The following is a 60,948-nucleotide window of genomic DNA, read 5'->3' as shown; positions in this document are numbered from 1 at the left end:
TCAGCAGTTTTTCTAACAATCCATCAGCTGTTTAGACTCGACTATTAATAAGTCTGACATCCAGCAGCACAAAGGTTTAAATTATAAAGACAGTGAAGAAGTCTGAAGCTCATGTTTGTTATTTTTGCAGGAAAAATGAGTGTAAATCATTCAAACTGCTGTCCTGTAATGATCTGTCAATCAGCTGATCAATGAATGGACTGACAGTCTGAGCTCTGCTCCAGTGTTTCCTACAGATGAAGGTAGAAAGTCTCTGTGACTTGATGTGGACGTGAATTCAGCAGCTTCTGCTGAGCTGAAATATTCATTTTGGCTTGTTGAAGCGTCTTAACTGCTCTTTGTGGTCTCTGTGGTCAGAAACTAAATGTTGAGCTGGTTTTACTTTAAACTTCATTCTGAACTGTCAGATTTGTGTTTTTATCATTTGGTGTCAGAAAGCTTCATTAGTTTCCTCCAGTCAGACTCTGTATGTTTGTCATGTGACTGAGAGGAATGCTGATAAATCATGTTGTTGTGTTTGTGTGAAGGTGTGGGCTCTGCTATGAATCAGTGTGAGGAGACAGAGGAGGGAGGCCCTCCCTCTAAAACCACTCTGTGTGGGCAACATGACAGCCAGACCAAAGCTCAGAGGTGAGATGAGGATCTCTAACTGTCCATGACTCTTCTCCATGTCACAGCTCAGCACTCAAATCACTCCCCCATCATGATTCACACTCAAAGCTCTGTGTGTGTTGTGTTGAAGCCCAGAGCAGCAGAGACCAGACTCTGCTGGACCTGGACCTGGACCTGGACCTGGACCTGGACCTGGACCTGGACCTGGACCTGGACCCAGCTGTGTGTCCATGAAGAGTGACCGGTCCATGAGTTTGCCTATGACTTTCAAGGATGGAGACCACTCTGCTGAAGAAAGGCACGAATTTAAACCAGAAGAGTTTGTTGTTCTGCAGCTCTCCTCCTGGACAGGAACATGAATAACAGGGTCGACAACTAGAAACTCAACTGAAGGCGTCATCATTAAAACCAGAAAACTGTTTCACCTAATCCATCAAAAGGCCCCAGAAGCAGACAGATGATGTAAAATGTGAAGCTGTTGATGGTTGAAATCATCGTACTTTATGTTCTCTCTGCAGAGTTCAGCAGGTTCTCAGTGGTCAGTCGGTCCAGCAGCATCCAACAGACCTGGACTCCATATTTAAGGTGTGTAAATGTCCAACAACAACTTTACTTCAGCTGCAAATGAAATGAAATGTCTCATTTTACATTTGAAGTTTTACTCTTTTGCAGCATCTTGAGGAGAACGTTGTCACCTTTGTGAAGAACGAGCTGAAGAAGTTCCAGAAGGTTCTGAGTCCAGATTACCCAGAATGCTCAGAGAGGCAGAGTGAGGATGAGGAGGTGTTGGACGGTGAGGAGGAGGAGCAGAGGAGGAGCAGCAGAGAGGCATTTCTGAAGATCACACTGAACTTCCTGAGGAGAATGAAGCAGGAGGAGCTGGCTGACTGTCTGCAGAGCAGTAAGAGGATTTTCCTCAATAAACTGTTTTCTTCTTCACACTAACATCCACTCACTGATGTGTTGTGTTTCATTCAGGAACTGTTGCTGCAGTTTGTCAACGTCAACTCAAATCTGACCTTCAGAAGAAGTTCCAGTGTGTGTTTGAGGGGATCGCTAAAGCAGGAAACCCAACCCTTCTGAATCAGATCTACACAGAGCTCTACATCACAGAGGGAGGGACTGCAGAGGTCAATGATGAACATGAGGTCAGACAGATTGAAACAGCATCCAGGAAACCAGACAGACCAGAAACAACAATCAGACAAGAAGACGTCTTTAAAGCCTCACCTGGAAGAGACGAGCCAATCAGAAGAGTGATGACAAAGGGAGTGGCTGGCATCGGGAAAACAGTCTTCACACAGAAGTTCACTCTGGACTGGGCTGAAGACAAAGCCAACCAGGACATACAGTTCACATTTCCATTCACTTTCAGAGAGCTGAATGTGCTGAAAGAGAAAAAGTTCAGCTTGGTGGAACTTGTTCATCACTTCTTCACTGAAACCAAAGAAATCTGCAGCTTTGAAGAGTTCCAGGTTGTGTTCATCTTTGACGGACTGGATGAGTGTCGACCTCCTCTGGACTTCCACAACACTGAGATCCTGACTGATGTTACAGAGTCCACCTCAGTGGATGTGCTGCTGACAAACCTCATCAGGGGGAAACTGCTTCCCTCTGCTCGCCTCTGGATAACCACACGACCTGCAGCAGCCAATCAGATCCCTCCTGAGTGTGTTGACATGGTGACAGAGGTCAGAGGGTTCACTGACCCACAGAAGGAGGAGTACTTCAGGAAGAGATTCAGAGATGAGGAGCAGGCCAGCAGAATCATCTCCCACATCAAGACATCACGAAGCCTCCACATCATGTGCCACATCCCAGTCTTCTGCTGGATCACTGCTACAGTTCTGGAGGATGTGTTGAAGACCAGAGAGGGAGGAGAGCTGCCCAAGACCCTGACTGAGATGTACATCCACTTCCTGGTGGTTCAGTCCAAAGTGAAGAACGTGAAGTATGATGGAGGAGCTGAGACAGATCCACACTGGAATAAAAAGAGCAGGAAGATGATTAAGTCTCTGGGAAAACTGGCTTTTGAGCAGCTGCAGAAAGGAAACCTGATCTTCTATGAATCCGACCTGACAGAGTGTGGCATCGATATCAGAGCAGCCTCAGTGTACTCAGGAGTGTTCACACAGATCTTTAAAGAGGAGAGAGGACTGTACCAGGACAAGGTGTTCTGCTTCGTCCATCTGAGTGTTCAGGAGTTTCTGGCTGCTCTTCATGTCCATCTGACGTTCATCAACTCTCAAGTCAATCTGCTGGCAGAAGGAAAAAAAAACCCCCGGTTGTCTAAACTATTCAGAGACAAACCTGAACCAAAACATCTCTACCAGAGTGCTGTGGACGAGGCCTTACAGAGTCCAAATGGACACCTGGACCTGTTCCTCCGCTTCCTCCTGGGTCTTTCACTGCCGACCAATCAGACTCTCCTACGAGGTCTGAAGAAACACACAGGAAGGATCTCACAGACCAATCAGGAAACATTGAAGTACATCAAGGAGAAGATCAGTGAGAATCTGTCTCCAGAGAGAAGCATCAATCTGTTCCACTGTCTGAATGAACTGAATGATGGTTCTCTAGTGGAGGAGATCCAACAGTACCTGAGATCAGGAAGTCTCTCCACAGATAAACTGTCTCCTGCTCAGTGGTCAGCTCTGGTCTTCATCTTACTGTCATCAGAAGAAGATCTGGACGTGTTTGACCTGAAGAAATACTCTGCTTCAGAGGAGGCTCTTCTGAGGCTGCTGCCAGTGGTCAGAGCCTCCAACAAAGCTCTGTAAGTGAACAGATACTGTATCACACATGTAGGGTTTTTCTCCACTAATGAATCTCCTAATATCAAATATCAATCAAATAAGAGTCCAAAGATTTAGACATCAGATTGATCAGTTGAAAATCTTGGTCACTTAGTAGCTCATGTCAGGCTAAATTCCAGAGATATGAGTATAATTTAGGACATTTCAGGACATCTATTAATGGTGACAGAATGCAGTAATATACTTGAGACTATAAAGACCCAGTCCACAGAAATGTGATGTGTTTTATATTGTATAAGACAGAATCAGTATCAGTGTTTGTCTTTGTCACTAACTCTCCTTCAGGCTGAGTGGCTGTAATCTGTCAGAGAGAAGCTGTGAAGCTCTGTCCTCAGTTCTCAGCTCCCAGTCCTCTAGTCTGAGAGAGCTGGACCTGAGTGACAACGACCTGCAGGATTCAGGAGTGAAGCCGCTGTCTGTTGGACTGAAGAGTCCACACTGTAAACTGGAGACTCTCAGGTCAGGATTCAGCTTCTGTTTCAGAAAGAACACTTTAATGTTACTGGATATACAAGTTTAAGTCTATTTAAAATATGAAATTCAACATCTGTAGCAGGGCTCCAGACAAACTTCTGCCACTTGTAGCACTTGGTGCTCTTGACGGAAAATTTGAGGAGCAGCGGTATAAAATTTACGAGCACCACATAAATCATCAAGAAACACAATATTTTTTACCATCTTAACCGTATTACGCATACATATTTTGGGAAGGAGGCTGCAGCAGCTCCTAAAACCAGAAATTATAAAATAACAAATAGTTTAAACTGTTTTTAAATGATGTTAAGTCTTGTGATGCTGACTCACTCCAACTCACTATTCTGGAACTAGACCAGGCGATATGAGGATAATGCAGTCTTAACCAAGGGAGACCTAGGACTATTAGAGAGTGAGGAGAGGGGATTGAAAAAGATGAACAGTCTCACAATGATTACCAGACAGGAGGAGGGTCAACAGGACAGTAGGTACGTGTCACCTGAGCTAGAAGCCTGCCGTCTTAGGAGAAGATATCTTTGGGTGACAGGAGAGTGAGTGTGGGAATGTTAGCTTGAGTAACAACGTCAGAGTCAATAAAATAATAAAATTGTTGTCAGCACCTGAGTCGACTAGTACCTGTACCACGACTGCCACAGTAGAACCATGACAACGAGAACAGAAATGAGCCTTACTTTCCTCTTGAAAAATGTTTTTTCAGGAAAGGTTCTCACAAAAAGCTTTTTCTTTTCTCTTGAAATTTAAAAAAAAAAAAAAAAACAACTTAGAAAATAGATCACCAAAAAAAAAATTCCCCCTTGCCCCTCATGACTTCCAAAACTTAAAGCTAGCACCATGGTGATGAGTAGCTTTTGCCAAACAAGAACTATCTTGAATGAAATATTGTGTTTTAATGCTGTAAATGGAGAAATTTGAAATATTCTTACAACCCACAACTTTACTGTTTTGGTTTTGATTCAGTCTCTCTGCTCTCATCAGCACCTTTTTCAGCAGCAGCTGTTTTCATCAAACAAGCTCTGATAGACCCTCTATACACTACCTGCCCAGCTGCAAACAGCTGACAGACACAGCGAGAGACTAGCTGCTGAAGAAAGTGGAACATCAGACTGATATTTAACAAAAGAGTTGGTGGAGACTTTGCCCCTTTTTTAACCTCAGCACTCTGTGATTCAGTCACTGTCTTCACAGGTGTTTTTATGATGTCACGGATACTTTCGCCTGAGAATGGTGAAGGAATGTTTTCCTTAGGTGAAGCTAACTTTTAAATCCAATATTTCCTCAAACTCTGCAGCTCAAATTTGCTCTTCTTCTCCACTGTGCTAGCTCTGTCCAGTTTCAGTAGAAGTAGGCAACTGTTTGCTAAGATGAGCACAAAATATGAACTTTGTGTTAATATGTCCATTTTGTGTATAACAACTTATTGTGCTGCCTGAGTGGTCAAATTTTAATGTGGGAATTCTGAACGAAAGAATAGATGAAAATTAATGATATTTAAATCTGTGTGTGTGTGTGTGCGTGTGTGTGTGTGTGTGTGTGTGTGTGTGTGTGTGTGTGTGTGTGTGTGTGTGTGTGTGTGTGTGTGTCCAGGCTGTCAGGCTGTCTGATCACAGAGGAAGGCTGTACTTCTCTGGCTTCAGCTTTGAGATCCAACCCCTCTCATCTGAGAGAGCTGGACCTGAGCTACAATCATCCAGGAGACTCAGGAGTGAAGCTGCTGTCAACTGGACTCGAAGATCCAGACTGGAGACTGGACACTCTCAGGTATGAACAGACAACAAGAGCTCACACACTGTTTCTCTGTCACACTGACAAGCTGAGGACTGTTGGTTCACAGTCTGAACCAGCAGCACTGCTGATAACAGTGAAGACAGTAACTGATGAGATGAGAGTCCCTGTCCACACTGAGACTGACCTCCTAACATCACACAACCATATGCTGTTGATCATTTAAAGACACTATAACACAGACTCTGTTTGACAAATCAAGTCAAAAGATTCTCAGTAGAGAGGGAGCCATCTGCTGAACAGATTGTAAAGAGCCTGGAGACAAAGTGTGATATGTCATATTGGACAAAATAAATAAAAGTTCACTTGAATACTTTGGAATCCACTGACTTAAATATATATGATAGTTTCCTGTTGTTCAGTTTTAGTATTTTATTGTCTTTATTGTCTGTATTGTCTTTTTTTGATGATATCTTTTTGTCTGACCTTTAATTATTTAGTTGTTGTTTGTGAATATTTGATGTAAAGTTTGAGTGTGTGTATGAAGTGTGTTTTATAAATGCAGCTGTTTTGTCTTCATGGTGATCTGAGCGAAGCTTTATGAAGATCATTGATGAGGAAGCTTCTGAAGGTTCATTCTGACTTTGTTTCTTCCTCCAGGGTGGAACATGGTGGAGAGCAGAGGCTGAAACCTGGTGTGAGGAAGTGTAAGTGTGTCTGTTAATAAAGCAACAAATAAACCATCAGCTGTGTTAGATGATAAACTGCTGCTGTATTGTGTCTTGTTCTCTCCATCAGATGTCTGTGAACTCACAGTGGACACAAACACAGTAAACAGACTCCTCAAACTGTCTGACAACAATAGGAAGGTGACATATGTGTCAGAGGAGCAGCCATATCCTGATCATCAGGAGAGGTTTGACTGCTGGCCTCAGCTGCTGTGTAGAAATGGTCTGACTGGTCGCTGTTACTGGGAGGTCGAGTGGAGAGGAAGGGTTCATATATCAGTGAGTTACAGAGGAATCAGCAGGAGAGGAAACAGTGATGACTGTTTGTTTGGAGGGAATATTCAGTCCTGGAGTCTGAGCTGCTCTGATGATGGTCGTTACTCTGTCTGGCACAATAACAAAAGTACAGTCCTCTCCTCCTCCTCCTCCTCCTCCTCCTCCTCCTCTGTCTCTTACAGAGCAGCAGTGTATGTGGACTGTCCTGCTGGCACTCTGTCCTTCTACAGAGTCTCCTCTGACTCACTGATCCACCTCCACACCTTCAACACCACATTCACTCAACCTCTTTATCCTGGGTTCAGATTTTGGTCATCAGGTTCCTCAGTGTCTCTGTAGGAGGGACACACACACACACACACACACACACGCACACACACACACACACACTCTCTCTCTCTCTCTGTAAATCACAGTAACAGAAATGGGTTAGTTGTGTTGTCTCTTCTTGGTCAATGTGCTGCACATCAGTGGTTTTAAATCTCTTTAAATATGTTTTGAACGTTCAGATTTGAGTTTTCTGAACTTTGTGATCTGATTGTTTTCTCACAACAATCAGCCTGTATATACAATAAAATCAGGCTCCACACACACATGCATATAGATCATCATAATTATGATCTTTGTTCAGACAGCTTTTATTTAGTTGATTTGTGGTTCATCATTGAAGTTTCTCATTTGTCTTCTTTGAGTTATTATCTGTAAATATGTGTATATGAGTGGATAGAGCTGCTGCTACGTGCAGACGGACGTCCATTACAAAATCTCCCTGTAGAGTCGAAGAGCCAAAGACTTTCTGTCAACACTTCATTATCTCACATCATCTGTCAGAATAAACATTTGACTTTCTCATTCACGTGTCTCTCCTGATTGAAATAACGTCTTTTCACATCAGTTTGTGATCTCAGGTTTAGCGGATCAAAGCAGATTTGTTCACTCTTTAGACAGAGACCACATCCACATAGATGGACCGTTAAACCTCTCTATGGCTGTAAATTGTGGGGTGACCAACATTCCTCTTTAAGTGTGTTTTGTCCTGCTCCTCTCCTTTCCTCACCACAAGTGTCTGAAATGGTCCCTTTCTATCTGTCAGGTGACAATAAAACATTTATATAGATATAGAACAGGGCAGTTACACTGGAGCTACAGGAGGAGTTTCAGAGGTGTTTGCTTATCAAAAGTTAATTAACACCCTCCAGCCAATCAAAATCGAGTAATCACCCAGACCATGGTATAATAACTGTTAACAGCTGATTGATACATTTAGGGGTTTCCTCCTCAAACGTGCAGGGGTTCCACAGGTAGTTTCCTTAAATGGTAAATGGTCTTGCATTTTTATAGCACTTTTCCAGTCTACTGACCGCTCAAAGTCGCCTTATAACACTTGTTATAGTCAGATTCACACATATTCACAAATTCATACACTAATGGCAGAGGCTGCCACGCAGCTAGGAGGAGCCGGGATTCGAGCAGCTAACGAGGTACAGAAGCCCTGAGGGGTCAGTGAAGACGTTTTTATTTCTGGTGTTCTATTTTCTGTCTGATCTAAATTATTTTCTGTCCTGTGTTTATGAGCTGACAGCTGGTGTTTAAAAGACACTTTAGCAGGACAATCTTTCAAAGTCCCTTCATTTTTTTTTTTTCGTCTGTGGAAACTTTCCAAAAATCGCTGTAAAATTTTTATGTGTGTGTGAAACCAAATGAACTTTTATTTTCCATTAAAAAAAAAAATCTATTATAATAAAAATAATAATTCACACATGACAAATATTTTATTTCTCCTGAATGTTTTTACAGATGAAAAAAAATCAGGAACTTAGAAAGATTATCAAGACAGAACTTCTGCTTCCTTTTGTAAAACAGTCCTGACAGTAAACCGGCTTCACTTCTCTCTCCATCTCTAATTTTGACTTCTGTCTCGGTGAGACGCACATGATTTCTGCCTCAACAAAAAGGTAAATGTGTGTTTTTAATGTGACTTCTTCATGTGTGATTTGTGTCTTTTCTCCTGTAAAGACTCGTGTTATCAGACTGTTTATGTCTTCATTAGTTTGACACAATCATCGCAGTAACACCTGTTGAAATGTGTGAGAGGTGTCGAGCTCGTTGGTCGACAGGATCAACCGGTGCAAATGAGGAAGAACAACAAGGCTCTTCATTGTTTTCACATTTTCATGTGAATTGTAAAATGTTCAGTCGGACTCAACGTCCCGTTTGTCTCCTCAGGAAAGATTTAGTTGTGTAGAAACAGTGAATTCATTTGGACACAACTTCTGTCTTTATTAATAAGAAACTAGTTGAGAGGCAGGGACCAGATTCTCTGTTGAACCATTCAAACATGGACTCACATGAAGAACTGAAGCTCTGATGTTTCTATTATGATCCAGACGCTCTGCTGAAAAGCACAAAGCAGCCACAGCAGTATGAGACAAACTGACAGTGTGAGTGAGCGGCCATGGGAGGTTAATACTCCTCAGCAGGGTTCTGATCAGGAAGAATCACATCAACAACAACTGCTGATTCTTTCATGGTTCTGTTTCCTCCAATAATCTGAAGAGTTGTGCAGCCGGACAGTCCAGTCTCTTAGTCCACCAACAAGAATGATATTATTTCTGAACCAAACATTACTGGTGTTGTTACTGAATGAAAACAGAGCAAACATTTGAAAGAGGCAGCTTTATTGTAAATGTGTGTCAGATCTCTGCTGGTTGGTTTCAGTCCACCTCTCTGTCTCTTTGTTGATGCACTTTGTGTTTGTCACATGTTGTCATGAGTTTACAGACTGTTCTCTCTCCCTCATTCAATAATCAGCCTGTTTTTCTTTCTCTTCTTCTTTTCGGGCTTCACTGTTCCTGCAGTTTGGACTCTGGATCTCTGTCAGTGTGTCTAACTGCTGTGAAATCTCTCCCATCAGAGCGCTGACTGACAGACCTTCTGTAACACTGACACCTGCTGCTGACTGGCAGCACTACAGCTCACACTGGGTTTCTGGGTTTCAGTGTCTTCAGATGAAGGAAGAATGACTCTTTGACCTCATCTGGACTTTAACAGGTGAGAACTCTGACAGGTAACATGACACACCTTTGATGAAGAAACTACAACATGAACTTGTGGATGAGAGCAGTGATGAACTGAGTGAACACTATTTTAAGTTCTGAATATTCATGAATTAACTCACTAGTTATTCTATGAAATGTGACTTTCTCAACAAAATGAGTCTTTTCACATTTTGTCCAATTTAATTTACTGATGTTAATTTGAGCTGACTTTACTGCTGAGAGATGAGGGAGTGTCAGGTCCTGCTGTGTGTTTTATCACTCTTATCACCACATCATCTCCCAACATGTAAAAGTCACATTAGCTCACAGTTTTATGTGAGAGAGCCGTGTTGTAATGTTGCTTTACAGCTTTATTGTCCAGCCGAGGCCTGAAAATAAACATTATTAGACTATAAATGTGTTCAGGCTGCAAACTCACCATTATGTTCAGTCTTGGTGTCCACAGGGGCGTCATGTGACACAAGAGCACAGGGCGCTTCCCAGCTTTGAACACTTGACCAAAACAGGCTTCACCGTCCCACAACCACACAAACACTCACTGGCTGCACCTGATTGGACGAATGCCACTCGTGAGCCGTGTATATTTAAAACTGGACCAACATGGTGTCTCGTTTGTTACTGTCCTGTTGACGTAGCTCGCACACTGATCTGATACTAACAGGTGGAGTTAAAACACTGCAGACCTCTGATTGGTCAGTCCGTACAACCAGGGTCGTCTCGTCGTCTGATCTCTGATGTAGAATATTTTTTATCAGCAGTCTTTTCTCAAACAAAGCTTGTTTCTGTGTTGTAATCATCAACATGTGCTCGCTGTGCGTAGGCAGAGTGTGGTCAGAAAAGAGAGAGAGTCAGAAAAGAGACGATGACTGCGAGCAGAGCAGAGAATAAAAAGGTTAGCAGTTTGTGTCTGTTGTCAGTGCAGGTCGCAGTGTGTCAGATAATAAATGCAGCAGCTTCTCAAGAGTTAAGACCGGTCTTCACTGATGTTTCCCAGCTGCTGGAAGCCTGGCTGGTTTTCCTTCAGGTGATAACACTGCCTGTCTTTAGCAGGAAGCCACAATGACGCAAGAGGACATTTTCAACACTCTGGAGGATCTAAAAGTTGATGAATTCAAGGATTTCAAATGGTATCTGAAGCAGCCTGACATCCTGGAAGGCTACCGACCCATCAAACAGTCCAAGCTGGAGAGTGCAGAAAGACGGGACACAGTGGATCTGATGGTGAACACCTTCACACTTGATGGAGCTCTGAAGGTGACCAAGAAGATTTTAGAGAAGATAAAGAGGAATGACCTGGTGCAGAGTCTGTCAGCCAACAGCTCAGGACCAGAAGGTCAGTCACATTTTTTTATTTTAATATCATTTTCAGACGAAGAGAGTCGACGACACAATACTTGTAAAGGAACAGGCCTCTCAGTACAGAAGCTCATTGTTTTCAGCAAAGAAAAACAAAGAGGCTGATTTCATAATTAGGAGAAAAGGTTGAAGCATCAATAATTGTTATTGGAGAGGATGGAGGTTTGATGGTTTACATAAATAAACATTGTTTAACTGAGCAGAGATTCATTTTAATGGTGCAACAGAGCTCTGCCTAATTTAAAATCTGGATCAACTCATTTTAAACCTAGTTTTACTGAACTCAGATTAGAGCTAATCTTAGATTAAATGAATCCTTGTTGGTGCAACCAGCCATAATCTCTGTCTTCACTTCTCTCTCAGTGTCAGTGAGTGTCGGTGATGTTGGAGAGACTTCAGAGAACAGAGGACCTTCTTCCTCTCAGAGTGAAGGTAAAGCTGCTGTATTCTCTGGTATGTATGGAAGCCCTGAAAGACAAAGTTTAGTTTTTAGTTTGGAAAAGTTAAAAGTTAGTAAGACTGACTGCATTATAACTGAGTGAAAGCAGAGACAAGAGTACTTGATGAGCTTTAGTTGAAGCAGTATCAGAGTATCTGCAGCTCTGAAAGACATTGCATATAAAGCATTTAATCAGTTTCTTCATAAAGACCCTAGAAGCTATTTAAAAGTCTTAAAATCCATCTACAAAGGTCTTGAATATTTTTTCCTTGGGTACCGTAGACTGTAACATCAGTTTTTTAGATTATTTTGTATGTGGTTGTGAGCTGTCAGGAGGATTTAAAACTATAGTGGGACCAGTGACGTGCGGTGAGGTTCATGGCTGGTGAGGCACTGACTCCATCAGAATCAGATTTACAAATATATGAACCCAACAGAGTAGATTATTCACCATTTGACAGCAAGGGCTGGCTCAATTCGTGGCAGCGGCAGCTAGTAGTGGCACTTCCTGCCTTTCACTCCAGTTGCCGGTGTCTGAGGCAGTTTCAGCTCCGGTGTTGGTCTTCCTTTATTTATTACCTCCTCTTTCGATTGAAAGTCCAGTTTAGAAAGTTGTTTGAGCTTGGATATAAAACCCTCCATTGTAAATCCAGGCGGGGCGAGAGGGGGAAAAATATCCCTGCACTTGACTCGCTCGTAACCATGGAGACTGTTGCTAGCTCGCTGTCACTCACTCTGCAGCTGCGGAGTAGCATTTAGAAGTCCTGGGCTCAGGAGTGCCCCCTACCTTGAGGCAAGAGAACTGCCTGCCTCACCCAGTGCCTCTTCACTGCCGTTGTAAGATCGCTGAGCACACGAAACAGGTTATACACATATATTATATACATCAGCTAAACTATGGGAAGTCAGGTGGGGCAGATATTAAAAGTGTTTGAAACATTTGATTGGCGACATACAGAGAGACAGTGACACGCTCTCATTGGATGGCAGAGCACAGTTTGTGAGGGATTGCGAAATTTAGGGTGAGGCTCAGCCTGCTGCTGCCTCACTGTGTGTCTCTTCCCCGTATTTGAACGGAAATGCGAAAATTCAGCGATTTTTAATAAAAAACATTCCAAAATGTTTAAGTTAAATGGAAAATTAGTTTATAGTTCAAACCATTTGATAAATATAACCATTTAATTTATTTGTTTATTATATATTTTATTTTTTCCATGATGACAGGTGAGGCTCTGCCTCCCCTGCCTCTCCTGACTGCACGTCACTGAGTGGGACTGTTGTGACAGTGGATTGAGCTGCAGGAGGCAGTTTCATCCTTTTTATGTGGAATTTCAGATCTGCATGAAACTCTGTCTCTGTAATTTTTGATTAGCTGCTATTCAGAGGGCGGGTCTTACGTAGTATGAGCAGGCCAGAGGTCAGACAGCAGAGATGGAGTCGAGTGTAGAGGAAGAAGAGATCAGAGTGCAACTCTTTTCAAGGAGGCCATGATGGACACTGAATAATAACCATTATTTCTGAAGCAGTTTTGTTAGCTTGTGTCTGTTTAGCAAACTGAATGAACTGAAACTGACTGTCAGCTCAGTGCATGGTTTTCAACTGAGAGGTGGGGTTTACCCGACCATGAAGTCAAAGTGGTTGATAACTGTGAGGACTGAGTGGAGTGACAGTGGAAAGCTAGCTGAGCTCATCCGTGGTTCAGATAAGGCCTGCATCCTTTTTTTGTTGAGTGGAAACCAAAGAAACCAGATCAATAATGGTCTGTATGGAGCCACCAGGCTCAGTTATAATAAAAACCAGTACTACCAGTCTTTATTGGGGGTGGTTTAAATGATATTGGTATTTAAACATTATCAAGTGATTCCCCAAAACAAGAAAGAGTAAAAGAAATTGAGAATGAACACTTCTGGACCTGCAAGAGAGCGTGAGTCTACATATCTATATAGACAGAAGGAGAATATTAAAGCTGATGCTACAGGACTTCTTTGTGACATTTCAACCAGAAGCTGGCAGCAACACCAACAGCTGCTCAGTGGTAACCAGTCCAGGGCTGTGGTTGTACTGACCAGCTCCCTGTCGGATAGATTTATATGTTGTTGGGGTACATGAGAGAATGATGTGATCAAATACTATTGTTAAGATATCTTACTGTAACACAATTACAAATATACTGCTAGAATAGTTTCCATAGACATCTTGCTCCAACTGTAATTTCAAAATCCTGCATTTCAGTTCTTTTTTATTTCTATTTGTCACTCAGATGAGATCGTTCCAGTACCAGAGCCACAACCCATCTCATATTACCAAGACATGCTTCAGTCAAACCTCAAGGATATGTTTAATTGTGCACAAGAGGGGTGGGCACAGAGGAAGGATGAGCAACCTCTGATTGATATCTACACAGAGCTGTACGTCACAGCTGGGGGTGACGTAAACCTCAACAAACAGCATGAGGTCATTCAGATGGAGGTGAAGCCAACAACAGAGGAATCAATTCAACCCAGTGACATGTTCAAACCCCCCTCTGGAAAAGAAAGATCCATAAGAACAGTTCTGACCAATGGAATCGCAGGAATTGGCAAAACATTTCTTGTCCAGAAGTTTGTGTTGGACTGGACTAACAAAGAAAACAATCAAGATGTGCATCTCATATTCCCCTTTACCTTCCGCCAGCTGAACTTATGGAAGGATGAAAAGTTAAGTTTGGCAACGCTCATTCATGAATGTATCACAGAGACCAGAGGCATCAAGGAAGAGGCTCTGAATCACATCTTTACAGCTCTGCAGTCATCAGGAAACAAAAGGTGTGACAGAAGTCAATTCAAACTTCTGTTTGTTTTGGATGGACTGGATGAGAGCCGCCTCCAACTGAACTGTTCGACCAATAAAAACAAAGAAACAGACTTTGATGTGACACAGTCCACCTCAGTGGATGTGCTGATGTCAAACCTCATCAAGAGAAATCTGCTTCCCTCTGCTCGCCTCTGGATAACCACACGACCTGCAGCAGCCAGTCAGATTCATTCTGATTTTGTTGACGTGGTGACAGAAGTCAGAGGGTTCACTGACCCACAGAAGGAGGAGTACTTCAGGAAGAGATTCAGAGATGAGGAGCAGGCCAGCAGAATCATCTCCCACATCAAGACATCACGAAGCCTCCACATCATGTGCCACATCCCAGTCTTCTGCTGGATCACTGCTACAGTTCTGCCCAAGCAAAGAGAGGGAGGAGAGCTGCCCAAGACCCTGACTGAGATGTATGTAGAGTTCCTGAGGTTTCAGATTCACCAGACAAATGAGAAGTCTGACCAAAACACGTGCATTCAGTACATTAAGTCATTAGCAAAACTGGCTTTCCAGCAGCTGGAAAAAGGCAACCTGATCTTCTATGAAAGAGATCTGAAAGAGAGTGGCATTGATGTCAGAGGAGCCTCAGTGTTCTCAGGAGTGTTCACAGAGATCTTTAAAGAGGAACATGGGAGGAAGAATGATGAAGTCAAGATGTTTAGCTTCGTCCATCTCAGTGTTCAGGAGTTTTTGGCAGCTTTGTATGTAGAGATGTCACTCATTAACAAAAACATGAATGTGATGTCAGAGCTAGCTCAAACTATCGGTGAACATGTGAGAATGTTTTTCAGCAAAAAGTCTGTGACAAATGTCCACAGGTTTGCTATTGACAAGGCCTTACAGAGTCCAAACGGACACCTGGACTTGTTCCTCCGCTTCCTCCTGGGTCTTTCACTGCAGACCAATCAGACTCTCCCTCAAGGCCTCCTGGAAAAGGAAAGAAGCTTACAGACCAATCAGAAAACAGTGAAGTACGTCAAGAAGAAGATCGGTGAGAATCTGTCTCCAGAGAGAAGCATCAATCTGTTCCACTGTCTGAATGAACTGAATGATGGTTCTCTAGTGGAGGAGATCCAACAGTACCTGAGATCAGGAAGTCTCTCCACAGATAAACTGTCTCCTGCTCAGTGGTCAGCTCTGGGCTTCATCTTACTGTCATCAGAAGAAGATCTGGACGTGTTTGACCTGAAGAAATACTCTGCTTCAGAGGAGGCTCTTCTGAGGCTGCTGCCAGTGGTCAAAGCCTCCAACAAAGCTCTGTAAGTGAACAGATCACTGATAGTTACCATATGTAGTGTCAACACTTAGTAGTCTTCTTGATTCTGATTTATTGATCAATTGAAAAACCTGCATTGTTTCAATAGTTTCATTGTACAAGAAGTAAAATTGTAAAAGAAGTCATTTTAAAGGTGGGTGAGTCATTCTGGAGAAGAAAGATTTTTGATATTTGAACGAATAGCCAAACAAATTCACTTATGCACATTGTCAACTAACAACTGGGCTAGCTTGCACAGAAGTGGATTTTGTCGTAGCTGAAGCAAAACAAATATATATTAATATAAATACAAGATATTGAAGCACACATTCATCCTAAACACAACAGAGTCAAAACTAGCTATATTTGTGGGTTTCACAATTTTAAATCGATAATTGGTTGAGCCTTCCAGTTTCCCAATTGAAATCAAATGCAGTATCGACAAAATAGTCTGTTCAATATTTCATTTGAGATTGGGACAACGCGACACCGTTTGTTTCGAGCCCTACAGCATGAGAGCTAACAGAAGTAACAGCTGACGGAGCTAAAAGCTTCCAGTGGAGCTAAACACACACAGCAGTACTGAGAGTTCAGAGGAACATTAAGTGGTAAACACTGAACTGCAGTTTAATGTGCCAACACAACACGTTTACACAAAATGAATGCACTGAAATATTTTAGACAAGTACTGTTTGGAGGTAAAAGTACCTTGAGTTTGACGTTACAGGCAATTTACATCAGTGTACATTTTATCAATCTTCTGACAGAGAAGAAAGTAACCTGGTAGTAGCAGTGACCAGGTGGTGGAGCAGTAGCTTCAGAACAAAGACCTCAAAGACTGAGACAAGTGAGAATGAGACAGACTTCTTCCCAAAATCTCTCTCTGTTACTAAATTCTGTGTCCTATGTTACTTTTCTCAATTCTCTTTTAACAGTGTTTAGATAGCTTCTCATTTTGTTTTAAACCTATTTCTGTCTTTAAATCGATGTAAGATAAATATAATTATTTATTTCCTCAGGTTTTATTATGTCACTAACAACTATAGATGACAATAAGGTAAAGAAACCTTTTGATCAGTGATCAGTGATCAGTGAACGGTATCGGTCGATACTGCTTCTAGCCATCAATGATCTGCCCTGAAAATCCTGATCGGAGCACCCTCAGCTTAGTTTTTTATTGTTGACATTGTGGCAGCTTTAACTTCTGGAGACAGTAGAGAGAGTGTTGTGTGTTGTTACTGCTGATTTCAGCATGTTACACCAGAGAATTTGCTGTCAGCTCTTCAGTTGCAGATACATACGTAATGTGTCTCATTTTCTCCAGTACACACTTTGAATATCTTGGCAAACTAAAAAATAAGACGAATGTCCATAGACAAGTAATTTAACCTGCTGAATGACATGGACAGTGAGTTGACTGAAATTGATAGAAGTAGAATGGTTGACCCTCCGAAACTTTCACGAATGTGAGATGCTAGTATGAAAACCACTAATTGTCTAAACATCTATTGATCACCCGAGACTCTAGACTGTTCTACTCATCAACACAATAACAGTTTCTACAGAAATATAAAGAAGTATTTTGTTTTGTGGAAGACAGAAACAGTATCACTAACTCTCTTTCAGGCTGAGTGGCTGTAATCTGTCAGAGAGAAGCTGTGAAGCTCTGTCCTCAGTTCTCAGCTCCCAGTCTTCTAGTCTGAGAGAGCTGGAATTGAGTAACAACGACCTGCAGGATTCAGGAGTGAAGCCGCTGTCTGTTGGACTGAAGAGTCCACACTGTAAACTGGAGACTCTTAGGTCAGGATTAAAAAAGACATGTACAGAGTGAACCATAACTGTTCCTATATGTTGTCATTGGTCTCCTGTCTTTTTACCAGTTCTCTTTGGAGACACTGCTCTGAAACTGAGTGTATCAAAATACAATTGGAAGTTAAATCAAACAGAGAGAAACGTCTTCACATGTCCTCTACATTTCTTTTTCAGGCTGAGCGGCTGTAATCTGTCAGAGAGAAGCTGTGAAGCTCTGTCCTCAGTTCTCAGCTCCCAGTCCTCTAGTCTGAGAGAGCTGGACCTGAGTAACAACGACCTGCAGGATTCAGGAGTGAAGCCGCTGTCTGTTGGACTGAAGAGTCCACACTGTAAACTGGAGACTCTCAGGTCAGGACTAAAGGACTACAGTTCACAGATTTAATTCATAGAATGTCTGTCTCTATACATTCATAAATATACATTGTCCTGTGTGTGTGTGTGTGTGTGTGTGTGTGTGTGTGTGTGTCCAGGCTATCAGGCTGTCTGATCACAGAGGAAGGCTGTACTTCTCTGGCCTCAGCTCTGAGATCCAACCCCTCCCATCTGAGAGAGCTGGACCTGAGCTACAATCATCCAGGAGACTCCGGAGTGAAGCTGCTGTCGGCTGGACTCGAGGATCCAGACTGGAGACTGGACACTCTCAGGTATGAACAGACAACAAGAGCTCACACACTGTTTCTCTGTCAAACTTACAAGCTGAGGACTGTTGGTTCACAGTCTGAACCTGTTCATTAAGTTTGCTGTCAGAAAGTGTTTAGATACCTGATCTGACCTGATGTTCATCAGAAGGAGTTTGTCCAGTTGTCAGGATTTTTTTCTGAACACTTTGAGGATGTCTCGTTTGTTTTGTTTTAAAAGTCGAGGTTCAAAGTTCAGTCGTAGTTTTATTTTATGTTTCATATATTTTCCACTGCGCTCGATTCTGTCACTTCACATTATTAAATGTCAGGAAAATGAATTTATTCAGTGATTATTCAGTCGTCCAGCTTTTTATTATTTAGTTGTTGTTTGTGAATATTTGATGTAAAGTCTGAGTGTGTGTATGAAGTGTGTTTTATAAATGCAGCTGTTTTGTCTTCATGGTGATCTGAGTGAAGCTTAATGAAGATCATTGATGAGGAAGCTTCTGAAGGTTCATTCTGACTTTGTTTCTTCCTCCAGGGTGGAACATGGTGGAGAGCAGTGGCTGAAACCTGGTGTGAGGAAGTGTAAGTGTGTGTTCACTTTGACTGATGAAAACAAGGCAGCACATGTTAAAGTAGTTTAAATCTAAAGCTTGTGTATCTGCATTCAACTGTCAGTTTGAAAGAAGATCCAAAAAGATGAGTCATTGTGAAGTTTTGATCTAATTAACAGTCAGTCTGTTAATAAAGCAACAAATAAACCATCAGCTGTGTTAGATGATAAACTGCTGCTGTATTGTGTCTTGTTCTCTCCATCAGATGTCTGTGAACTCACAGTGGACACAAACACAGTGAACAGACGCCTCAAACTGTCTGACAACAACAGGAAGGTGACATATGTGAGAGAGGAGCAGCCATATCCTGATCATCCAGAGAGGTTTGACTGGTGGCCTCAGCTGCTGTGTAGAAATGGTCTGACTGGTCGCTGTTACTGGGAGGTCGAGTGGAGAGGATGGGTTCAAATATCAATGAGTTACAGAGGAATCAGCAGGAGAGGAAACAGTGAGGACTGTGTGTTTGGATGGAATAATCAGTCCTGGAGTCTGATCTGCTCTGATGATGATGATGATGGTCGTTACTCTGTCTGGCACAATAAGAGAAGTACAGTCCTCTCCTCCTCCTCCTCCTCCTCTGTCTCTAACAGAGTAGCAGTGTATGTGGACTGTCCTGCTGGCACTCTGTCCTTCTACAGAGTCTCCTCTGACTCACTGATCCACCTCCACACCTTCAGCACCACATTCACTCAACCTCTTTATCCTGGGTTCTGGTTCAGGTCACCTGGTTCCTCAGTGTCTCTGTAGGAGGGACACACACACACACACACACACACACACACACACACACACACACATTCACACACACACACATTCATAGACACACACACACACACACTCACACACACAAACATACACACACAAACACACACACTCACATACTCACACAAACTCACACACACACTCACACACACACACTCACACTCACACACACAAACAGACACACACACACACACACACACACACACACATTGTTTTTCATTCTAGTTATTTCAGTTCATTTCCATCATCTGTATATAAAGAATCATGTTGTCGACACATTCTGAGTCTCAATACTTTAAAATAATGTTCTGCTGGTAAAGAACATAATAATTTAGATGTATTTTGTTGCTCCACATGTTTTTTATTACCAGTTGAGTTGAATCAGTTCAGAGTTGTGAGGACCACACTTCCCATCATGCTTTGGGTGATACCAACAGGAGTCAGTTCAGACTGAGTCTACATTTAAAGAGCCCTTTTTAAAACATATAACAATAATGTGCTTTGAATATTTCCTGTCTGATGAGTTTTCCCACATTGTTCTCTGTTATATAAAAATCACAGTGTGTGAATATAATGTGTTGGACACCAGACGTCTCCTTCGTCCTTTGTCATGTGACCTGGAGGCTTGAAGTGTCCACATCAGCTGCTGAGCTGCAGGAGTGTTGGAGGGTCCTCACAGCTGATCTTCTGTCTTGTTGATGTTGGTGAGAGTTCAGGGAAGTATCATGTGTTATAATTAAAGACACTGAGCCTCATCAATGTTTCAAAATGTTAAAAACTGTTTTTGTGAATGTTTAAATCTGTTGAAAATATATTCAACACACATAACCAATCACAAATAAGTATTTTATCAGCCAAATATAATGATTATTTAACATTGAACAAATATGATTCTCTAATAAATGGTTTTGTTAAAATAACCAAAATCAAGTTATTGTTTTATGTTCTTAATCTTTGAATAATTGGTCAACAACAAGGTTGAATATCTTGTTTTAGTATTTAACACAGCCTTTAATTAGAAATGTGTTTGTACAGTAGTTTCCAGAATTAAAGTAGAAATGATGATTGATATTCTTTGCTTGAGAGAGAGCAGTAGAGATGCTCTGAAATATGTCCTGTGATTTATTGTGATGAAGACGAGACCCAGCGACACTTATTAACACACTGTTACAGAGCTCAAGAAGTAAGGACAGGAAGTTGTGTTTGATTTACCCTAACCCATCATCTCCCATAGACTTCAATACAGCCGTCACCACAGTCTGACACCAGAGATCCAGTGACGTGATGACCCTTCCTTCTCCTTTAGGTTCCTCGTCAGTAACAGGAAGTGGTTGATGTGAGCTGGTGCAGAGCAGCAGAGTGTCAGACTGCAGAGTGACCAGCAGGAGGCAGCAGATCCACACAGATACAGACAGAGATCATTTCTGACTGATGGAGGTGAAACATTAAAGCTTCAGATGATGTTTCACAGCTAAAGTGTCACATTAAAACTGGTGACGTCACTTTGAACCATAAATACGTGAATATCAGCTTCCTGCAGTCACAACTGATGGATGTATTAAAACACTGAAGCAGCTGAAGCCTCATGAAGAAAAAAGCTTCATGTGAACATTTTGACCATTTGACAAATTCTGAGACAGAAATGTTGTGTGAACTTTAAAAAGGCTTTTAAACGACTCATTCATCTGTTTGTTCAGTGTGTGAATATGTTAAAGGGAAATTCCACCCTAAAATAAGATTCACAGTTTGTTTATAATGGACGTTATTTGTATTTTATATACATGAAAATCATATCACATACTTGTGTATGTATGTATTAGTTTCTTTACATGAGGATCATTCTCATTATAATGATCATAATGCACACTGACAAACATATTTACAGAAGACAGTAAAAACAACTCGTGCATCACTGTGTGATCATAATGAGGCTTTTTAAGCTATAGATGTAATCCTGACACAATTTAGTGACAAAACAAACAGCTGTAAATAAAACGTCACCCTAATTCACACTTTGATCTAATTTTTGACAACTTGCAACATCACAATAATCAGACTGAACAGACTGCTGCATGGTACACATGGTGTTAAAGATGTGCACGTGTACGCACATTCTCACTGCTCGTACATTTTTATACATTTGGAAACCTGCGTGGAAAAAGTGGCGTAAGTACATTTTTGGTGTGTTCACATGGTTTCTACATTTGGCCCCAGGTTACTACATGATGGAGACTAAATAATGACTTCACTTTAACTGTGGAGCTCCCGTCAACAACTGGCCCAACAACATCCAACCCATACTGAGGCATACTGATGTGTTCGTGCCCATCTCTGATTGTTGGTTCATACATTTTTAATTGGTTCAGTTCTTAACAACAACAAGCTTTTCGATCATCAGGAGAGTTGTTCAGTGTTGTTGTCTTCATTCTCCTCCTGCTTCTATTCTCCCTGTTAAAGGACGCAACAGTTGGATGGTTTATAGACTCACACTGTACATCAATAATCATCTGACACGCCTGATGCTTTCTAACGCAGAACCATCTGGGAAGGCGACGCTGCAGACTGTTTGGAAGAGGGCAGGTGTCAGACATTTTCATGCTAACATTAATATTGTCACTGGTTGCTGAGTCCATGTAGGATTCTCCTTTGATCCATGAAGTGACACCCAATCAATGTGATTAATCAGATGATGATCAGCTGTTAAAGAGCAGTTGGAACGGAGTCGTTGGGCTCTTCAGCAAGCGAGGGTGTAGAACTGGGTCGGTACCGTCTTTGACATCACTAAGAACATTTTTTTGTCTTGTTTCAAAGTGTCAATAAATCAAATGAAGGCAACAGAATCAGCGACTTTTTAACGTTCGAGTCAAGAAGCGGAGCTCTGTCAAGATGGCAAACTTTGAAAGACTTTTAAAGAACAAGCCAGAACATAGTCCAAGACTCCGGACCTGCTGGAATAATCGCTGGACTAATGACGGATACATTTCAGATCGCTGGCTGGAATTTACGCATTGATTTTTATGAATGACAGTATGGAAACCTCTGCGCGCACGGAGCGCTCTGATTGGGCAATCAGCATGACGTGGCGAGCCAGCTGGGAAGGCTCACCACCAGCATGACGTGGCGAGCCAGCTGGGAAGGCTCGTGAGTGAACTAAAGCACGGATCAGAAGTGAGTCCACGACTCAATTAGATGGCTGAAATGAACTGTTAACTGACAAAGATGACACATGAAACTGACAATATCTGGATGTTTGGGCGCTATCATGGAAAGGAAAAGGAAACAGATCCGACAGAAATGTGTTTGTTAAGATTTGGATCAAAGTGTTGATGGAAAAGAAAAAGAAACGGAGATGAGTTGAACTGTAATCCTAAAGATTGTTACGGAATGATGGCTGAAGAAGAGAGTGCTCAAATGGAAAATGAGTTAACGAGTCAGACCGCTGATTGCTGATGGTGGAGATACTGAGAGGATCTCAGATGGTGTGGAACAATTTAAGATGACGCTAAATGAATTTAAAGAGGCTCGCGCTGCTGTCCAAATGCTTTTGTCTGTTGAAATGAAGGGAAATGAGACAATAGACTGATATGAGCCCAACTGACATATTTACAATAATAATCTGTGGAGTAACTAGTAACTAAAGCTGTCAGATAAATGTAGTGGAAGAGAAGTGTAAAGCTGCATCAAAGTAAAGTACAAGTATGTCAAAGTTAAGTAATCAAGTAGTGAAGTACAGTACTTGTGAAAATGTACATTTTTTACAAACAGTCCAGTCTCTTAGTCCACCAACAAGAATGATATTATTTCTGAAGCAGCTTTTAAAATAAAGATGTATTTTTGTAGACAACGACCTCATTATTCTAAATGTGACATGTTTGTGGAGAGAAGTTTAGTTTCAACAAGAGAGACCGAGCCAGAATCATGTGCTCATCAACGTTTGATCAGCTGATTGTGATTTTATTAATATTATAATGTGACAATGAAAGAAAGTCCAGTTTAGCAGAACACATGATCAGCAGCGACTCTCTCAACACACATACAGCATGTGAGTTTTGTATTAAGATACTGAGATGTGACAACATGTGAAGGACTCCTTTAAATTCAGCCACCAAACATTAATGGTGTTGTTACTGAATGAAAACAGAGCAAACATTTGAAAGAGGCAGCTTTATTGTAAATGTGTGTCAGATCTCTGCTGGTTGGTTTCAGTCCACCTCTCTGTCTCTTTGTTGATGCACTTTGTGTTTGTCACGTGTTGTCATGAGTTTACAGACTGTTCTCTCTCCCTCATTCAATAATCAGCCTGTTTTTCTTCCTCTTCTTCTTTTCGGGCTTCATTGTTCCTGCAGTTTGGACTCTGGATCTCTGTCAGCGTGTCTAACTGCTGTGAAATCTCTCCCATCAGAGCGCTGACTGACAGACCTTCTGTAACACTGACACCTGCTGCTGACTGGCAGCACTACAGCTCACACTGGGTTTCTGCTCTCACGTCATTGACGTGTCTGGATTTGTATTTGAAGGTATGAGGATGTGACGGCTGTCGGTCAGATGAACACAGACACCAGCAGCGTCTGTCAGTGTCTGCAGACGAAGGAAGAATGACTCTTTGACCTCATCTGGACTTTAACAGGTGAGAACTCTGACAGGTAACATGACACACCTTTGATGAAGAAACTCTGCTGTCATTTGTTATATTTTGTGGATAAATAATGAACTTGTAGACGAGAGCAGTGATGAATCCTTTCAACACTGTTAATTGCTGTTTTAATTATTCAATCATGAATTAATTCACTAATTGTTGTGTGATATGTTACTTTTCTGCTAAAATGAACCTTTTCATGTTGAGTTCAGTTTGATTTAATCAGCAGCAGGAAACAAGTTGGACTGTAATCTGAGCTGACTCACTGCTGAGAGATGAGGTTCTGTCAGAACCGGTCTGACGGCCTGGAAACTTGTTATTCTTTGACTGAACCTTGATCAGCTGTTAATTCTCTGACTTCTCTGATCTACACACACAACAGTGAATCAAATACAATATGTCATGTGAACAGATGTGAATCCCTGACAGTCTAAAAATCTGACAGATCAATAATGAAGTCTTGTACTTCTTTCTCCTGTTTGACTGTTAATGTGTTCAATGTATTGATGTAGTTTAGGAGCAACATGTCTGCTCAGCTGATTCATAAACAGCAAAACACTGATATGATGAGAGTTTATGTAAAATGGAGGTTGAACCACAAACAGACTCACAGATCGTCTGTGAAGTGTTTAAACAGGCGACCCTGTCATAATTAAAACAAGTGTAGACTGTTTATAATCTGATATCTGGGTCTGATCACATTTTCACAGTTCAGGATTCTGCTGACCATTATCTTCATTATCAACTTAGTTTCCTCAGTTTTTCTAACAATCCATCAGCTGTTTATACTCGACTATTAATAAGTCTGACATCCAGCAGCACAAAGGTTTAAATTATAAAGACAGTGAAGAAGTCTGAAGCTCATGTTTGTTATATTTACAGGAAAAATGAGTGTAAATCATTCAAACTGCTGTCCTGTAATGATCTGTCAATCAGCTGATCAATGAATGGACTGACAGTCTGAGCTCTGCTCCAGTGTTTCCTACAGATGAAGGTAGAAAGTCTCTGTGACTTGATGTGGACGTGAATTCAGCAGCTTCTGCTGAGCTGAAATATTCATTTTGGCTTGTTGAAGCGTCTTAACTGCTCTTTGTGGTCTCTGTGGTCAGAAACTAAATGTTGAGCTGGTTTTACTTTAAACTTCATTCTAAACTGTCAGATTTGTGTTTTTATCATTTGGTGTCAGAAAGCTTCATTAGTTTCCTCCAGTCAGACTCTGTATGTTTGTCATGTGACTGAGAGGAATGCTGATAAATCATGTTGTTGTATTTGTGTGAAGGTGTGGGCTCTGCTATGAATCAGTGTGAGGAGACAGAGGAGGGAGGCCCTCCCTCTAAAACCACTCTGTGTGGGCAACATGACAGCCAGACCAAAGCTCAGAGGTGAGATGAGGATCTCTAACTGTCCATGACTCCTCTCCATGTCACAGCTCAGCACTCAAATCACTCCACCATCATGATTCACACTCAAAGCTCTGTGTGTGTTGTGTTGAAGCCCAGAGCATCAGAGACCAGACTCTGCTGGACCTGGACCTGGACCTGGACCTGGACCTGGACCTGGACCCAGCTGTGTGTCCATCAAGAGTGGCTGGTCCATGGATCCACCATTACAGTTTAAAGGAAAACGTCCTTTAGAGACTCAGTAAGTCAACATAGTCCCAGCCAGCAGGAACGTTCCTGTAACATTTCATCATGTTCTCTACATGTTCTAACAATGTTATTGTTGGAGGAACGTTTCATCTGTAACATTCAGACAACGTTTTACTGATGTTCATCATTTCAAAGAAGTCTCCTGTAATGTTGTCCACCTCCTCTGATCTCATCATGTCACATTTTAAAAGGGTTGTAGCTTCAAACTGAAGGAATGATCAGCAACATGACACGATTACTAGAACCAGTTTATCTGACTTATAATATGAACTTTGGTTATTGTCCCAAACTGGATCATCAAACTCTGATGGTTTTTCTGGACTTCTTCTCTTTAAATCAACTTTAGATTTTGATACATTTGAACATCAATTTGTGGTTGAAGGTTTGAGAGGTGCATTGGTTTGTCTGTCTGTTTCTATCAGGGTTCAGCAGCAGAGACCAGACTCTCCTGCACCCAGCAGAGTGTCCATGAAGAGTGACCTGTCCATGAGATATCCTATTTTCTTCAAGGATGGAGACCACTCTGCTGAAGAAAGGTAAGAACTGAAACCAGGTGAGTTTGTTGTTCTGCAGCTCTCCTTCTATCAAGTCCTGACATAAAATGATCTGTCAGCTGGTCTCAACTTTCACACTCCACTGATTTACTGTTTTCTTCAAAGAGGAACATTTAGTATTCAAGATTTTCCAGAAATCGACAGTTAATACATGAAGCAAGTGCTCAAATGAGAGCAAATGATTTTCCTCCAGATTTGATATCAATTGTTCAAATCATTTGTGGACTAAAGATGTTGATCTCTCTCTGGTTCCTCATGGGACTCAGTACTCTGACTGGAGGAAGTGTGAATCAGTGCAGATGGACCATGACAACATATTTTGTTGTTGCCCATAGATTCAGTCTGTTGGGAGGAAGTTGGATGGTTAATGTCCAGAGTCCTGGGCTTTAGTATTAATGTTTGATGGTTCATGACAACTGCACTAGTGTAGCCTTTCATTGTGACCAGTCTCAGGAACAGCTGTGCAGTAATCATGCTGTTTAATCAGCATCTGATATACCACAGCTGTCAGGTGGATAGATTGACAAAGGAGAAGAGCTCACTAACAGAATGTTAACTCATTTGTGCTCAAAAAGTGAGAAACAATTATTTTGTATTCACAGAAGACACAATGTTAAATACAGGGTAGACAAATAGAAACTCGACTAAAGGCGTCATCATTAATACCAGAAAACTGTTTCAACTAATCAATCAAAAGGCCCCAGAAGCAGACAGATGATGTAAAATTTGAAGCTGTTGATGGTTGAAATCATCGTACTTTATGTTCTCTCTGCAGAGTTCAGCAGGTTCTCAGTGGTCAGTCTGTCCAGCAGCATCCAACAGACCTGGACTCCATCTTTAAGGTGTGTAAATGTCCAACAACAACTTTACTTCTGCTGCAAATTAAATGAAATGTCTCATTTTACATTTGAAGTTTTACTCTTTTGCAGCATCTTGAGGAGAACGTTGTCACCTTTGTGAAGAACGAGCTGAAGAAGTTCCAGAAGGTTCTGAGTCCAGATTACCCAGAATGCTCAGAGAGGCAGAGTGAGGATGAGGAGGTGTTGGACGGTGAGGAGGAGGAGCAGAGGAGGAGCAGCAGAGAGACATTTCTGAAGATCACACTGAACTTCCTGAGGAGAATGAAGCAGGAGGAGCTGGCTGACTGTCTACAGAGCAGTAAGAGGATTTTCCTCAATAAACTGTTTTCTTCTTCACACTAACATCCACTCACTGATGTGTTGTGTTTCATTCAGGAACTGTTGCTGCAGTTTGTGGACGTCAGCTCAAATCTGACCTTCAGAAGAAGTTCCAGTGTGTGTTTGAGGGGATCGCTAAAGCAGGAAACCCAACCCTTCTGAATCAGATCTACACAGAGCTCTACATCACAGAGGGAGGGACTGCAGAGGTCAATGATGAACATGAGGTCACACAGATTGAAACAGCATCCAGGAAACCAGACAGACCAGAAACAACAATCAGACAAGAAGACATCTTTAAAGCCTCACCTGGAAGAGACGAACCAATCAGAAGAGTGATGACAAAGGGAGTGGCTGGCATCGGGAAAACAGTCTTAACACAGAAGTTCACTCTGGACTGGGCTGAAGACAAAGCCAACCAGGACATACAGTTCACATTTCCATTCACTTTCAAAGAGCTGAATGTGCTGAAAGAGAAAAAGTTCAGCTTGGTGGAACTTGTTCATCACTTCTTCACTGAAACCAAAGAAATCTGCAGCTTTGAAGAGTTCCAGGTTGTGTTCATCTTTGACGGTCTGGATGAGTGTCGACTTCCTCTGGACTTCCACAACACTGAGATCCTGACTGATGTTACAGAGTCCACCTCAGTGGATGTGCTGCTGACAAACCTCATCAGGGGGAAACTGCTTCCCTCTGCTTGCCTCTGGATAACCACACGACCTGCAGCAGCCAATCAGATCCCTCCCGAGTGTGTTGACATGGTGACAGAGGTCAGAGGGTTCACTGACCCACAGAAGGAGGAGTACTTCAGGAAGAGATTCAGAGATGAGGAGCAGGCCAGCAGAATCATCTCCCACATCAAGACATCACGAAGCCTCCACATCATGTGCCACATCCCAGTCTTCTGCTGGATCACTGCTACAGTTCTGGAGGATGTGTTAAAGACCAGAGAGGGAGGAGAGCTGCCCAAGACCCTGACTGAGATGTACATCCACTTCCTGGTGGTTCAGTCCAAAGTGAAGAATGTGAAGTATGATGGAGGAGCTGAGACAGATCCACACTGGACTCCAGAGAGCAGGGAGATGATTGAGTCTCTGGGAAAACTGGCTTTTGAGCAGCTGCAGAAAGGAAACCTGATCTTCTATGAATCAGACCTGACAGAGTGTGACATCGATATCAGAGCAGCCTCAGTGTACTCAGGAGTGTTCACCCAGATCTTTAAAGAGGAGAGAGGACTGTACCAGGACAAGGTGTTCTGCTTTGTTCATCTGAGTGTTCAGGAGTTTCTGGCTGCTCTTCATGTCCATCTGACGTTCATCAACTCTGTAGTCAATCTGCTGGCAGAAGGAAAACAAACCTCCCGGTGGCCTAAACTATTCAGAGGCAAACCTGAACCAACACATCTCTACCAGAGTGTTGTGGACGAGGCCTTACAGAGTCCAAATGGACACCTGGACTTGTTCCTCCGCTTCCTCCTGGGTCTTTCCCTGCAAACCAATCAGACTCTCCTACGAGGTCTGATGACACACACAGGAAGTATCTCACAGACCAATCAGGAAACAGTAAAGTACATCAAGGAGAAGATCAGTGAGAATCTGTCTCCAGAGAGAAGCATCAATCTGTTCCACTGTCTGAATGAACTGAATGATGGTTCTCTAGTGGAGGAGATCCAACAGTACCTGAGATCAGGAAGTCTCTCCACAGATAAACTGTCTCCTGCTCAGTGGTCAGCTCTGGGCTTCATCTTACTGTCATCAGAAGAAGATCTGGACGTGTTTGACCTGAAGAAATACTGTGCTTCAGAGGAGGCTCTTCTGAGGCTGCTGCCAGTGGTCAAAGCCTCCAACAAAGCTCTGTAGGTGAACAGATACTGTATCACACATGTAGGGTTTTTCTCCACTAATGAATCTCCTAATATCAAATATCAATCAAATAAGAGTCCAAAGATTTAGTCATCAGATTGATCAGTTGATCAGTTGATCAGTTGAAAAACATGCATATTGTTCCTTTAGTTTGATTGTACCTCTACAGATTAATGCATCCATGAAATAGAAGAAAACTGTCTCTTTGTAGTTCATGTCAGGCTCAATCCCAGGAAACTGAGTATAATTTAGGACATTTTATTAATTGTTGACAGATCCCAGTAATATACTTGAGAGTATAAAGACCCAGTCCATAGAAATGTGATGTGTTTTATATTGTATTTGTATTGTAAGACAGAAACAGTATCAGTGTTTGTCTTTGTCACTAACTCTCCTTCAGGCTGAGTGGCTGTAATCTGTCAGAGAGAAGCTGTGAAGCTCTGTCCTCAGTTCTCATCTCCCAGTCCTCTAGTCTGAGAGAGCTGGACCTGAGTGACAACGACCTGCAGGATTCAGGAGTGAAGCAGCTGTCTGTTGGACTGAAGAGTCCACACTGTAAACTGGAGACTCTCAGGTCAGGATTCATACCCTATTCAAGAGATAACCGTAGAGGTTGTTGTATTTAGTGTCATCGTACTTCCATTTCCAAACTTCTGAAGTTAGCATGGCCCTGGTTCCTCTGTGGGATTATTGAACTGTATTCTGGATTATTACAGAAAATAATCTGTGTCAAACACAAGTTTATGATCTTTCTAGGCTTGTACGGTATACCGGTACTAAATTGGTACCGCGGTACCGACGCATTTAAAAAGGTACTATACTGCGCTTGGATGAGACCGGTACTTTTTTCATTTCATTTTATAAAGCGCCGCGCTGCCGCGTGACGTCACCGCATTGTAATTTGAGCCGAGGCGAGGAAGCAAGCGGGGAGCGAGCGAGTCACTGGAGCAACAGACGGAGCAGGAGGAAAGCTTGGACACAGGGAGAGATAACGGAGAGAAAGAGAGAGAGACAGGAGCAGGGAGAGAATGGCAGCTGCTGCAACCGTCACCACTCCGCAACTTACAGACAAATCAGGTGCGCGAAGTGCGCATGGCGAAGCCATAAACACCGAAGCACCGCTGTGCAAACGGTGTTATAAAACATGTCTCGCAAAGGGTGGAAACACATCCAACCTGGCCAAACATTTGAAGGACAAGCACCCAGACCTGCACAAGGAGTTCAGAGAACGACAGGTAATAACTTAGATACCCTACCCATGAAAAAAAAAAGCCACATTCAGTGTTAAAAGCAACGCCAGCCCCCTTCACTCTCCACAAAAGTAGCTCTGGAAAAAAATTAAAGCTAGTTTTCAATTACCACTTTCTCTGGTTTAAATAGCCTATTTATATTATTATATATTATATTATATTTATATTCTCAGTCAGTGATTTTTAAACTTTTAAGCCATGCTGATTTATAATAAATGAATGGTGGTCCCTTAATTTTTTTCCCAGAGCTGTAAATGCACACATGCGTGGTCTTTATGAAGTAATAAACTTTTACATACACATTTAGCCTTTTAATATGTTATAAAGAGTACAGCATAGTAATGTAACGTATCATTTAAAGACATTGGTCCTACATAAGACAGGCTATATTTAATGAAAATATTTTTTAGGTTATGTATCTCAACGTAATTAAGGCCTCAGCTTGTATGACAAATGTATCACCTTCATTTTATCTTTTCACTACAGAGTCTTTATGGTATTTCATTTTATTTACTGATGTATAGTTCTAAGATTTTAAAGATTTTCTATGAAAATAAAGCCATTAATGACATTTTTTGTGTTCTCTTTTTATTTGGAAAAGTATCGAAAAGTATCGAAATACATGTTGGTACCGGTATCGATACCAAAATGTTGGTATCGTGACAACACTAGATCTTTCCAGGTTCTGTTGATCAAGATAATCTCCACAGATGAACTCCACTTTGTGATGTTTGAAGCGTAAATTAAATGTGTAGCAGTCAAAAGCTAATGTTAGGCTACAAACAGACGACATCACGGTCACATGACTTAAACGTCACCACCACTAAGAGTCTTACTGTACAATTACTATCCAGGTTTTCTATAAACTGATCAATGTACAAGTTGTAAAGTCAGAGTCAGAACAGTGTGTAACTAAAGTGGGCCTGTAAAGACGGACTAGTGAGTAGATGAGTCTCCGTGTTCGCTGTGAGGACGTTTAATGTCCCCGACAACCTCTGTAGTCTCATTTAGACACTTGTTAGCAACCGCTAACCGTTTTTAACACACAGAAGAGCTTTCTAATTAAACTGTGGGACATTTAATGACATGTTTTATGTTGTAGAACAAAACGTGTAAATGTCTTCAGTCTGTGGTAACCACACACTTTATTTCACACATTTAACTGAAAACACATTCAACAAACTCAGACTTTGAGTTGAGGGGACAGGACGTGCTAACATGCTAACTGATTTCTTTGTTTTCGGACTATAAATTACACCACTCTGTAGCCAGCACCATGATGGATGAAGAACTTGTGCCAAACAAGAACTATCTTTAATGAAATATTGTGTTTTAATGGCATAAATGGAGAAATTCATAAGCTATTTCAACAACAGGGCATTTTAAAATTGATGATTGATTGGTGTGTGTGTGTGTGTGTGTGTGTGTGTGTGTCCAGGCTGTCAGGCTGTCTGATCTCAGAGGAAGGCTGTACTTCTCTGGCCTCAGCTCTGAGATCCAACCCCTCCCATCTGAGAGAGCTGGACCTGAGCTACAATTATCCAGGAGACTCAGGAGTGAAGCTGCTGTCGGCTGGACTCGAGGATCCAGACTGGAGACTGGACAATCTCAGGTATGAACAGACAACAAGAGCTCTTGACAATCTGTCTGTTCGACCTTTGTCTTAATTATTGTCTGTTCTGTGATTAAAATCAGAAAATGAAAAAAATGGCTTCTTTTAATTATCAATATTTGTTAACAAGTGTTTAAAAATGGACATAGAGGCTTTTTTCATTTAACATTTTCCAGAAATTATAATGAATTAGACCAGAATATGTGTTGTTACCTTATTTAGATGTGTGATATATGTGAGTAAAACACAGAAATCCAGTTTCCATCACTACAAAATGCACTGTGTCCATTTCAATTATGCCCGCCCTGAGGGACCCTGGCTTCAAGGTCAAATGTTTGAGATCTACTGCCACTAGATGTCGCTCTAGATGACCCCATTCCCACTTCCCACAGGCAACGCAGCCTCTCTGTGATTTTATTTGAAGCGTTACGTTGTAAACGTAAGACCCTGATGTCATGTTTTACATCATGAATGCGCAGGAAACAGGAAACAGCACCAGTTAAACAGGAGAGAAAATAACACACAGTTTACATATTACCATTGCACACAAAAGCCTGATCTTAGTGGGTTTAAGTGGGATTTTTGACTAGGGGAAAGGGTTATAACAGTGAAATGAGGAAGAGCTGATCAAATATCAATCAATATTCATACATATTTTAGCTACTATTTCGATGTTATATGTTAAAGTGTCTTACCAGGCCACTATGTACCAGAACAGAGAAGCACAGATCTCAACACACACACAGAGGAGTGTCACGTCATTCTCTGTTCAAGACGCCATTACTGAACCATATATAAAAATAACAAGAGACAGCATCCAAAATTCAATTCCACCTTCCTTATTTACGCGGCACCATCGGATGTTGATAACGCGTCATCACTTCATGCGGCAGAATTTAGCGTGTTCGCCAGGTCTTATGTTTAGATCAAAGCCGAGCCGAGGTGATAAAAACCTGTCTACTGCAGAGTCACTGACCCGGGTGTAAATGCAGAGTTTACACATTCCCACTGCACACAAAAGCTGATCTTAGCAGGTTTAAGTGGGATTTTTGACTAGTGGAAAAGGGTTATAACAGTAAAATGAGGCAGAGCTGATCAAATATAAATCAATATTGTGCTACAGTGACTTCAAATGTTTTCAGAAACATATTTTAGTTACTGTTTCGATGTAGTATGAGAAAGTGTGTTACCAGGCCGCCATGGTGAAAACTTTTTAAGGTCGGACAGAGAGGGAATCACTCACATGCACTAACATGCACCCCAGCACGGAAGCGACACGATTAGCTGCGAAGCGCCAAGGAGCGGAGCCATTTTCGTTTCGGCACCCATGTCATGGTGTCGTTCACATAGGAGGCGCCGCAGCGCTCTGCTCCGCTGCCTGCGTGCGCCGTGCAGCGATCATTCAGTTGTCAGGAAAACATGGCGTTATAATTTTATGCGGTTATGTATTTAACCATGGTAAAAAAAACAGCTCCAAGTGTGACTACAGAACAGCCGAGGAGCAGATCCGCTTGCCGACCGGCGCGGAGAAATTTGCATCTGGCGTGAACAGAAAGGCTGTGGCTTGCACGAGAATTTCCGAGCGCGGTGCTTCCATGTCCTGTCTGAACCTGGCATTATAAAAAGCACTGCCCCCTACAGGACAGACAGCAAACACTCCACCAGTGATGATATCTGAACCCTGATGTTTAAAACCAGCGTGTTGTCATCAGTGATTGAAGCTTTTCTCATATTTAACTGTGAGATAACAGGATTATAAAGTTCAGTGTAGAAATAAGACTGTTCAGTTTTACGTGGAGAGGTTTTAACAGCCTGTCAGTATTAACGTGCTATAGTGCTCCGCAGTGATATTGTTCTTCATGTTGAGTTATTATTTACACATTTCTGTTGTTCAAGTTAATTATTTGAAGCCAGCTGTGAATGAAAGCTACAACATTTAGACATTTAAGATTTAGTTTGAGACGTGTGAAGAGTTTCTGTTTCATGATTGACACAACAGGAGAACACAGTTCATTCAGGTCAACGTGAGATCGTTTCATATCCGCCAGCTCCAACATGCATTCATTAGTTGTTGACAGGTTATTTAATGTTCTTTGATTTTCTTTAAAAGATGTTTAAAAGCATTGAGAGGATTTCTTTCTGAACACTTTGAGGACGTCTCGTTTGTTTTGTTTTAAAAGTCGAGGTTCAAAGTTCAGTCGTAGTTTTATTTTATGTTTCATATATTTTCCACTGCGGCCGATTCTGTCACTTCACATTATTAAATGTCAGGAAAATGAATTTATTCAATGATTATTCAGTCGACCAGCTTTTTATTATTTAGTTGTTGTTTGTGAATATTTGATGTAAAGTCTGAGTGTGTGTATGAAGTGTGTTTTATAAATGCAGCTGTTTTGTCTTCATGGTGATCTGAGTGAAGCTTTATGAAGATCATTGATGAGGAAGCTTCTGAAGGTTCATTCTGACTTTGTTTCTTCCTCCAGGGTGGAACATGGTGGAGAGCAGAGGCTGAAACCTGGTGTGAGGAAGTGTAAGTGTGTGTTCACTTTGACTGATGAAAACAAGGCAGCACATGTTAAAGTAGTTTAAATCTAAAGCTTGTGTATCTGCATTCAACTGTCAGTTTGAAAGAAGATCCAAACAGATGAGTCATTGTGAAGTTTTGATCTAATTAACAGTCAGTCTGTTAATAAAGCAACAAATAAACCATCAGCTGTGTTAGATGATATACTGCTGCTGTATTGTGTCTTGTTCTCTCCATCAGATGTCTGTGAACTCACAGTGGACACAAACACAGTGAACACAAACCTCAAACTGTCTGACAACAACAGGAAGGTGACACATGTGAGAGAGGAGCAGCCATATCCTGATCATCCAGAGAGGTTTGACTGCTGGCCTCAGCTGCTGTGTAGAAAAGGTCTGACTGGTCGCTGTTACTGGGAGGTCGAGTGGAGAGGATGGGTTTATATATCAGTGAGTTACAGAGGAATCAGCAGGAGAGGAAACAGAGCTGACTGTTGGTTTGGACGGAATAATCAGTCCTGGAGTCTGAGCTGCTCTGATGATGGTCGTTACTCTGTCTGTCACAATAAGACAACTAGAGTCCTCTCCTCCTCCTCCTCCTCCTCCTCCTCTGTCTCTAACAGAGTAGCAGTGTATGTGGACTGTCCTGCTGGCACTCTGTCCTTCTACAGAGTCTCCTCTGACTCACTGATCCACCTCCACACCTTCAACACCACATTCACTCAACCTCTTTATCCTGGGTTTATGTTCTGGTCTGGTTCCTCAGTGTCTCTGTAGGAGGGACACACACACAAACACACAGACACACACAGACAGACAGACAGACAGACAGACACACACACACACTCACCACACACACACACAAACACACACACACACACACACATCCAGGTGTGTTTGAAGGTGTAAATCAGGTCCACAAACATGAAAGTGTAAAAATATGTTCTGATCATTTGACTTTGTACAAATATGATTCCACAGTTTTTGTAACTGAGATGAGTTATTATTGTTCATGAAGTCGATCATCAGATTGTTTTTCATTCTAGTTATTTCAGTTCATTTCCATCATCTGTATATAAAGAATCATGTTGTTGACACATTCTGAGTCTCAATACTTTAAAATAATGTTCTCCTGGTAAAGAACATAATAAATTAGATGTATTTTGTTGCTCCACATGTTTTTTATTACCAGTTGAGTTGAATAAGTTCAGAGTTGTGAGGACCACACTTCCCATCATGCTTTGGGTGATACCAACAGGAGTCAGTTCAGACTGAGTCTACATTTAAAGAGCCCTTTTTAAAACATATAACAATAATGTGCTTTGAATATTTCCTGTCTGATGAGTTTTCCCACATTGTTCTCTGTTATATAAAAATCACAGTGTGTGAATATAATATGTGTTGGACACCAGACGTCTCCTTCGTCCTTTGTCATGTGACCTGGAGGCTTGAAGTGTCCACATCAGCTGCTGAGCTGCAGGAGTGTTGGAGGGTCCTCACAGCTGATCTTCTGTCTTGTTGATGTTGGTGAGAGTTCAGGGAAGTATCATGTGTTATAATTAAAGACACTGAGCCTCATCAATGTTTCAAAATGTTAAAAACTGTTTTTGTGAATGTTTAAATCAGTTGAAAATATATTCAACACACATAACCAATCACAAATAAGTATTTTATCAGCCAAATATAATGATTATTTAACATTGAACAAATGTGATTCTCTAATAAATGGTTTTGTTAAAATAACCAGAATCAAGTTATTGTTTTATGTTCTTAATCTTTGAATAATTGGTCAACAACAAGGTTGAATATCTTGTTTTAGTATTTAACAAAGCCTTTAATTAGAAATGTGTTTGTACAGTAGTTTCCAGAATTAAAGTAGAAATGATGATTGATATTCTTTGCTTGAGAGAGAGCAGCAGAGATGCTCTGAAATATGTCCTGTGATTTATTGTGATGAAGACGAGACCCAGCGACACTTATTAACACACTGTTACGGAGCTCAAGAAGTAAGGACAGGAAGTTGTGTTTCTTTAGTTTTGATCTCTCTGAAAGTGTTCTTTCATTTTCTGGGGCCATTTCTTCATCAGAAGTCAGACGATGTAGATGTTTTGAGTTGTAGTGTTTCTCCATCATCTCCCATAGGCTTCAATACAGCCGTCACCACAGTCTGACATCAGAGATCCAGTGACGTGATGACCCTTCCTTCTTCTTTCGGTTCCTCGTCAGTAACAGGAAGTGGTTGATGTGAGCTGGTGCAGAGCAGCAGAGTGTCAGACTGCAGAGTGACCAGCAGGAGGCAGCAGATCCACACAGATACAGACAGAGATCATCTCTGACTGATGGAGGTGAAACATTAAAGCTTCAGATGATGTTTCACAGCTAAAGTTTCACATTAAAACTGGTGACGTCACTTTGAGTTTGTAGCAGAACCATAAATACATGAATATCAGCTTCCTGCAGTCACAACTGATGGATGTATTAAAACACTGAAGCAGCTGAAGCCTCGTGAAGAAAAAAGCTTCATGTGAACATTTTGACCATTTGACAAATTCTGAGACAGAAATGTTGTGTGAACTTTAAAAAGGCTTTTTAATGACTCATTTATCTGTTTGTTCAGTGTGTGAATATGTTAAAGGGAAATTCCACCCTAAAATAAGACTCACAGTTTGTTTATATTGGACGTTATTTGTATTTTATACACATGAAAATCATATCACATACTTGTGTATGTCTGTATTAGTTTCTTTACATGAGGATCATTGTCATTATAATGATCATAATGCACACTGACAAACATATTTACAGAAGACAGTAAAAACAACTTGTGCATCACTGTGTGATCATAATGAGGCTTTTTAAGCTATAGATGTAATCCTGACACAATTTAGTGACAAAACAAACAGCTGTAAATAAAACGTCACCCTAATTCACACTTTGATCTAATTTTTGACAACTTGCAACATCACAATAATCAGACTGAACAGACTGCTGCATGGTACACATGGTGTTAAAGATGTGCATGTGAACGCACATTCTCACTGCTGTACATTTTTATACATTTGGAAACCTGCGTGGAAAAAGTGGCGTAAGTACATTTTTGGTGTGTTCACATGGTTTCTACATTTGGCCCCAGGTTACTACATGATGGAGACTAAATAATGACTTCACTTTAACTGTGGAGCTCCCGTCAACAACTGGCCCAACAACATCCAACCCATACTGAGGCATACTGATGTGTTCGGGCCCATCTCTGATTGTTGGTTCATACACATTTAATTGGTCCAGTTCTTAACAACAACAAACTGATCGATCATCAGGAGAGTTGTTCAGTGTTGTTGTCTTCATTCTCCTCCTGCTTCTATTCTCCCTGTTAAAGGACACAACAGTTGGATGGTTTATAGACTCACACTGTACATCAATAATCATCTGACACGCCTGATGGTTTCTGACGCAGAACCATCTGGGAAGGCGACGCTGCAGACTGTTTGGAAGAGGGCAGGTGTCAGACATTTTCATGCTAACATTAATATTGTCACAGGTTGCTGAGTCCGTGTAGGATTCTCCTTTGATCCATGAAGTGACACCCAATCAATGTGATTAATCAGATGATGATCAGCTGTGAAAGAGCGGTTGGAATGGAGTCGTTGGGCTCTTCAGCAAGCGAGGGTGTAGAACTGGGTCGGTACCATCTTTGACCTCACTAAGAACGTTTTTTTGTCTTGTTTCAAAGTGTCAATAAATCAAATGAAGGCAACAGAATCAGCGACTTTTTAACGTGCGAGTCAAGAAGTGGAGCTCTGTCAAGATGGCAAACTTTAAAAGACTTTTAAAGAACAAGCCAGAACATAGTCCAAGACTCCGGACCTGCTGGAATAATCGCTGGACTAATGACGGATACCTTTCAGATCGCTGGCTGAAATTTATGCATTGATTTTTATGAATGACAGTATGGAAACCTCTGCGCGCACGGAGCGCTCTGATTGGGCAATCAGCATGACGTGGCGAGCCAGCTGGGAAGTCTCGCCACCAGCATGCGAGGCGAGCCAGCTGGGAAGGCTCGTGAGTGAACTAAAGCACGGATCAGAAGTGAGTCCACGACTCAATTACATGTCTGAAATGAACTGTTAACTGACAAAGATGACACATGAAACTGACGATATCTGGATGTTTGGGCGCTATCATGGAAAGAAAAAGGAAACAGATCCGACAGAAATGTGTTTATTAAGATTTGGATCAAAGTGTTGATGGAAAAGAACAAGAAACGGAGATGAGTTGAACTGTAATCCTAAAGATTGTTACGGAATGATGGCTGAAGAAGAGAGTGCTCAAATGGAAAATGAGTTAACGAAGTCAGACCGCTGATTGCTGATGGTGGAGATACTGAGAGGATCTCAGATGGTGTGGAACAATTTAAGATGATGCTAAATGAATTTAAAGAGGCTCGCGCTGCTGTCCAAATGCTTTTGTCTGTTGAAATGAAGGGAAATGAAACAATAGACTGATATGAGCCCAACTGACATATTTACAATAATAATCTGTGGAGTAACTAGTAACTAAAGCTGTCAGATAAATGTAGTGGAAGAGAAGTGTAAAGCTGCATCAAAGTAAAGTACAAGTATGTCAAAGTTAAGTAGTCAAGTAGTGAAGTACAGTACTTGTGAAAATGTACATTTTTTACAAACAGTCCAGTCTCTTAGTCCCCCAACAAGAATGATATTATTTCTGAAGCAGGTTTTAAAATAAAGATGTATTTTCGTAGAGAACGGCCTCATTATTCTAAATGTGACATGTTTGTGGAGAGAAGTTTAGTTTCAACAAGAGAGACCGAGCCAAAATCATGTGCTCATCAAAGTTTGATCAGCTGATTGTGATTTTATTAATATTATAATGTGACAATGAAAGAAAGTCCAGTTTAGCAGAACACATGATCAGCAGCGACTCTCTCAACACACATACAGCATGTGAGTTTTGTATTAAGATACTGAGATGTGACAACATGTGAAGGACTCCTTTAAATTCAGCCACCAAACATTAATGGTGTTGTTACTGAATGAAAACAGAGCAAACATTTGAAAGAGGCAGCTTTATTGTAAATGTGTGTCAGATATCTGCTGGTTGGTTTCAGTCCACCTCTCTGTCTCTTTGTTGATGCACTTTGTGTTTGTCACGTGTTGTCATGAGTTTACAGACTGTTCTCTCTCCCTCATTCAATAATCAACCTGTTTTTCTTTTTCTTCTTCTTTTCGGGCTTCATTGTTCCTGCAGTTTGGACTCTGGATCTCTGTCAGTGTGTCTAACTGCTGTGAAATCTCTCCCATCAGAGCGCTGACTGACAGACCTTCTGTAACACTGACACCTGCTGCTGACTGGCAGCACTACAGCTCACACTGGGTTTCTGCTCTCACGTCATTGACGCGTCTGGATTTGTATTTGAAGGTATGAGGATGTGACGGCTGTCGGTCAGATGAACACAGACACCAGCAGCGTCTGTCAGTGTCTGCAGACGAAGGAAGAATGACTCTTTGACCTCATCTGGACTTTAACAGGTGAGAACTCTGACAGGTAACATGACACACCTTTGATGCAGAAACTCTGCTGTCATTTGTTATATTTTGTGGATACATGATGAACTTGTAGACGAGAGCAGTGATGAATCCTTTCAACACTGTTAATTGCTGTTTTAATTATTCAATCATGAATTAATTCACTAATTGTTCTCTGATATGTTACTTTTCTGCTAAAATGAACCTTTTCATGTTGAGTTCAGTTTGATTTAATCAGCAGCAGGAAACAAGTTGGACTGTAATCTGAGCTGACTCACTGCTGAGAGATGAGGTTCTGTCAGAACCGGTCTGACGGCCTGGAAACTTGTTATTCTTTGACTGAACCTTGATCAGCTGTTAATTCTCTGACTTCTCTGATCTACACACACAACAGTGAATCAAATACAATATGTCATGTGAACAGATGTGAATCCCTGACAGTCTAAAGATCTGACAGATCAATAATGAAGTCTTGTACTTCTTTCTCCTGTTTGACTGTTAATGTGTTCAATGTATTGATGTAGTTTAGGAGCAACATGTCTGCTCAGCTGATTCATAAACAGCAAAACACTGATATGATGAGAGTTTATGTAAAATGGAGGTTGAACCACAAACAGACTCACAGATCGTCTGTGAAGTGTTTAAACAGGCGTCCTTTCATAATTAAAACAAGTGTAGACTGTTTATAATCTGATATCTGGGTCTGATCACATTTTCACAGTTCAGGATTCTGCTGACCATTATCTTCATTATCAACTTAGTTTCAGCAGTTTTTCTAACAATCCATCAGCTGTTTAGACTCGACTATTAATAAGTCTGACATCCAGCAGCACAAAGGTTTAAATTATAAAGACAGTGAGGTAGTTTGAAGCTCATGTTTGTTATTTTTGCAGGAAGAATGAGTGTAAATCATTCAAACTGCTGTCCTGTAATGATCTGTCAATCAGCTGATCAATGAATGGACTGACAGTCTGAGCTCTGCTCCAGTGTTTCCTACAGATGAAGGTAGAAAGTCTCTGTGACTTGATGTGGACGTGAATTCAGCAGCTTCTGCTGAGCTGAAATATTCATTTTGGCTTGTTGAAGCGTCTTAACTGCTCTTTGTGGTCTCTGTGGTCAGAAACTAAATGTTGAGCTGGTTTTACTTTAAACTTCATTCTAAACTGTCAGATTTGTGTTTTTATCATTTGGTGTCAGAAAGCTTCATTAGTTTCCTCCAGTCAGACTCTGTATGTTTGTCATGTGACTGAGAGGAATGCTGATAAATCATGTTGTTGTGTTTGTGTGAAGGTGTGGGCTCTGCTATGAATCAGTGTGAGGAGACAGAGGAGGGAGGCCCTCCCTCTAAAACCACTCTGTGTGGGCAACATGACAGCCAGACCAAAGCTCAGAGGTGAGATGAGGATCTCTAACTGTCCATGACTCTTCTCCATGTCACAGCTCAGCACTCAAATCACTCCATCATGATTCACACTCAAAGCTCTGTGTGTGTTGTGTTGAAGCCCAGAGCAGCAGAGACCAGACTCTGCTGGACCTGGACCTGGACCTGGACCTGGACCTGGACCTGGACCTGGACCTGGACCTGGACCCAGCTGTGTGTCCATCAAGAGTGACTGGTCCATGAATCCACCATTAGTGTTTAAAGGAAAACGTCCTTCAGAGACTCAGTAAGTCAACATAGTCCCAGCCAGCAGGAACGTTCCTGTAACATATCATCATGTTCTCTACATGTTCTAACAATGTTATTGTTGGAGGAACGTTTCATCTGTAACATTCAGACAACGTTTTACTGATGTTTATCATTTCAAAGAAGTCTCCTGTAATGTTGTCCACCTCCTCTGATCTCATCATGTCACATTTTAAAGAGGGTTGTAGCTTCAAACTGAAGGAATGATCAGCAACATGACACAATTACTAGAACCAGTTTATCTGACTTATAATATGAACTTTGGTTATTGTCCCAAACTGGATCATCAAACTCTGATGGTTTTTCTGGACTTCTTCTCTTTGAATCAACTTTAGATTTTGATACATTTGAACATTAATTTGTGGTTGAAGGTTTGAGAGGTGCGTTGGTTTGTCTGTCTGTTTCTATCAGGGTTCAGCAGCAGAGACCAGACTCTCCTGCACCCAGCAGAGTGTCAATGAAGAGTGACCGGTCCATGGATTGGCCTATTTTCTTCAAGGATGGAGACCACTCTGCTGAAGAAAGGTAAGAATGTAAACCAGCTGCAGCTCTCCTTCTATCAAGTCCTGACATAAAACGATCTGTCGGTTGGTCTCAACTTTCACTCCACTGATTTAATGATTTCTTCAAAGAGGAACATTTAGTATTAAAGATTTTCCAGAAAATGACAGTTAATACATGAAGCAAGTGATCAAATGAGAGCAAATGATTTTCCTTTAGATTTGATATCAAATGTTCAAATCATTCGTGGACTAAAGATGTTGATCTCTCTCTGGTTCCATCTTCTCAAATGTGATGATTTGTTTCTTTTCTCTCTTCTACATCAGTGTAATGTGAAATCTTTGAGTTCTGGACCGAATGAAGACTCTGGAAACTTGTGATGAACATTTTTCAGTCTTTTCTGACATTTTACAGTCGATTACTTAAAAATCTCAAATACAACGTGGCGAGTGCTACAGTGGGTCAAGAGCAAAGTAGAAGTAATAAACAAGTAAACAATTAGGTCGAGTAGAAATTCAAACTGTGACTGTTGAGCTTGATTTTAATGGAGGTCAATGTTTATGGATCACAGTCTGACAAGAAATCTGAGGAACTCTGATAAGTATAACTGACAAACAGGCTGAACATTGTACTGAACTGAAGACAGTGAGGATAACTGCTGTGATTCAGTCACTTAGTTCAGTAAAACACAAAGTGACTTCGACTCTCTGATCTGAACTGAAGGAAAAGATTCAAACCAGTTGGTAAAACAGTTAATAAGAGATTTGTGTGGAACATACAGAGTTGTTCTAACACAGTGTGAAAATATATTGATTATTGATTATGTTTAATGTGTTTGTACTTTTGCAGTGAAAATGTTATTGACTTTGTACATTTAGACATGAACATGTTTGTGACTCAGTGTTTTTAGTGAGGTCCTGTGAGAAATTAAGAGCAGGATTATATGAGGATGTTATTACAACCTAGTTCACAGTGAAGAGTGACAGCAGAGGTGATGTGTGGAGAGTGAACATCAGACGATGATATGAAAAGTGTTGCTGACTGTGAACATGTAGCACAGGAAACCCTGCTGATTGAAAATGTTGCAGCAGTCTAATAGTTTTTCATTCTGAGCCTCTAACACAACCATGTGTATGTGTTTATATTGAGAAAACATCACAGTACTTTGTTCTTTACCAGAGTTCAGCAGCAAAAAGGTTCTGAGGTTCCTGAAGATCAGTCTGTCCAGCAGCATCCAACAGACCTGGACTCCATATTTAAGGCGTGTAAATGTCCAACAACAACTTTACTTCAGCTGCAAATGAAATTAAATGTCTCATTTTACATTTGAAGTTTTACTCTTTTGCAGCATCTTGAGGAGAATGTTGTCAACTTTGTGAAGAACGAGTTGAAGAAGTTCCAGAAGGTTCTGAGTCCAGATCACCCAGAATGCTCAGAGAGGCAGAGTGAGGATGAGGAGGTGCTGGATGGTGAGGAGGAGGAGCAGAGGAGGAGCAGCAGAGAGGCATTTCTGAAGATCACACTGAACTTCCTGAGGAGAATGAAGCAGGAGGAGCTGGCTGACTGTCTGCAGAGCAGTAAGAGGATTTTCCTCAATAAACTGTTTTCTTCTTCACACTAACATCCACTCACTGATGTGTTGTGTTTCATTCAGGAACTGTTGCTGCAGTTTGTCGACGTCAACTCAAATCTGACCTTCAGAAGAAGTTCCAGTGTGTGTTTGAGGGGATCGCTAAAGCAGGAAACCCAACCCTTCTGAATCAGATCTACACAGAGCTCTACATCACAGAGGGAGGGACTGCAGAGGTCAATGATGAACATGAGGTCAGACAGATTGAAGCAGCATCCAGGAAACCAGACAGACCACAAACAACAATCAGACAAGAAGACATCTTTAAAGCCTCACCTGGAAGAGACGAACCAATCAGAAGAGTGATGACAAAGGGAGTGGCTGGCATCGGGAAAACAGTCTTAACGCAGAAGTTCACTCTGGACTGGGCTGAAGACAAAGCCAACCAGGACATACAGTTCACATTTCCATTCACCTTCAGAGAGCTGAATGTGCTGAAAGAGAAAAAGTTCAGCTTGGTGGAGCTTGTTCATCACTTCTTCACTGAAACCAAAGAAATCTGCAGCTTTGAAGAGTTCCAGGTTGTGTTCATCTTTGACGGTCTGGATGAGTGTCGACTTCCTCTGGACTTCCACAACACTGAGATCCTGACTGATGTTACAGAGTCCACCTCAGTGGATGTGCTGCTGACAAACCTCATCAGGGGGAAACTGCTTCCCTCTGCTCGCCTCTGGATAACCACAAGACCTGCAGCAGCCAATCAGATCCCTCCTGAGTGTGTTGACATGGTGACAGAGGTCAGAGGGTTCACTGACCCACAGAAGGAGGAGTACTTCAGGAAGAGATTCAGAAAGAAGAAGAAGGCCAGCAGAATCATCTCCCACATCAAGACATCACGAAGCCTCCACATCATGTGCCACATCCCAGTCTTCTGCTGGATCACTGCTACAGTTCTGGAGGATGTGTTGAAGACCAGAGAGGGAGGAGAGCTGCCCAAGACCCTGACTGAGATGTACATCCACTTCCTGGTGGTTCAGTCCAAAGTGAAGAACGTGAAGTATGATGGAGGAGCTGAGACAGATCCACACTGGAATAAGAAGAGCAGGAAGATGATTAAGTCTCTGGGAAAACTGGCTCTTGAGCAGCTGCAGAAAGGAAACCTGATCTTCTATGAATCAGACCTGACAGAGTGTGGCATCGATATCAGAGCAGCCTCAGTGTACTCAGGAGTGTTCACACAGATCTTTAAAGAGGAGAGAGGACTGTACCAGGACAAGGTGTTCTGCTTCGTCCATCTGAGTGTTCAGGAGTTTCTGGCTGCTCTTCATGTTCATCTGACGTTCATCAACTCTGGAGTCAATCTGCTGGCAGAAGGAAAACAAACCTCCCGGTGGTCTAAACTATTCAGAGACAAACCTGAACCAACACATCTCTACCAGAGTGCTGTGGACGAGGCCTTACAGAGTCCAAATGGACACCTGGACTTGTTCCTCCGCTTCCTCCTTGGTCTTTCACTGCCGACCAATCAGACTCTCCTGCGAGGTCTGGTGACATACACAGGAAGTATCTCACAGACCAATCAGGAAACAGTGAAGTACATCAAGAAGGAGATCAGTGAGAATCTGTCTCCAGAGAGAAGCATCAATCTGTTCCACTGTCTGAATGAACTGAATGATGGTTCTCTAGTGGAGGAGATCCAACAGCACCTGAGATCAGGAAGTCTCTCCACAGATAAACTGTCTCCTGCTCAGTGGTCAGCTCTGGTCTTCATCTTACTGTCATCAGAAGAAGATCTGGACGTGTTTGACCTGAAGAAATACTGTGCTTCAGAGGAGGCTCTTCTGAGGCTGCTGCCAGTGGTCAAAGCCTCCAACAAAGCTCTGTAAGTGAACAGATACTGTATCACACATGTAGGGTTTTTCTCCACTAATGAATCTCCTAATATCAAATATCAATCAAATAAGAGTCCAAAGATTTAGACATCAGATTGATTAGTTGAAAAATATGAATATTGTTCATTTAGTTTGATTGTACCTCTACAGATTAATGCATCCATGAAATAGAAGAAAACTGTCACTTTGTAGTTCATGTCAGGCTAAATCCCAGAGATATGATTATAATTTAGGAGTAATTCTGGAGTAATTTATTACTTTATTAATTATTGACAGATCCCAGTAAATACTTGAGAATATAAAGACCCAGTCCATAGAAATGTGATGTGTTTTATATTGTATAAAACAGAAACAGTATCAGTGTTTGTCTTTGTCACTAACTGTCCTTCAGGCTGAGTGGCTGTAATCTGTCAGAGAGAAGCTGTGAAGCTCTGTCCTCAGTTCTCAGCTCCCAGTCCTCTAGTCTGAGAGAGCTGGACCTGAGTAACAACGACCTGCAGGATTCAGGAGTGAAGCCGCTGTCTGTTGGACTGAAGAATCCACACTGTAAACTGGAGACTCTCAGGTCAGGATTCATACCCTATTTAAGAGATAACCCTTTAAATGTTAATGGATATACAAGTTTAAATCTATTTAAAATAAAACATATGAATAAACTATGTAGCAGGGCTCCAAACTATCTTTTTCCACTTGTAGCACAGGTTCCACTGACTGAATTTTAGGAGCACCGGTGCAAAATTTATGAGCACCACATAAATCATCAAGAAACACAATACATTTCTATATATTTTTTTTTTTTTTGGAGTATTACTCCATTATATTACTCTATTATCTATACTCTATTATTTTGGGACAGAGGCTGCAGCAGCTCCTAAAACCGGAAATGATAAAAATAACAAATAGTTTAGACTGTGTTTAAATAATGTTAGGTCTTGTTTATACTTACTCTATCATACATAAACGTTAAGGTTAGGTTTTATTATCAGAGACCTGTCATTCTTCATGTCATCATATTTTTTTTGTTTTGTTTTTTAGTTAGTTTAGTCGCACTGTCTCTATTGATGGTCACAGTCTGGAGCCAAATAGCTTCCTGTGACTCTTCCTTGGGCACATAATTTTTTTTTGGCAGATTGCTCACCGCTGATTAAAGCGGCTCTAATCAATATTTTTTACATTAACAGTGGTTTAAATGTCTGTGTAATATGAATGGAATGGCTCAAAGTGACAAACCCACAGAGACTTATCACCAGGTCGCTTTACCCCTCAGCTCTTGAGACTGTTTGTTTTTACGACCCACAACTTTACTGTTTTGAATCAGTCTCTCTGCTCTCATCAGCACCTTTTTCCGCAGCAGCTGTTTTCATCAAACAAGCTCTGATAGACCCTCTGTACACTACCTGCCCAGCAGCAAACAGCTGACAGACACAGTGAGAGACTAGCTGCTGAACAAAGTGGAACATCAGACAGATATTTAACCAAAGAGTTGGTGGAGCCCCTTTTTTAACCTCAGCACTCTGTGATTCAGTCTCTGTCTTCACAGGTGTTTTTATGATGTCACAGATGCTGTCACCTGAGAATGGTGAAGGAATGTTTTCCTTAGGTGAAGCTAACTTTTAAATCCAATATTTCCTCAAACTCTGCAGCTCAACTTTGCTCTTCTTCTTCCACTCCAGGCTGTCAGGCTGTCTGATCACAGAGGAAGGCTGTACTTCTCTGGCCTCAGCTCTGAGATCCAACCCCTCCCATCTGAGAGAGCTGGACCTGAGCTACAATCATCCAGGAGACTCAGGAGTGAAGCTGCTGTCGGCTGGACTTGAGGATCCAGACTGGAGACTGGACACTCTCAGGTATGAACAGACAACAGGAGTTCACACACTGTTTCTCTGTCACACTGACAAGCTGAGGACTGTTGGTTCACAGTCTGAACCAGCAGCTCTGCTGATAACAGTGAAGACAGTAACTGATGTGCTGAGAGTCCCTGTCCACACTGAGACTGACCTGACTAACATCACACCACCATCTGCTGTTGATCATTTAATGACACTGTAACACACTCTATTTGACAAATAACGTTCAGTGTTGATTAACCAGAATAAAAACTCATCAAGAGGTTTAAAGTTGATTCTTGATCGTGGAAACAGAAGTCGAAAAACAGCTCAGCTCAATGTACATTTAGTTGTTCTGGAGATTCATTGTGTTATTTGTAAAAAAGATCTTAAATTTTAAAAATAATGACCAGATTCGTGAAAAGTCACATTATTTAATGTTATGTATGTAAATATAAAAGCTGTGTGTCACTCATGAGTGTAACTTTCCTCTCATCTTTTTATTTTTGGCCAGAAAGCTTCCTGCTCTCATGTAGAAGTAAATACATTTTATTGAAAGTCATAAAACTTTCAGGAGTCTTCTCAGCAAAATCAAGTTGACTGAGAGGAGAGAGGTCTTTTTAAACTGGTGACCTCTTCAGCAGGAGCTCACTGCACTTTAATGAACTGTTTAAACAGATGAAGGGGAGAAAACATGTCCACAATGTGAGAAACTAAATAGTTTTCCATTCAGTAATCAATGTACTGTAAAGACCATATCAGGATGTGAGAGGAGGAGGGGAGAAGTGTCAGAAAGTCATATGAGGGGCAATTCTCTTTTCCTGAGGTGTTACAGGAAGGTAGATATGATGACATTTACATTTCAATAAAACAGCAAAGGGTCACTGCCCTGGGAAAGACATGATCAAAACAAACACCAGGGGGTCGTAGTTTTGGGAAGAAGTGATTCATGACTGTCGTAAAGTATGCAACCACTGTATTTAAGTCAGAAACATGGACGACTGGAGAGAACACTTCGGGTCTTCTCTCCATGCTGCATGTATTAAAGAGATCTGATTCATCACGCTGAGTCTACAATTCTTCTGGGAATTAGCAACTCTCAACCTCACAAAAGAGAATTTCCACTACAACAACTGCAGATGTTAATGTTAACAGCTAAATAAAAGAGAGAAGAAGTCATTTTCATGAAGTCAAAGAACAACAGAGTCAGTTTTGTTGAGGATGTGATCTCGTTTGCTGTCAGCTGAAGGTCAGACAGTCTGAACGTTCTCTGTGTGAGTCCAGTTGTTTGGTTGTAATTATCTGTGTGATCTGAAGCTGGACGACATCTTTTATTTAGTTAAACTTTGTGCTGCATGTTAGTTCAGATGATGCTGATGTGTGTCAAGTGTTTCAACTCTCATTCATGTTTGAGTTGTAGTTTCTGGTGATGTAGCTGATAGCAACATGTAGCACACGTCACACAATTACCAGAGTTTGTTTGTAAGTAGAGCTACATTATAAAAAGCACTGCCCCCTACAGGACAGACAGCAAAGACTCCACCAGTGATGATATCTGGACCCTGATGTTTAAAACCAGTGTGTTGTCATCAGTGATTGAAGCTTTTCTCATATTTAACTGTGAGATAACAGGATTATAAAGTTCAGTGTAGAAATAAGACTTCAGTTTTACGTGGAGAGGTTTTAACAGCCTGTCAGTATTAACGTGCTATAGTGCTCCGCAGTGATGTTGTTCTTCATGTTGAGTTATTATTTACACATTTCTGTTGTTCAAGTTAATTATTTGAAGCCAGCTGTGAATGAAAGCTACAACATTTAGACATTTAAGATTTAGTTTGAGACGTGTGAAGAGTTTCTGTTTCATGATTGACACAACAGGAGAACACAGTTCATTCAGGTCAACATGAGATCGTTTCATATCCGCCAGCTCCAACATGCATTCATAAGTTGTTGACAGGTTATTTAATGTTCTTTGATTTTCTTTAAAAGATGTTTAAAAGCATTAAGTTTGCTGTCAGAAAGTGTTTAGATACCTGATCTGACCTGATGTTCATCAGAAGGAGTTTGTCCAGTTGTCAGGATTTTTTTCTGAACACTTTGAGGACGTCTCGTTTGTTTTGTTTTAAAAGTCGAGGTTCAAAGTTCAGTCGTAGTTTTATTTTATGTTTCATATATTTTCCACTGCGGTCCATTCTGTCACTTCGCATTATTAAATGTCAGGAAAATGAATTTATTCAGTCATTATTCAGTCGACCAGCTTTTTATTATTTAGTTGTTGTTTGTGAATGTTTGATGTAAAGTTTGAGTGTGTGTATGAAGTGTGTTTTATAAATGCAGCTGTTTTGTCTTCATGGTGATCTGAGTGAAGCTTTATGAAGATCATTGATGAGGAAGCTTCTGAAGGTTCATTCTGACTTTGTTTCTTCCTCCAGGGTGGAACATGGTGGAGAGCAGTGGCTGAAACCTGGTGTGAGGAAGTGTAAGTGTGTGTTCACTTTGACTGATGAAAACAAGGCAGCACATGTTAAAGTAGTTTAAATCTAAAGCTTGTGTATCTGCATTCAACTGTCAGTTTGAAAGAAGATCCAAAAATATGAGTCATTGTGAAGTTTTGATCTAATTAACAGTCAGTCTGTTAATAAAGCAACAAATAAACCATCAGCTGTGTTAGATGATAAACTGCTGCTGTATTGTGTCTTGTTCTCTCCATCAGATGTCTGTGAACTCACAGTGGACACAAACACAGTGAACACAAACCTCAAACTGTCTGACAACAACAGGAAGGTGACATCTGTGAGAGAGAAGCAGCCATATCCTGATCATCCAGAGAGGTTTGACTTCCTTCAGCTGCTGTGTAGAAATGGTCTGACTGGTCGCTGTTACTGGGAGGTCGAGTGGAGAGGAGGGGTTCAAATATCAGTGAGTTACAGAGGAATCAGGAGGAGAGGAATCAGTTATGTCTGTGTTTTTGGAGGGAATAATCAGTCCTGGAGTCTGAGCTGCTCTGATGAAGGTCGTTACTCTGTCTGGCACAATAACAAAGAAACAGTCCTCTCATCCTCCTCCTCCTCCTCCTCCTCCTCCTCCTCCTCCTCCTCCTCCTCCTCCTCTGTCTCTAACAGAGTAGCAGTGTATGTGGACTGTCCTGCTGGCACTCTGTCCTTCTACAGAGTCTCCTCTGACTCACTGATCCACCTCCACACCTTCAACACCACATTCACTCAACCTCTTTATCCTGGGTTCATGTTCTGGACATCTGGTTCCTCAGTGTCTCTGTAGGAGGGACACACACACACACACACACACACACACACACACACACACACACACACACACACACACACACACACACACACATACATCCAGTTGTGTGTGAAGGTGTAAATCAGGTCCACAAACATGAAAGTGTAAAAATATGTTCTGATCATTTGACTTTGTACAAATATGATTCCACAGTTTTTGTAACTGAGATGAGTTATTATTGTTCATGAAGTCGATCATCAGATTGTTTTTCATTCTAGTTATTTCAGTTCATTTCCATCATCTGTATATAAAGAATCATGTTGTTGACACATTCTCAGTCTCAATACTTTAAAATAATGTTCTGCTGGTAAAGAACATAATAAATTAGATGGATTTTGTTGCTCCACATGTTTTTTATTACTAGTTGAGTTGAATAAGTTCAGAGTTGTGAGGACCACAGGAGTCAGTTCAGACTGAGTCTACATTTAAAGAGCCCTTTTAAAAACATATAACAATAATGTGCTTTGAATATTTCCTGTCTGATGAGTTTCCCCACATTGTTCTCTGTTATATAAAAATCACAGTGTGTGAATATAATATGTGTTGGACACCAGACGTCTCCTTCGTCCTTTGTCATGTGACCTGGAGGCTTGAAGTGTCCACATCAGCTGCTGAGCTGCAGGAGTGTTGGAGGGTCCTCACAGCTGATCTTCTGTCTTGTTGATGTTGGTGAGAGTTCAGGGAAGTATCATGTGTTATAATTAAAGACACTGAGCCTCATCAATGTTTCAAAATGTTAAAAACTGTTTTTGTGAATGTTTAAATCAGTTGAAAATATATTCAACACACATAACCAATCACAAAGAACTATTTTATCAGCCAAATATAATGATTATTTAACATTGAACAAATATGATTCTCTAATAAATGGTTTTGTTAAAATAACCAGAATCAAGTTATTGTTTTATTTTCTTAATATTTGAATAATTGGTCAACAACAAGGTGGAATATCTTGGTTTTCGTATTTAACAAAGCCTTTAATTAGAAATGTGTTTGTACAGTAGTTTCCAGAATTAAAGTAGAAATGATGATTGATATTCTTTGCTTGAGAGAGAGCAGTAGAGATGCTCTGAAATATGTCCTGTGATTTATTGTGATGAAGACGAGACCCAGCGACACTTATTAACACACTGTTACAGAGCTCAAGAAGTAAGGACAGGAAGTTGTGTTTGATTTAGTTTTGTCCTGATTCTCTGATGAGGCGTAAAGGAACTGACACTAAATCTCGTTCTGCAACCTGGTTTGTAAAATGTTAAACAAATGAACCTTGACTTTGTAAAAGATTAAACTTTTCGTGCATGGTGACCAACAAAACAAATAATAAACAAACCAACAAAAGAATAGTGATTAAGAAAAACAGTCAACTCTAATTACATGTTTGAAAAGCAGTGAATTTATCTCCCAGCCTGTCTCCACTCATCTTTAGCTAATAATACAGCACAGGCTTCCTTATTTAATCATAATTCATGAATACAAAAAAATCTTAAATATATATATAAACATACAAATACATATCATTTCTAACTAAATTGAAATGTATTAAAGATTTATCTTAAGATGATAAATACTTTAAATCCATATTTTAATCACACTTTTCTTGTAAAAAAAAATTTCTGTGACTCAAAATACATCTGTTAAACTCTGCAGCCTTTGTGTTTTATTTAGAATTACAATATTATTTACACTTGAACAATAAATTAAAAAGTAATTAGAAATAGTTTTTTCAATCTAAATGAGGCTCATGTATCTAAATGTAGGTCCAATAGGTTTTCTAACAATAGAAGAATTTAAATTATTACAGAATCACTTTTTATAACATTAATGCAGGAACATCTGCACAACTACTATAAATAAGATGGGCCTGAATTAAAAAACAAAAACAAAAATCAGTTTACATTACATACATCACAGCAGACGAGCTGTATGGAGACATCTGATGTTTAAATCATCTCCAGCTGCTTCAGTTGTTCAGCAGAACGCTGCAACTCTGTTTTACTGTGAAGCTCCAGAAATGTTCTGTGGACTACGACACTTCTCTGCTCATTACCGCTGCCTCCTGGTCCCCTGGAGTTTCCTGGATTTTCGTTCCTGTTTGCTCACATCATCCCTTGATTTGTTCTTTGCTTTTTGGTTGTACTTTGTTTAGCTTTTGTTTTTGGTGTGATGGCGGTGGATACAAAGGAGCTCCTGAAGCGTTCAGTTTTGCAGCTGGGTGGGACGATGCGATGGCTGAATGATCTGGGCGTCTGCCGCAGCTCATCGTGGAGAGGATGAGGGGTTATTCAAGATGGCTTTTTATTTGTCCTTCATCCTCCTCTCAGCCACCGTCTCCAGACTGTCCAGTTCCTGTCCAACCACGGAGCGGGCCCTCCTCACCAGCTGGTTTAGCCTGCTGAACTCACCAGTCTTGATGCCACCTCACCAACACACCACAGCAAAGAAGAGTACGCTGGCCACCAAAGACTGGTAGAAGGTCTTCAGGAGCCTGTTACAAACCCCCAATGATCTGAGTCTCCTCAGGAACAACAGCCTGCTCTGTCCCTTCCTGAAGAGGACATCAGTGTTGTGAGACCAGTCCAGTTTATTGTTGATGTGGACCCCAAGGTACTTGTATGAGTCCACCCTCTCCACTTCCTCCCCTGGATGATGACTGGGGCAGGGGGCCTCCTGTTCCTCTGGTAGTCCACCACCACCTCCTTGGTCTTACTGATGTTGAGCTTCAGGTGGCTGCTGTTGCACCATGTGATGAAGCTCTCTATCAGTCCTCTGTCCTCCTCCTCTTGTGTGTGTTTTAGTGTGTTTCTCCATCATCTCCCATAGACTTCAATACAGCCGTCACCACCAGTCTGACACCAGAGATCCAGTAACGTGATGACCCTTCCCTCTTCTTTAGGTTCCTCGTCAGTAACAGGAAGTGGCTGATGTGAGCTGGTGCAGAGCAGCAGAGTGTCAGACTGCAGAGTGACCAGCAGGAGGCAGCAGATCCACACAGATACAGACAGAGATCATCTCTGACTGATGGAGGTGAAACATTAAAGCTTCAGATGATGTTTCACAGCTAAAGTTTCACATTAAAACTGGTGACGTCACTTTGAGTTTGTAGCAGACAAATACCAGTATTTGATGGTGACCCTTTACATTTTAAAACATTCATGGTATTGAAAATAAGACCAGTAATGATGAAGATAGACTGTACTTCCTTGAGCAATAAACTAGTGGTCAAACAATGGAATTAGTGAGTAGCTGTGTTCATATGAAACCAAACAAAGGATATGCTGAAGCACAGAGCTGAAAGTTCACTTTCACACAAAATACAAATGCCGACATGGAGAAGGCTCTCAACTGGGGGTCTATCAAATCTGATGATGGAAATGAATTACATGTCTGCGCAATTTAACTCAGAGGATGTTGCAATGCTATGAAATAACTGAAAGACATGGAAGACCTGGATCTTACATCTACTCTAAAGTTCACTGTATCAAAGCTGCCATATAAACTAAAGGAACGGTGGAGAACAGCAGCATAGGAACTCAGAGGGCCAGATTCTCTGACCTCGTTGCATTCATTGAAAGGCAAGTCTGCATTTTGCATGATCTGATCTTGGTGACATACAGGATTCTATGTCTAAGAGAAACATAAAAGGAAACAGACTCCAACAACAAACTAAATACGAGGGTAAGAGTGGCAACATCGCCACAGCAACTGGAGTGAAGATTGGTAAAACTTCAAGTCAAGAAATGAACCAACAACTGAACAAACTGTGAACCAGTAAGTGTAATGATAACTGTTGCATTTGTAGAACAGGCAAACATTTATTGGTTGAATGTGAAATGTTGAAGGCTCAACTACACGATGCTAAAGTGCAACTGTTGTGAACAGAAACAGCTTCTGCTTTGGTTGTCTAACCAGAGGTCACATGAGCAGAACCTGTAAAAGAAGGATGACGTGCCAGTACTGTCAAGGAAAGCACCCCGACATACTACATGTTGAGAAACCTGCAGAAAATGAGCAAAATGACAACATGACCAATCAAGAAAAAAGAGCTGTCAGCTGAACTCTTGTGTCACTTTTTCCACTTTCCACTGTTATGCTGACGACACCCAACTGTTCCTCTCCTTTCCCCCATCCTCCAATACCAATGTTGCCACGCGCATCTCGGAATGTCTTGGACAACTGCGTATCATCTCAAGCTCAACCTCAGTAAAACTGAACCCCTCTTCATCCCAGGGAAAGACTTCCCTCACATACGTCACGGTATCGCCTTTTACTGCGAGGAACCTGGGCGTAATCCTTGACGACGGACTATCTTGCACCCCCAACATCACCGTGGTGGCCCGATCCTGCAGATTTGCCCTCTACAACATCCGCAGGATCCAGTCTTTCCTCACAAAGGACACAACACAACTCCTGGTCCAAATGCTGGTCATCTCCCGCCTGGACTACTGCAACTTGCTTTTGGCTGGACTCTCAGCCTCTGTGACTAAATCGTTGCAATGTATCCAGAACGCTGCAGCACGCCTCGTTTTCAATCTACCCAAATTCTCCCATGTGACCCCCCTCCTCCGTGACCTCCGCTTCCTGTTGTGGCCCGCATCCGATTCAAGACCATAGTACTGGCCTTAAAGGCCGTCAACTGAACTGCACCCATCTACCTCCAATCAAAGGTCAGACCACATGCCCCACTGCGAGCACTTCGCTCTACTACATCAGCTGGCTGGCTGGTACCACTATCGCTGAGAGCAAACAAAGACCGTCCAGCGAAGTCGTGACTCTTCTCTGCTCTGGCACCGCAGTGGTGGAACGAACTCCCAACCAATGTCAGGACAGCAGAGTCACTCGCCATCTTCCACAAAAGACTCAAGACTCACTTGTTCAGACTTCACCTCGACCCTGCATAGCATGACTCCCTCCCCACCCCCACCCCAAAAAATGTTTTTTAAAAAATAATAGAAATAAGCACTTGTATGTTCTTACCCTCAGCACTTAAATCATAGCACTGATGTACTTATGGCATCCTTAATAAATAGCAGCCACTGCTCAGATGAGGGCCTGAAAATTGTTTCTATTTTTCTTTTCTACTTTGTCAACGGTGATATGTTTCTTTCTTGTGACAAATGTACTTATTGTAAGTCACTTTGGACAAAAGCGTCTGCTAAATGCGCTAAATGTAAATGTAATGTAAATGTCACTGGAAAAGACTGCAAACTGTCAACAACAGAGTTGGCAAAACAATCCAAACTTCTGCATTTCTTGACCCGGGCAGTTTTTTGTCTGGTTTCAAAGTGTCAATAAATCAAACGAAGGCAACAGAATCAGCGACTGCAGTGTTGTGATTTGGACTGTTTTTAACGTGCGAGTCAAGAAGTGGAGCTCTGTTGAGACTTTTAAAGAACAAGCCAGAACAGCAGGTACTTTAAAGAAATACTTGGCAGTGATTGGACGAATCATCGGTGTATCATTATTTTGAACCCAACACATGAAACAAATGTATTTCAGTATTTAAATGCAGTGACCTGGACCTGGACCTGGACCTGGACCTGAACCTGACCCTGGATCTGAGCCCCGGACCTGGACCTGGACCTGGACCCGGACCTAAACCTGGACCTAAACCTGAACCTGAGCCCTGCTGTGTGTCCATCAAGAGCCACCGGTCCATGGATCCACCTTCAGTGTTTAAAGTTCCCTCAAAGACTCAGTAAGTCAACACAGTCTCAGCTAACAGGAAACGTTCCTGTAACGTTCTATCATGTTCTCTACATGTTCTAACAATGTTGTTGTTGGAGGAACGTTTCAGTGTCCATAGTCACAGGCTCTGCTGTATGAAGTCATTATCAGCTCACTGAACACCTGCATCACTACCTGGTCACCAATAATACAGTGTGGTGAGGTGACTGCAGGCTGATCTCACTGTCAGTCAGTTCAACACATCAGTGTCTGTTAACACTGGAGTCGTGAACATGTTGCTTTATTGAGAGCGTTTTATTCTGCAGGCTGTTAGAATCAGAGCAGGAAGTAGAAATCATGTCTCTGCCTCAGGGGACGGGTTGGACTCTGATACTGGACCTGTTGTTGGGACTTTGACACTGAAATGATTTTATGAAGCCTGTTTATTGTTTTTATTGAGGTCTCTGTTGGACAAACCCGTCTGAAGGTCAGCTGTTGGCTTTGAATGCGAAGTTATTAACGATAATAATATTTTTATACACAGAACAGTTTGTCTCTCAAAGTTTCCAGCGGTGGAAAGTGACAAGAACATTTGGTCGAGTTCAGTTTAGAGGAACTTGTGTTTAATAATACAAATGATGAGTCGTACATGATAATACAGAATATAACCAGCTGATCACCTTCCACCTCCTCCTCCTCCTGCTCTTCCTCCTCCTCCTCCTCCTCCTCCTCTTCCTCCTGCTCCTCCTCCTCTTCCTCCTCCTCCTCCTCCTCCTGCTCCTCCTCCTCCTCCTCTGGAGTTTGGTTTTGATGCAGCAGGTTTGAGTTTCCACACTTTGTGTGCAGAGTTCAGTTGTTGTGTGTGTTCAGTGGAGAAACTCTGAGACACAAAGACTTTGGTCGAGAGCTGAACTGTGATGGTATAAAGAGACGTCGGGGGTTAAAGGTATCATTTGATCAGCTGCTAATAAAAGAATAAAAGCTGAACTTTGTCCTGTGCAGCAGCTTCTCACTGGTTTATAGTGTTTGAATGCTGCTGGGAGGAGTTTGTATTGAAGGCGCTGGTCACACTGAGATCAGTCTAATCCTCTTTTTCTAAACACACCTGATCAGGACACAAGTGAGCTGCTGGACTGACGGACGCTCGTGGAAATAAGTCGAGTGAGTGAAACTCTGCTTTTCTGTTGGTGGAAATGTTCCTGTGTGACATCATCATTTATTTGAGGTTTGACAGACTGTGTCAGATAGTTTGAAGGTGTCCTTTAATGCAGTCGTCAGTCATTAAACACAAGTTTAATGAGTGTGGTGACAACACCAGCCTGACGTTAAACTGGTGTGCTGGCCTGCAGTGCATCTCTCTAGTCTGCCTGTGTGTCGCTGTGAGCTGCTTCCACGGCTGTTTTGTGACTTTGTGCTGACGACAGTGAGAGTGAAACACTGAATAGTATTTATGAGGCCTACGTTTGATTATCGCCAATGGACAACAGCTGCACATAACTCGCACATCATTTTAAAACAAGACAACGTTCATCAAGTTCTCAGAACAGTCGAGGTTTAGTTCCAACTCTGCATTAATGCAACATGGAAGCACGTTGACTATTGATCACGTATTGAATGTAAAGTGTTGATTAGTTTGGGACACTGTGCAGCATTGATGCATCTGTCAGTAGATAATAACCATCAAGTGTTTAGTATTGAACTGTTCTGAGACATGAAGCTGCAGCCAAACCAAAAATGCTCTTCAGACTCCAGTTTGTTGATTTATAGAATAACCTGGTCAGAGTATGAAGATTTATTTAGTCAACGATATTTTGTTTCTCTGTATGAAATCTGTTCAGTTCAACATGTCACACGTGTAATGAAATATAATCGTCCATCTGTTTATCGTATTGATGAATGTTTTACTGGACATTCACTTACACAGACTGTCGTCCAATCACAGTAGAGATACAGAGTCCTCCATACCAGCAGGCTCAGCCCCTTCTGTCCTCTCACTTCTTCAGTCAAAGTGTCTTTCAGCAGCTTCCTGAGTAAATGTGAAGAAGCACTCTGAGTGGTGACGTGAGAAACTTCTGTGAGTTCAGCTCCAGATCTTCACTCTCATTCTGTCTGTCAGTGGATTTTACAGAGATCAGAGTTTCTCCTCCTGCAGACATTTATCTGTTTACTGAGCAGCTCTGTAGTGACTGTAGATGACTGAGGACATCTAGTGGACTGACAGCAGAACTACACCAGCTGCTCTGTGATTGGCTTCCTGGCTGCAGCTTCCACTCAATTGATTCTTCCTGATGGATCAATAAGAAGCTTCTTCTCTCTCAGTTCAGGATTCTGCTGACCATTATCTTCATTATCAACTTAGTTTCAGCAGTTTTTCTCACAATCCATCAGCTGTTTGGACTCGACTATTAATAAGTCTGACATCCAGCAGCACAAAGGTTTAAATTATAAAGACAGTGAAGAAGTCTGAAGCTCATGTTTGTTATTTTTGCAGGAAAAATGAGTGTAAATCATTCAAACTGCTGTCCTGTAATGATCTGTCAATCAGCTGATCAATGAATGGACTGACAGTCTGAGCTCTGCTCCAGTGTTTCCTACAGATGAAGGTAGAAAGTCTCTGTGACTTGATGTGGACGTGAATTCAGCAGCTTCTGCTGAGCTGAAATATTCATTTTGGCTTGTTGAAGCGTCTTAACTGCTCTTTGTGGTCTCTGTGGTCAGAAACAAAATGTTGAGCTGGTTTTACTTTAAACTTCATTCTGAACTGTCAGATTTGTGTTTTTATCATTTGGTGTCAGAAAGCTTCATTAGTTTCCTCCAGTCAGACTCTGTATGTTTGTCATGTGACTGAGAGGAATGCTGATAAATCATGTTGTTGTGTTTGTGTGAAGGTGTGGGCTCTGCTATGAATCAGTGTGAGGAGACAGAGGAGGGAGGCCCTCCCTCTAAAACCACTCTGTGTGGGCAACATGACAGCCAGACCAAAGCTCAGAGGTGAGATGAGGATCTCTAACTGTCCATGACTCTTCTCCATGTCACAGCTCAGCACTCAAATCACTCCACCATCATGATTCACACTCAAAGCTCTGTGTGTGTTGTGTTGAAGCCCAGAGCAGCAGAGACCAGACTCTACTGGACCCGGACCTGGACCTGGACCTGGACCTGGACCTGGACCCAGCTGTGTGTCCATCAAGAGTGACCGGTCCATGAAACATCCTTTAGAGTTCAAAGGAAAACGTCCTTCAGAGACTCAGTAAGTCAACATAGTCCCAGCCAGCAGGAACGTTCCTGTAACATTTCATCATGTTCTCTACATGTTCTAACAATGTTATTGTTGGAGGAACGTTTCATCTGTAACATTCAGACAACGTTTTACTGATGTTTATCATTTCAAAGAAGTCTCCTGTAATGTTGTCCACCTCCTCTGATCTCATCATGTCACATTTTAAAAAGGGTTGTAGCTTCAAACTGAAGGAATGATCAGCAACATGACACGATTACTAGAACCAGTTTATCTGACTTATAATATGAACTTTGGTTATTGTCCCAAACTGGATCATCAAACTCTGATGGTTTTTCTGGACTTCTTCTCTTTAAATCAACTTTAGATTTTGATACATTTGAACATTAATTTGTGGTTGAAGGTTTGAGAGGTGCGTTGGTTTGTCTGTCTGTTTCTATCAGGGTTCAGAAGCAGAGACCAGACTCTCCTGCACCCAGCAGAGTGTCCATGAAGAGTGACCGGTCCATGGGTCGGCTTGTTGACTTCAAGGATGGAGACCACTCTGCTGAAGAAAGGTAAGAATGTAAACCAGAAGAGTTTGTTGTTCTGCAGCTCTCCTTCTATCAAGTCCTGACATAAAATGATCTGTCAGCTGGTCTCAACTTTCACACTCCACTGATTTAATGTTTTCTTCAAAGAGGAACATTTAGTATTCAAGATTTTCCAGAAATCAACAGTTAATACATGAAGCAAGTGATCAAATGAGAGCAAATGATTTTCCTCCAGATTTGATATCAATTGTTCAAATCATTTGTGGACTAAAGATGTTGATCTCTCTCTGGTTCCTCCTGGGACTCAGTACTCTGACTGGAGGAAGTGTGGATCAGTGCAGGTGGACCATGACAACATATTTTGTTGTTGCCCATAGATTCAGTCTGTTGGGAGGAAGTTGGATGGTTAATGTCCAGAGTCCTGGGCTTTAGCATTAATGTTTGATGGTTCATGACAACTGCACTAGTGTAGCCTTTCATTGTGACCAGTCTCAGGAACAGCTGTGCAGTA

General features: G+C 41.5%; 3 protein-coding genes across 3 annotated transcripts in view; all 3 read left to right on the top strand.

Moving 5' to 3' along the window:
- The first annotated feature begins 464 nt into the window (after window positions 1-464).
- LOC140997491 (uncharacterized) lies at window positions 465-35,457 on the top strand. The gene is made up of 19 exons (XM_073467426.1): window positions 465-630; window positions 743-910; window positions 1,131-1,197; window positions 1,285-1,513; window positions 1,591-3,388; window positions 3,714-3,887; window positions 5,508-5,681; window positions 6,306-6,352; window positions 6,444-6,984; window positions 10,529-10,538; window positions 10,759-11,015; window positions 11,438-11,496; window positions 13,764-15,609; window positions 17,232-17,405; window positions 17,592-17,765; window positions 29,696-29,869; window positions 31,984-32,157; window positions 34,641-34,687; window positions 34,922-35,457. The coding sequence occupies exons 1-19, from the start codon at window positions 506-508 to the stop codon at window positions 35,455-35,457; spliced, it is 6,774 nt and encodes a 2,257-aa protein (XP_073323527.1). The 5' UTR covers window positions 465-505.
- Window positions 35,458-41,450: 5,993 nt separating this feature from the next.
- Window positions 41,451-51,337, top strand: LOC140997485 (protein NLRC3-like). The gene is made up of 10 exons (XM_073467413.1): window positions 41,451-41,616; window positions 41,726-41,890; window positions 42,322-42,435; window positions 43,591-43,672; window positions 43,760-43,988; window positions 44,066-45,863; window positions 46,265-46,438; window positions 47,547-47,675; window positions 50,090-50,178; window positions 50,413-51,337. Exons 1-10 carry the CDS (start codon window positions 41,492-41,494, stop codon window positions 50,976-50,978), a joined length of 3,471 nt encoding a protein of 1,156 aa, XP_073323514.1. The 5' UTR covers window positions 41,451-41,491; the 3' UTR covers window positions 50,979-51,337.
- A 6,443-nt stretch (window positions 51,338-57,780) lies between these two features.
- The window catches only part of LOC141014389 (protein NLRC3-like), a 14,494-nt gene continuing 11,326 nt past the window's right edge, over window positions 57,781-60,948 (top strand). Inside the window, exons 1-4 of the mRNA XM_073488179.1 lie at window positions 57,781-57,827; window positions 59,555-59,657; window positions 59,770-59,916; window positions 60,348-60,461. Of these exons, the coding sequence (XP_073344280.1) occupies window positions 59,569-59,657; window positions 59,770-59,916; window positions 60,348-60,461 (350 nt within the window). The 5' untranslated portion in view covers window positions 57,781-57,827; window positions 59,555-59,568. The remainder of the gene's footprint in view (window positions 57,828-59,554; window positions 59,658-59,769; window positions 59,917-60,347; window positions 60,462-60,948) is intronic.

The sequence above is a fragment of the Pagrus major genome, chromosome 1, assembly GCF_040436345.1.
Source record: "Pagrus major chromosome 1, Pma_NU_1.0".
Classification (NCBI taxonomy): domain Eukaryota; kingdom Metazoa; phylum Chordata; class Actinopteri; order Spariformes; family Sparidae; genus Pagrus; species Pagrus major.
Note: the sequence above shows the minus strand (reverse complement) of the source record. Positions and strands in the feature narration are given on the sequence as shown.

What these genes read in the sequence shown, in the direction of transcription:
- LOC140997491 (XM_073467426.1), top strand. Translation starts at nt 506, where the DNA reads ATGTTGTTGTGTTTGTGTGAAGGTGTGGGCTCTGCTATGAATCAGTGT. An exon ending in AGCCAGACCAAAGCTCAGAG is followed by an intron (nt 631 to 742) that starts GTGAGATGAGGA and finishes GTTGTGTTGAAG; the next exon opens with CCCAGAGCAGCAGAGACCAG. An exon ending in TGTAAACTGGAGACTCTCAG is followed by an intron (nt 17,766 to 29,695) that starts GTCAGGACTAAA and finishes ACTCTCCTTCAG; the next exon opens with GCTGAGTGGCTGTAATCTGT.
- LOC140997485 (XM_073467413.1), top strand. Translation starts at nt 41,492, where the DNA reads ATGTTGTTGTGTTTGTGTGAAGGTGTGGGCTCTGCTATGAATCAGTGT. An exon ending in AGCCAGACCAAAGCTCAGAG is followed by an intron (nt 41,617 to 41,725) that starts GTGAGATGAGGA and finishes GTTGTGTTGAAG; the next exon opens with CCCAGAGCAGCAGAGACCAG. An exon ending in ACCTGGACTCCATATTTAAG is followed by an intron (nt 43,673 to 43,759) that starts GCGTGTAAATGT and finishes ACTCTTTTGCAG; the next exon opens with CATCTTGAGGAGAATGTTGT.